We start from the raw sequence: 72089 nt of genomic DNA, 5'->3' as shown, positions 1-72089 counted from the left end.
GGAGGACTGTACAGATATTTATTAGGATCAGGTGCGCAGAGCACAAGGTCAACTTTTGCTGGCATTCAGGTAAGGATAGGCCTTGGACAAATGCTGCCTCTGAGCAGCTGGATTCTAGACTTTGCTTTACTCTTTCTTTCTTTCTTTCTTTCTTGTATTTTATTAAGGTTTCTAATCTTTGTAAACTACCCAGCGATCTTTGGCTATTGAGTGGGGTAGAAATGTAATCAATGACACAAAAATGACATGAAGTATTTTTATACCTATAACATACCCAGTGTGGTTTACAAAAAGAATAAGAGTGCAATCCTAGCTGCAGAATGCTGGGAGTCATAGGACTTTTTCCTGCCTAAATATGCATAGGATAGCTCCCTAAAACAGTTGAAATGAAACAATCCCCCTAAACAAACCTAAAAGCCAGAGAATTGAAAAAGCAGCATAAAATATGAGAATTTAAAAATCTGTCTAAAATGCTCAGGAGAATGCAAAGGTGTTTCGCCGGGTGTTGAAAATAACAGAACAGTGGTGGGTCGCGACTCAAAGTGGGTCTTGGGATCAGTCCAGATGGGGTGCAGCAAAGCTGTTGCCACCATTTGGGGCATTGTGAAAGTGGGTCCCATGTTGCAAGTTGGGTGAAACTCGGATATGGATGAGTTGGGTCAGACCACTGACCTAAGAGGTCTGCCTCAACTCAGATGGCAGGAGTACCTGCAGGAGATCCTCCACAAAAGAGCTTCATGTATCAGAAAGTGCATACTTAGGGTGACCATATGGAAAGGAGGACAGGGCTCCTGTATCTTTAACAGTTGTATAGAAAAGGGGATTTCAGCAGGTGTCATTTGTATGTATGCAGCACTTGCTGAAATTCCCTCTTCATCATAGCAGTTAAAGCACTAATGACCAGATACAAAAGAGGGCAGGGCTCCTGCAGCTTTAACTGTTGTGACAAAGAAGGAATTTCACCAGGTGCTGCATGCACACAAAGGACACCTGCTGAAATTCCCTTTTCTATACAACTGTTAAAGATACAGGAGCCCTATCCTCCTTTTCATATGGTCACCCTAAGCATACTGAGACAGACAGGACCCTTGAAGGACTCTGTTCCTAAGCTGAGAAGGACTTTAAAGGCCAAAACCAGCACTTTGAGTCTTTGATGTTAGTTGGAAGTATTTACTGATGCTGGTCTGGAAAAGCCACCCATGACCCATGTCTGAAAATACTTGTTATTGGTGAATAAATACTATATACACAGTTCTAAGCAGGAGAACGTAATTGTTCCATTTTCCCTAATCAAAACATGTTGTCATCTATGCTTGTCTTGTCTCTGGAATTTAGGTTTTATCTTACTGAGCCAAATTGTTTGCTTCATGTCTATTGGACACCACAACATGTTTTTATTAGCAGTTTATCTAATTCGGCTGCAGGAACCCTGCTCTCTTGACCAGATACAAAAAAAGGGCAGGGCTCCTGCAGCTTTAACTGTTGTGATGAAGAGAGAATTTCACCTGGTGCTGCATGCACACAAATGACACCTGCTGGAATTCCCTTATCAACAGAACTGTTAAAAACACAGGCTAACTTTTTTTTTGGGGGGGGGCGCAGGGCTGGCCTTGTGACCCACTGTTCTCTCCTTTAACAACTGGTTGACGCCTCCCAGCACCTGCTACCTGTGGCAACTGGTTCACTCTGCCTGATGGGATGGTTGGCTCTGCATGGAATACTAGCCGGATCTGTTGAATCTCATCATCAACTATTGGGAACTAAAATTGCACATTGGAACACACCATCCTGCAAATGAGGATTTCATGGTAGTAGTGGGCAAGCATCTTTCAGAGAAACGCGTCTGCCATTATGACCTTTTCCCTGAAGAATGACTGTCTGATAAGCTTGCAAGGAATGCCAGGGTTGCTCAGGACACAGTTTGAAAACTGCAGACATAGAACACAATATATTTTGCCTCCAAATAATTTCCAATGCATTAACAACTACATTAGGGTGTGTGTGTGTGTGTGTGTGTGTGTGTGTGTGTGTGTGTGTGTGTGTGAGAGAGAGAGAGAGAGAGAGAGAGAGAGAGAGAGAGAGAGGGAGAGAGAGAGAGGGAGAGAGAGAGGGGGGGGAGAGAGAGAGAGAGAGAGAGGGAGAGAGAGGGAGAGAGAGAGGGAGAGAGAGAGAGAGGGAGAGAGAGAGAGAGAGAGAGAGAGAGAGAGAGAGAGAGAGAGGGCACGCATGTGTGTATATACACATATCCCCATCATTCTACATTTCTCAACTCTGAATGCCCCAACGGCCTATTGATCTGAGTCATTCTTAATTTAGTTCGCCTCTCCCTCTGGCCATATTCCTTAGGGCCAATTTTGTGTGCTTTCTTCTATCAGAAGACATCTCAGTTAAAATTAGGATCAAACCTTTTAGGACTCATCAAATCACCCCCTTAAGAAAAAGTTGAGAGGAGGGGGGAGAGGGGGTGTCAGGAAATAGAAGAGAAACAATAGATTTTTTTCATTGCTATTTTGATTCGGCATGATGTATCTTCTTGGGATTGTGCCAGAAGCATCATATATATGTGTATGTATTTCACAGCAGTGCTCAAGGCTTTCGCTCTTGCCATCTTTTAATTGCAGGAGCCTCTGCAAACACGGTTCGAACAAACACACAAAAAAGAGAGCGAAAGTTACAACAACCGTCTCGCATGATCTTGATGTACAAGACGTCAGAACCATTATAAACCCTTTTATTTCAGAGCACGGTCTTTTGTGCTCCAAGGCATGCTTGCTATTCATAGATCTACCGCTCAGCTGTTCCAGTTTTTAGTTCTGCATAAATGCCCAATCATTTTGTCCAGAGGGTTTTGCCTGTAGCTTTGTATTTGCAGCCTTGAGGCAAATGTCTTGATTGCTTAGAGAACTCGGAGGGAATGGCCAAATAACATCGGATTTTCCACAGCAACGAAGCTATTATGGGACAGCATTGCTCTGTAACACAGCACCCTTCAGAGTCCGATCATTATAACGAAGGATTTAAGCAGGCTCTGGGTCCCAACAAAATCCCTTTGAAGGCAAAATAGGCTGTGTAGAAAAGGTAAGCAGTGGACAGAAATGGGGGGGGGGGTGTTGATCTGTAAGTCAGACCCCCTTCACATTCGCCAACATTTTAGGGACGGGGAGATAGAATAGACATACTTAAGAAGTACTTTGCTCAAAAGATCCTACCAAATGAAGACCTGAACACTGTCTCTGTCTGCGGCTATCTAAATGCCCCCAAAGCCCACAAGCAAGCAGGGAAGTATGGGGGTCGCCATCTCCTCTCCTTGGCACACTGCTTCTGAACAATTCCTTCTTGATTATGACTTACTCATTCGTTGTTACAGATCTGCTGTGGCTAATGGGCGTTAACAGACAATGCACAGTTGTGTAGGCCTGTACAGCCTGTGAAACAAACCCCCTAGCGTGCACACAGGCACCAGGGCACGTCTCGTGATATTGCACTTCCAGGCAGGCAGCAAAAGGCCAGGAAGGGAGCCAGGCCTCCTTTGTGCTTGAGAGCCAGTCTGTGTCAGACCGGCCCCATAGCTAGACGGGGCTTTATCTCGGGCAAACCCAAAGATCATCCCTGTGCGTCCACATGACGCACAGGGGATCCCGGGATCAGGGAGGGATGATCCTTCCCTTGCCCCGGGATCTCGCCCTCCACTTTGGCCCCAGTTTTTCCATGGTCCTGGGCTGAGCCCGAGACCGCGGAATGTGTGGCCGGTTGCCGCGTGGAGTCAGGAGCTGCGCCCATCAGGGGTAGGGTGGGGGGAGCTGGGAAAATAATTGTTTTTTAAATTTAAATGGCGGGTACGACACCTCTCCTTCTGAGGTCGCCACGTGTAAACGGAGGAGGGATCTCGCATTAAACACAACGCAAGGTCTTCCCTCCTCCGTCGCGGGATAGCAGGTAGGTCTAGCTAAGGCCTGGGACTCAGGAGATCTGGGTTCTAGTCCCCACTCAGCCATGAAACTCAGTTACCCATTTCTCAACCTAACCTACTTCATAGGGTTGTTGTGATGGTACAAATATAACACATACATACATAAGTTTGCAATGGGCCCGCAGATGTGCTAATGGGCTGTATTCATGAGATTCATAATAAAAGTATAGACCAAGCCAAGGAAGCCAGAAATCTCAGTAGCAGGGGCAAGGAGACCGCGGCCTTCTAAACATTGTTGGGCATCAGCTCTCAGCCAGCATGACCAATGGTCGTGGAAGATGGGAGCTGTGGTACAACACCATCTAGATGGCCACAGATTCCCTCTTTGTGGTCTATACCATTGCCCTCTGCCAGAGGTGAGCAGCTGCTCAAAATACATCATAAGAGAAAGCCTCTTCCAATCCCATTGTTGCAGTCTACGTTGCAAAGGATGGAGAGTTAAAGAAAAAGCTGAATTCTGGGAAGGAGGGTGATATCCTGGGCGTGAATGCCCATTGGCTATCGGGCCAAGCTTATGGATCTACTACTAGCCCTAAACAACTTGGGACCAGGATATCTCAGAGAGCGCCTTCTTCCTTACCAACCTGCCTAGTCACTGAGGTCATCAGAAGGTATGTTCCTGGTGGTTCCACATGGACCTATGGTCTACTTGAAATCCACCAGGAGAAGGGCCTTCAGTGTGGTGCCCCCCTTCCTATAGAATTCCCTGCTTTTGGAGGTCAGGCTGGTGCCAATGTTGTATTGCTTCTGGCACCTCCTGAAGATGTAGTTGTTTCAGGAAGCTTTCCTTGAATGACCAGTCACGGTTTTACCGGAACTCAGTTTTTATCAGAACTTTGTTCTTTTAAAAATAGTATTTTTAATACAGTATTTTTATTTTTCTTATTTGTTGTTCCCCACTCTGAAATCTTTTGGATGGGGAGAGGTACAGTAGTTTTACAGAACCTATGCAGAAGTCATGCAAATGACAAGGTAGCGCTAAAAGCTTTGGAAACAAGCACTCTGGGCCATAATCCAGCACCAACGGGTTTTTAAAATTCTTTTTAAATGTTATAGCAAAAGCAAAAACAAACTCACAATGCACTATAAAAATGGGCGAGAATCTCCAAAGTTTGCTCCTGCTAGTAGGAGAACCTCTCCAAATGGATTTCTGCTCATTGGTTGCTCCCACTAGCAGAAAGGAAGGGGCAGTTTCCTTTAGTTTGCCCTTCCCACTGCAACTTCTTGTACCCCCGAATGTGGAGAGGAGAAGGTTATCAATGGCTACTAGTCTTGATGGCTATGAGCTACCCCCCAAAATCATGCATAGTGTGGAGAATGTAGTTAGGGAGACATGCTTCTCCCTCTCTCATAATACTAGAACCGGGGTCATCCCATGAAGCTGATTGGTGGTAGATTCAGGACAAATAAAAGGAAGGACTTCGTCACACAGCACAAAGTTAAACTGTGGAATTCACTACCACATGATGTAATGATGGCCACCAATTTGGATGGCTTTAAAAGGGGTTGGATAAAGTCCTGGAGGAGAAGGCTATCAATGGCTGCTAATCCTGATGGCTATGTGCTACTTCCAGTATCAGAGGCAGTAAGCCTGTATACACCAGTTGCTGGGGAACATGGGTGGAAGAGTGCTGTTGCACTGTGTCCTGCTTCTGGGTTCCTGGTCAACAGCTGGTTGGCCACTGTGTGAACAAAGTGCTGGACTGGATGGACCCTTGGTCTGATCCAACAGGACTCTTCTTACGTTCTTATGAGAGAGAGTGGGGGAGGGGGAGAGAGAATTGGAAGAAATTGTCTTTTCCCCACCTCCTTTCATGAATGGGAGCCTCCAATGGATCTCAGTGCCATCCATGAATGGGACATGCCATTCCGCTGGCAGAAGACTCCAGCATCCTAGGCAATCTCAGCCTTCCATTATCTCCCATTATCTCCAGATGATGGGAATTGCAGTCCAACACTTCTGAATGGTGCCATATTTGGGAAAGCTGACTTAGGGTGCAATCCTATGCATGCTTAGACAGAAAAAAAGTCCTACAATTCCCATCATTCCCCAGCCAGACATGCTGTCTGGGCATCAATCCAATTAGTCACTCTATCTCTATTCCAGAGGGAAGAATCCTTAATTTCCCACATCTTTCCTCCCACCACCATCTCTTATAGGAAAAATATCTGTAAATTTAAAGTGTTTCTCCAGCATTTAATTTTCCATCTAGTTATAGAACACAAAGTCAAACCAGTTCATCACAGGGCAAAACAGTCCAGCCAACTCCACATACCAGCTTTCTTCCTAGGGTGTCTTCTGCCTCCAGGTCCAGTACAAAACTTGGGATGGGCTCCTCCATGGCTGTTATTAGTTTGGGAACTTGTGAACGGAGAGCCTATGCAGATCGCACGCAAGTTCTGAAACCAAAGGGGTTGAGGAAGTGCTTAATTAGGTTGTGGTAAGCTGGCCACAAAGTCTGATGAAAAATAGAGAAGACAGCTTGAACTTTTATTACATCCTAGCCCATGCGAAAAGCCTTTTACAATGAACTCTGACCCTCGTTAACTTTTATTATGTTTATTATGTATTAATTTATGGGTGCAAAAATGACTCATGACTTCAAAAGTGGCAAGCCACTACTGAATGACTCTGGGACGGCAATTTCAAGGACACCAGAGAGGCATTTAAACTTTGGAAAGCTTTGTCTCGGTGCTAAAGACCCAACAAAGGGCTGTACTGAAGATCTAAGAGTCACCATGCTGAGTCAAGAGCCCCCATGACTATGCAGGATCCAGCATAATAGGGTTTTAAAAAAAAATCTAGGGTGAGGGAACCACAGGCTGCAATCCGAGGAATGCCTGAAAGGGATCAGCAGAAGCTCCAAGTGATGTGACTGTTTTTCAGGTATAGACAGGTGAAGGCTATTATAGGAACATAGGAAGCTGCCTTATACTAAGTCAAGCCCTTGGTCCATCTATCCCAGTATTGTCGACACTGACTGGCAGCAATGGCTCTCCAAGATTTCAGGCAGGATTCTTTCCTAGCCCTACCTGGAGAAGCCAGGGATCGAACCTGCAGCCTTCTGTATGCAAAGCAGGTGCTTTACTACTGAGCTAAGGGACCTTCCTAGCTACATTCCTTTATTGCATCAGGCTAGTGGTCCTTCTAGCCTAGTATGGTCTACTCTGAACAGCAACAGCTCTCCTAGGTCTCAGGTAGGGGGGCATTCTTGGAACTGCTCTTTGAGCTGCATCACACCTACTTTTTTTCCTGGTATGCAACCACGATTTTGGCCTCCGTTTCATTAGCGTAACAAGCAAATGAACAATCCCCAGACCGCAGGAAGAATCAGGTTTTCCCAAGGATTATTTATCCTTTCCTGCTCGTTCCCCCTTGCCCCCGGGAGTCCTTGTGCATCATTTGGAAGCACATGGACTCGGCCATGACCAGCCCAGATTTTCAGGCTGGTGTAGAAATTGCCAGTGAATACAGGCAATGATTATCTGTAAATTTACCATTCCAAAACATGACAAAGACATTCTGTCTTTCAATAGACCTATCCTCAAGCATTTGTTCTTCTCTAGCCCTTACAGAATGTAAATTTCATCATTATTGCCACATTGTATTGTTCTATCACACTGAGCTTCTATAACACAGGAAGCTGCCTTATAATCAGACAATCTGTCCAGGGTCTCTTCCAAATGCCTTTCCCATCCCTGCTATGTGATCCTTTGAACAGGAGGTTCTAGCGCCTGAACCTGGGACCTTCAGCATTGAACGCGTTCTACCACTGAGCTACGGAGAGATCCTCACCAAAAGCTAAAATGGACCATTTAGGCACTTGCGTGCTGGAGTGTGCACATGGAGGGGGGGCGGTTCCTGCATTGCCCTGGAGGCAAATTCAGAAGTTCCCATGGGACACTGTCAGGGAAAAGCAGAGGAGAAGTTTGCTGAAGCCCGGCTGCACATGTAGAGCTCGCTGCGTGACCCCATGCATCTGAGCTGGCCCTAACTTTTCCTTCTCCTAGCCTCTGTCCAGGCTGCAGAGAGAGCTCATGCAGAAACAAGGCTCCATTTTCAGTGGGGGGAGCAAAGGGGGAAATAATCGCAGTCAGGCCAGTCCGCGTCAGCCGTCCCTCTGCCCACAGCTTGTGTTCGAGGATGTGGTTAATGAGCTCCTACCTATCACACATGAGAAACTCCACGGGTGCTTCAAGGAGATCAGGCGAGCGCTCAGCTGGGCACCTCCCTTCCCCCTCCGCTTTTCAGACATATGGTGGCTTTCTCAAAACAATGCCCAAAAGAGTATTGGGAAGGGAAGGGAAGGGAAGGGGCTTTATGTTGCGGCGTTTTCATTATTTTGAACATTCACACCAGTATGCTTTAATCATTTCCCTAATAAGCCAGTAACATAACCAATTATGTATTTATTTACAACATTTCTACACACACACGCACACACCCTATCAACAAAAAGCTCTCTGGATAGCTCACAAATAAGTTAAAACCAGGAAGTATCGGAAGATACATTAAATATCACTCACACACACACACACACACACACACACACACACACCCCATATAATTTTCTACACACACACACTCACAGAGAGAGAGAGAGAGAGAGAGAGAGAGAGAGAGAGAGAGAGAGAGATTACTTACTGGGTTTCCACCACATAAGGTGAGTGTTTGAGTACAGCCCCCATCATCTTCAGTCATGTACAATACAATACAGAGATGGTTCATTTTCTAGGACTCGGCTCCCTTCCCCACAATATAGCTATGAATTGCTCAAGATTGGGGGTGTCCATCCTCTCGCATGGCCTTCTCAAACCCATCACCTTCCAGACATCTTGGACGACAACTCCCATGATCCCCAGCCAGTTTGCGCAATAGGGATGGTGGAAGATGTAGTCCAACACATCTAGAAGGCGCCAGGCTGTGGAAAGCTGCTCTAGCATAATCTAGGAAAGCAAGAGTATGCCGCAGAAGGGGGGGGAATGTTGTTGCTTTTTCCTTTCCTGCAGTTGAAACCTCCCCCACCCTCTCTTAGGGGGAGGGATACATTGGGCTAGTTTGCATGATTGGCAGCCAGCAGTGTGGCTTGAAAAAGCCACAGTAGCACATAGCACGTGCTGGCAGCCATCGTAAGTGTTCAAGCCATAGGGATAGGGGGTCACTGTATCGTGAGAACCCAGGCAGGGTGGCTTGTTACCATGGCTAACAAGTCATCCCAGAAACTAAGAACAACCCATGGCTAAGCCTTCTGCCAGTCACCAAACTTGCAAATTGGACCATGGCTTCTGGCTGACTTGTTAACCACGGTAACAAGCCACCTTGCGTGGGTTCACATGACATGCCGCAGCGATCACCTGCTGTGGTTTGAGTATTCGGAGTGGTGGCCTGCGTGCTCCACAAGCCACCAGGTCCTGTTTGAGTCATACTTCCATCCACCAATCATGCAAACCCAGTCCATGTGTTGCAGGTCCCACCTGTTAATTAAATTGAGGGGTTATGGGCGCATGTTTTAATCAACCAGTTCATATTCATATTCAGGCAGGCTCAGAGGGTGGCAACAAAGGAGAGGGCCTTTTTCAATAGGGGCCCCCAACTATGAGCTCCCCACTCAGGCCCGCCTGGCACCAACACTGTCATCTGTTCGGCATTAGGTTAAGACTATCCTCTACTCCCAGGCATTAAATGGTATGTGGTGGGGCCTTTATGCCAGCCATCTAAACAGGTCTAGTATTCTGTTGAAACTATTTTTAGCTGTCTAAATTGTTTTAAATTTTTGTATATTTATATATTTATGCTATATTTTATTATCTTATAAATTGTTGTAAATCACCCAGAAAGCTTCAGTTATAAAGCCGTATAGAAATGAAATAAATCGCCATCGTCATATATATATATATATATACACACACACACACTGTCTTAAAGATCATTGTTTTGAATTCTGGCAATACCTAGGTTCTAAGCCCAGTGGGATGTAGAATCAGGTGTCTTCTATAATTGTCTGCAGCAATGGTTAAGATTACAAAGGCAGATTTCTCAGTGTAGGCTTCGCTGTCTCCAGTGACCTTTGCAGGCAGTCATGTGATATACTTCACTGCTGGCATCCGAACACCTGTCCATAACTGAGGCTGCAGTAATGAGGCCGCGTTCCTATATTTAAACGGCTGGGCACTTCTGGATCAGAATGAACTAACAAAAATAATTCTGAGTGTAAACATCAGACAGGTGAATAAATAAGACAGAAGGATGATTGACCAAATCCAAAGTAAAATCCCAAAATAGAGAACAGGCAGATATTAACACATCACTCCTTCTCTTCCCTTTACAGTGAGCACAAGCTCTTTGTCTTTCAGGTAACTGTAAGATGAGAGCTGAATTATGTGTTCGCATCACGTCATCACACAAGGGGACATCGTGTTTCCTTACCATCGCTTCTCCGCCCCCGCTTCTGTCCGTTATTACTTCCTCTCTCTTCCCCGCCGGGAAAGAGGAAGTAAACAAAGACCACGTGGCCCACTCAGAGGCTGTTTTAATCACGTGGCTTTTCCTGCACACAGCAGGTGATCACAGCACATTCCGTTGTTGTTTTTTAAGTCAGATTAAAAGGGGTTTATTTTGCAACGGAAAAACGGGAGGCAGACATCTTCTATAGGATGCATGCACATCCATAAGTGGGCAGTAGCGAGCATGCGATAAAACGCTCATCTGATGAACCTCATCATCATGATACCGATAGCTTCAACTGGGCAATTCTAAGAGGCACGCAACATATTCGGAACAATCAGGTACAACTTCCAGCTGCAGGTGTAAAACTGCAGGCTTAAATGCTTCTATCTTTAAAAAATAATAAACTCTCTGCATTTTTAAAATTCTAAGCCACCAAGGAGGACAATGGTAGCTGAGCTCTAAAGAGCTACTGTATTTTCTGGCGTATAAGACTACTTTTTAACCCAGGAAAATCTTCTCAAAAGTTGGGGGTTGTCTTATACGCCCAGTATAAGATGACTTTTTAACCCAGGAAGATCTTCTCAAAAGTTGGGGGTCGTCTTATACGCCCAGTCATCTTATACGCTGGAAAATACGGTAGTTTCTCAATGCAAGAGGTTGGGATTGTTTTAATGAACCAGCTCAGTCCCAATATGGCTGAAGCTCTTGATTCTTCTGAATGTGTAGATCGCCACTTAGACTTTTGAAGAGTTTATTGTCATTAAAAGTTCATTTTTAATCAGATTGATCAAACTTTTAGCTGAATAAGATTTTGGTTTTAGTTGGATGCCTTTTTCTCTCTCTCTTTTCCTTCTCTCTCTTGAATGGACCTGTTTAGACAACACGCTAAGCCATCATTAGGCTGCTAACCCTTTTGCAGCAAAATGGTTAGTGAACGTGTTTAAACCGTAGTTATGGTTAGGAATGGTTCACATGAGACAATAAGTCATGTTTCATACAACACACTAAGCCATAATGTTTAGCTCAAAATGCTTAACCAATAGAGTGAGATCTGAACAGGGTCATTGTGGATAACAGATGGATGATAGGATTAGACATGAGCTTTGGAAGGTAACCGGGCATAACTTTATTTAATGGGATTGGCAAGAAAGACATATTATTTTATTGATTTTTATATTTATATCCCGTCTTTTTTCCTCTCGAAAGCAACCCAAGGTAACATGGTCCCCTTCCCTTCTCTTCTTTTTATTCTCATGACTATCCTGTGTGAGGTAGGTTAGGCTGAGAAATGGCAACTGGCAAAGTCACCCAGTGAGCTTCATGGCCAAGTGGATACTAGAACCTGGATTTCCAGAGTCCCAGTCCAATACTCTAACCACACTGGCTCTCAAGTATGAAAGGAGACATTGGTACTTCTTCCCCTCAACTGGGGAACTCCAAGTGTAACCCCAAAGGGTAAGATATTCCCAGGCCACACAGAAATATGAAATTTGGCACATAGGTAGCCTAAACCATCCAGACGACTAGAAACGCCTGAAAGGGGAACATTTGTGAATCTCTTTCTCTCAAAACAGGGTACTCAAACATGGAAAGCTGTTTTCTCTCAAGTCAGAACCTTTATCCATCTAACTCAGTATTTTCTATTCTGACTACCAGCTGCTCTCTAGGGTAAGGCTTTTAGGCAGGGTTCTTTAACAGCCCTTCCTAGGGGCTGTCGTTGGGCTCATCTACACCATGCAGGATATTGCACTATGAAAGTGGTATGAAAGCAGTATATAAAAGACAGGAGCCACACTAAGCAGGATATAGTGGTATGAAAGCAGTATATGGTATATGTCAATGGGCCCCAACAGTTGTCAGTGCACTTTAATACCACTATAAAGCAGTAGTGTGGCTCCTGCCTTTTATATACTGCTTTCATACCACTTTCGTAGTGGAATATCCTGCTTGGTGTAGATCAGCCCTATATGCAGGGAAAGCCCCGCGGTGGCCATGAGTCTGAGCTGTGCCACCACTCTTCTGCCATCTGACTTCACTCCAGGGCCAGTCCAGAGCCAATCTGGGGGTGGTTTCTGGTGGAAGTTGACCAGCAATTGGTCGACTTCCACCAGGAAGAGGGTGGCAGCTCCGGTACCCAGTTAACTGCCGGAAACCTTGTGCTACCTCCTTGGTGTCAGGATTTTGGAGAGAGGTGGCACCAACTTGGCGCCATGAAGAGATGGAACCTGGGACCTTTTGAAGCTGAATCCTGATAAGACAGAAGCTCTTATCTTCCCAGTGGTTCCCGAGTCTGGGAATTGGGTAAGCTAGGGTGACCATATGACCGGATTTGTCCGGGTTTTTGACGACAAATCCGGGAGGGGGAGGGGAAATCCAGATTTTTCCGAAGAGCAGCTCTAATGGGAATTAACAAAAATGCTTATAACTCCATCATTTTTTAAGATAAAGACATGAAACTTGGTACAATGGTAGCTCTTACGAAGGGCTTTAGTCATACCAAATTTGAAACAGATCCGTTCATCCATTGATTTTTTAGGAATTTTTTTTAAAATTAAGGTTTTAAAATTATTTTTAAAATTGTCATTTTTAAAGATAAAGAGATGAAAGTTAGCACCATGATAGCTTTTAGGTAGAGCTTTAGCCATAACAAATTTGAAACAGATCTGTTCATCCATTGATTTTTAGGAATTTTTTAAAATTTGAGGATTTAATTTTTTAAAAAATGTTATTTTTAAAGATAAAGAGATGAAACTTGGCACCATGATTGCTCTTAACAAGGACTTTGGCTATGCCAAGTTTGAAACAGATCTGTCCATCCATTGAGTTTTAGGTTTTTTAAAAAAAGTTTGAGGTTTTAAAATAATTTTTTAAAAATAATTTTAACATGGCGACCATGTTGTCCTCCTTTTTGGTTTCCAAAATATGGTCACCCTAGGTAAGCGACCTGTTGTTTCATACTGTATGGTTTTATCTGTATGCCTCCTTGAGATCTTAATGATATAGGGCAGGATACAAATGTTTTAAATAAATAAAATTTGCATGTCATGCACATGCTCTACCACTCCATGTATCAAACTGTTCAGCTATCCCCATACTAGCTAAGAAAGATAAATTTGGTACACAAACAGTGCAAGGCTTCCAGTCACTACAGACAGGCCTGCAAAGAAAATCGTTGGAAGTGTACACCCCTAAACGGTTAAGGTACTTCCAGATGATCTAGAAAGCTAAAATTTGAGACACGCATTGCCCATGACACACTGTTCATTAAATAAGGCTGAAAGTGGAATGTTCTTTCCACCTAAGCCATAAAGCTTACCTCATAACAGCGGCCAGCATTCCAACACAGAGCAAGCCAAGACGTGCAGAGGTCAGAATGTCGAGTCCTGCAAGTTCCATTGTCTCATCAGAGTTGGGTTGGAGGACAGCGAGATTCCAGTTGTAGCAAAGAACATAGATCAATGCCAGCAGAGGTCAGGATTCATTTCAATGTGTGGATATACCTCTTGCAGTTCTTAGCCATAACTATCAATCAATAGATAGATATAACTTTACTTAGTCCTAACTTTTTCCTTTTTCCTTTGTTGTAGTTTTAAGTTTTTTACCTTAGAGATGATTTTTGTATTTCATTGATATGTGATACTTTGTTTGACAGATGTTAGGTATTGTTGTTTTATTTATTGTTTTGCTATGTCCGTTGCTTTGGGCATCACCAACTGGAGGATGTGTGTGTGTGTGATTTTGGATATCCTCTAGGACAGCGTTCCCCAACCTGGTGCCCTCTGGGTGTTTTGGACTACAACTCCCAGCACACCTAGCCATTAGTCATGCTGGCTGAGGTTGATAGCAGTTAAAATCCAAACCTGGCAGGCTTCAGGTTGGGAAAGGCCGCTCTAGGATATTATTTATTTATTTATTTATTTATTTATTTATTTCATTTACATCCCACCTTTTTTCCTCCAAGGAACCCAAGGTGGCATACTTAATCATCATCCTCTCCCATTTTATCCTCACAACAACCCTGTGAGGTAGGTTGGGCTGAGAGCCTGTGACTGGCCCAAAGTCACTCAGTGGGTTTCCATGGCTGAGTGGGGACTAGAACTTGGATCTCCCAACTCCCAGGCCAACACCTTAGCCACTACAACACACTGGCTCAGTAGTTTGTGCTGCAAGAGCAAAAGGCACAGCCAACTGTATCATTCCGCTAGTGCAAACACTGTTGGGCTAGCAGAAACTAAGGCCGTCGCTAGACGAGGGTTTAGCCTGGGCTGATACCCAGGCTCACCCCTATGCGTCCAGATGACACACAGGGGATCCTGGAGTCAGCCCGGGCTAAACCCTCCCTTGACCTGGGATAACCTGCACCAGTTGTGGCCCGGGGCTGCGGAAGGTCTAGCCGGTTCTGCGGCTTTTCCCAGCTACGTGGCTTACTCACGAGTAGCCAGGAGAAGCCGCGCTGTGCCTATCGGGCCAGGGGGGAGAGATGGGGGCCGGGAAGGGGAAGAGCGGAGCCAGGGTGGAGAGATCGTGGCCGGGGGGGGGGGCGGAGGGGGCATCGGACATGGCGAGCGGGGGGGGCGGGCAGAGGATCGGACATGGTGAAAGGGGGGCGAGCAGGGGATCGGACATGGCGGGGGGGGGCATCAGACATTGTGTGTGGGGGGGAAATCGGGGCAGGGGGGAGTGGGGAACCCTTTAAAAAAAAAAGACCTACCTTGTCGTTGGTGCGCTCCTGCGCACATGGCCCCTTTAAGTTTTTTAAAAATGGCCAACGCAACGGGGCTTTCCCTTACCCCGTTGCGTGTCAAGTGTAGACTGGGGTGACGGCCTGCGCTAGCTGCAGCGCGGACTCGCCGCTACTCCCCACCAGATTAACAGGTAGGTCTAGCAAGGCCCTAAGTTACGAAGTGTGCATCAGAGGAGAACCCAACTAAAGTTACATTTGTGCAACTGGTTGTGGATTACGCTTGTGCAGCCGTTTGTGCATTACGCTTATGTAACCTGTTATGCGACCCATTGCGCAAGCATAACGCGCAACTGCTTGCACAACGGAAAGATTTGGGGGAACTCCTCTAGCGCTGAGTTTGCAGAATGACACCATAAGATAGTACCCCACATATCCTATTTTTCAGAGGACACTCCTCTCTTTGAAGGTGTCTTGTATTTGAAGGACTATCCAGTCCAAGCATGATTTAATGATACAGAACCATGAGATGGGAGAGCAAGGAGCCTGAAACTGCCCATCGATGGTTAGCACCTTGGCAGCAGGCTGAGTAGTCATTGGGGCTGTTTTCATGGCACCAAGTTGGCACCCCCTTCCCCCAAAACCCCGCCAAGGTAATCCTGACACCAAGGAGGGAGCATGGAGTTTCCGGTGCTCATCTGGGTACCGGAGTCGCTGCCCCCATCCTCTTCCTGTTTTACAGTGACCAATCGCTGGTTGCCTTCCACCAGTATCGCCTGCCGGATCAGCACCGGAGCGAGGTCAGATGGTGGAAGAGCTGTACTGACCTCTTCCCACCGAAAATGTCAGGGTAAGTCCTGACTTATAAATTGATGTATTACAGATTTGCAGCCACCGCAGGGCTTTGGATGCATATAGAGAACCTTCAACTAGGACAACCATCTGTTAGGGATGCTTTAGGGTGGATTCCTGCACTGACCAGGGGGTTGGACTTGATGGCCTTATTGGCCCCTTCCAACTTTCTATGATTCTATGAACTATGGGGGAATGCTTTGTATTCCTATTTAAATTATTTATTTATGTAGAACAAATAAAAAAATAGAATTCTTTTTAGGCCGCCTTGAAGGGTGGAATTATAGCCATTCTTTCTCAATTTGCATCTATAGATAACAGTCAGCATGTGCAAATTTTATGCAAATCTGTGTCCTCTGCTCTTCCTCTTCTCTCTGTGTGTGTGTATTGCATTTCCTCTCTTTTTTCTTTTATTCCCCCTCCCCCAGTGATGTGCAAGTGACCACCTTAGCTATGGCTGATACAGCCCGGAATGAGGTAAATCATTTCAAGACTATGTGTAGCCCATCTGAACAACCTTCCATTTACTTCACAAGAGCCAAAGCTAGCTCATAATAATAAAAGGGCTTTATGGAATAGTGCCATGCCGTGATGTCGTCCACAACCATCCCATTTTTTTATGAGGGGGGAAAAATTAGAACCCTCGCCACATTCCTTCCAAGGAAATGTCATATAAAGAAACAGACCAACCAAACAGGTTTCAACAAGCGTCCTTAAGCAAGAAGCTACTCTAAGAAATTGGACATATTTGGGGTGGGGGAGAAATATTTTGTACGTCATCTTTTCCCACCACAAAAGTCAGTCTCCCCCTTCCCATTCTGAAATATCAAGAAATTTCCCCCCACCAGTGTCACTTTATGTGAGTGAGGGCATAATTCTATGCATATTAAGACAGAAAAAGAAGTCCTACAGCTCCCAGCATGCTGGGTGTTGAAGAAATGCTGGGAGTCGTAGGACTTTTTTCTGTCTAAATATGCATAGGATTGTGCTCTGAATAGGATAACTAGATGAATTGGAGGTAGTCCTTCCTATTATTATTATTATTATTATTATTATTATTATTATTACCCGCCTTTTTCCCAATACTGGGGCTCAAGGCGGCTTAACAAAATTAAAACATGTACAATTAAAACATATGAATAGAAATATACAAAAGTTTAAAAAAATATAATTAAATCTGCTCTAATGTTAAAATATTTAAAATGTTTAAAATCCAAATAACAATTTAAAAAATCCAACCAATGCATAAACAGAGTCCAGACTATTCCCCAAAGGCCTGCTGGAACAAAAATGTTTTTTGCCTGCCTCCAGAGTCCTAGCAAGGAGGGAGTTACTCTAGCTTCCCCAGGAAGGGAGTTCCAGAGGTCTTGAGCAGCCACCAAGAAGGCCCTCTCCCGAGTTCCCACCAGACGTGGCTGTGATGGTGGTGGGACTGAGAGAAGGGCCTCCCCTGAAGGTCTTAGGCCTCAGGCAGACTCATAAGGGAGAATTTGGTCTTTCAGATGACCTGGACCTGAGCCATACCAAATGTTGGCTTCAGAACCATTCACTTGCTATATGATAAGACTGCAGTAGAATGTACATTAATTCAAATTTCTGATATGAAAATGTTGAAAATCCAAGCTTGGCACATATATTTGAATATTCACACACACACACACACACACACAGAGAGAGAGAGAGAGAGAGAGAGAGAGAGAGAGAGAGACAGTATTAGTTAACACACTGAAAATTCTGTTGGAATCCCCTTTCAAAGGTCTTACTTTGAGATTCCAATGTTTGCATCTTAAAATTGAAATTGAATACCTGGGCTATGGCAAACTTCTGGACTTGAAACAAATTTGAAATTGGGCAAACTAGTATAATTCTCTCATGAAGTCCAGTTCTGTTCAAATTATGCTTTTCAAATTGGCCTTTGCTGGAAACGTTTTTAAAAGCTCATGTTAAAAGCCTCAATGAATTTTTAAGGCAAGAATGCTGTTTCTTAATGCAGAGTGTACAACCTGTCAGCCACATGAAGCACTCTGTGCCTCTCGCTGAGCCTACAGGTACCCAACTCAGGTACACCGCAGCCCAGGAGATGGTTTCGTTTTGTTTTTTTAAATTTCCCCAGGCTTTTTAGCCCTTCAATTTTAAAAATTGGGTTTGCGCATTTTTAGATGTTTGCACGGCGGCTGGCTTTTATCTCGGTTCTTACTTTAGTTTTATTCTGTTTTAAACTTGGAGATGTTACCGTATGTTATACTTTTTAAATTTGTTTTGTGAACTGCCCAGAGAGTTTCAGGTAATGGGTGGTATAGAAATGTAATGAACAAATAAATAATGTGAATTTAAGACAACATAATGCTGTTGTCGTCAGGTGATGAGAAACATGCATGAACCAGCTGATTCATAAGGATGTTCTTGCTTAAAGTCCAAGATGCACTTTTGCCTAAAATGGCAGCTTGACTTTTAGTAAACCCCATTCACATGTAGACAAGTGAATGGGAGTTATATACTAGAAACCTAAATGGAGCACAGGCTGCGAGATCGTTATCAGGGTGACACTAAATTCGTCAGATCTGGTTTCTGCACTCACACGCCCAGCCAGATTAGAAAATGACTCTCTTGCTTGACCTGTTACTGGGCTGCAGTTTATTAAATTCCTGGGAGAGTAAATACTGCAGCATCCAGATTCTGGTGCATGTTGATGAGATAATGAGTCTGAACCACATTTCTGGCTGGAAGGGTTTGTTGACGCACCAGGAGCCCTTAACTCTTGCCAATCACAGCTAGGCTTAAGTTTCGGGGAGATGCAGGCAGAAACCACAACAAGGGCATCCCATAGAGACTGACTTTCATGTACAATCAAGGGACTACAAGGCAAACGTTTGCATGTTGTTGTTTACGAATCCCACAAGGAGACATTTGCCAAATATGGAGATTTAGATGCAAAGGAATAAAAATAAACAAGTATGAAAAATGTCATAGCCGAAGCAGTGAGTGATTGAAATATGGGTCCGATTCCTTTTCCATCTATCAAGCGAATCTTTTCATCCAAAGTATTTGATATATTACATTTACATGGCAACTCCATCAACAAGTATTTTCTGGGCACTTTGTAGAGGTCAAGTCAAACAAAGGAAAATGTGGAAAATGTGCAAATTAATATAATTAAAAAACAATAAAAATGCAGCTTCTAATAAAAATAGCATAACATCATTAGCCATGCAGATTCAAATGTACAAAACCAGTAAGAAGCTAAAGACGATTTAAAAGGCCTGGGTGAATAAAAAGGTCTTCACTGGATACCAAAAAGAGCATAAACGTGGTCCAGGTGAGCCTCTCTGGTAAAGCTATTTGATAGTCAGGGTGCCACCACAGAAAAGGCCTTCTACTCAAGAACATAAGAGCCTGCTGGTTCAGACCAAGGGTCCATCTAGTCCAGCACTGTTCATGCAATGGCCAGCCAGCTGTCGACCATAGACCAACAAGCACAATACGGTGCCACAGCAGCATCCCACCCATGTTCCCCAGCAACTGGTGTATATAGGCTTATTGCCTCTGATACTGGAGGTAGCACACACCCATCAGAACTAGTAGCCATTGATACCCTTCTCCTCCAGGAATTTATCCAACCCCCTTTTAAAGCCATCCAAATTGGTGGCCATCACTGCATCTTGTGGTAGAGAATTACATAGTTTAACTACCCTATTTCTTCGATTCTAAGATGCACTTTTCCCCCCCATATAAACATCTCTAAAAACAGGGTGCGTCTTAGAATCGCAGGTGTGTCTTAGGGTTGTTGTTTTTCTGTTGGTGGTACTGAAATTAGTGTGCGTCTTACAATCGATGGCGTCTTACAATCGAAGAAATACGGTATGTGCTGTGTGAAGAAGTCCTTCCTTTTACCTGTCCTGAATTTCCCACCAATCAGTTTCATGGGATGACCCCATTGGGTTCTGAAGAAGTACCTCTGAATAGACTCTTAAGGTTCAGATGAGCATATGTAGAAGCAGCTGATCTTTTAGGTAACCTGAAAGAGATGTTACAGTCTATAGTTAAAACCAACACTTTAAACTGGGTGCAGAAATGGATTTGGAGTCAGTGCATGTAATAAAGTACTGGTATAATATGATTGAAATGCCTAGTCCCCATTAGTTATCTTGGTCTGAATAAGCAGCAGTTTCTTGAGCATTTTTAAAAGGCACGTAGAACACATTGGAAGAATCTAAATGGGAAGTTACCGGAGTGCGGATATGTGGCAAAGCTATTGCCATATAGATGTATTCAAAAGAATAATCCAATACAGCTGGACATAAACTTTACCTCTGGAGGCGCAATGAGAAAGGAGACTTTATTTGTTAAAATCACTTACTAGCTGGCTTTCCACACTCTCAAAGTTGTATACAAATAAATAAAACAAACCTGTCAATCAACCCACACACCCCAAAAAACCCTACAAAAAGAATAGATCTAGTCACAACTAACTGATGCCATATGGATTTCAATGGGTCTACTCTAAGTATGACTAAATCTGGATCCAACTGCAAATAAACAGCATTGACTGAATCCACTGACCAGCTTAAACTAAAGACCCATGAGGTGTAGTCATGTAAGGAACGACACCCAAATAGCGCCATTATAGGAACTAGAAGCTTTGCAGAACAGAAATGGGGTTGTACTTTTCTACTTCTGCAAACCTTGATTTCCCCTCAAGCCTGCTGACACCTCCCTTTTGTTGCTCAGTGGCTCTATTTTGACTATATCCCAGTTGGCCACCCATCAGCAGAGATTGCTATTAACAGCAGTGATGCTTTGTTTGGAAACAGTCTCAGGTTCAATCCCTAACTCTGTCAACTATGACAGACAGCATGGTGTAGAGTACTGGACTGGAATTGAGAGAACTAGGTTCTAGTCCCCACTCGGCCATGGAAGCCCACTGGGTGACTGAGTCAGTCACAGACTCTCAGCCCAACCTTCCTCACAGGGTTGTTGTTGTGAGGATAAAATGGAGAGGAGGATTATGTACTCCGCCTTGGGTTCCTTGGAGGAATAAAGGCAGGATAAATAAATAAATAAATGCAATAAACTAGGTTTACCATATGAAAAGGAGGACAAGGCTCCTGTATCTTTAACAGTTGCATTGAAAAGGAAATTTCAGCAGGTGTCATTTGTATATATGGAGAACCTGGTGAAATTTCCCCATCACAGCAGTTAAAGCTACAGGTGCCCTGCCCTCTTTTAAATCTGGTCACTCTAGTATAGCTCCTGCACTTTAACTGTTGTGATGAAGAGGGAATTTCACCAGGTTCTCCATATATACAAATGACACCTGCTCAAAGCCCCTTCTCTATGCAACTGTTAAAGATACAGGAGCCCCATCCTCCTTTTCATATGGTCACCCTAAATGAACAAATAAAATAAAAGAATGAATAAGGATCATGTAGCACAGCTGGGAAAGAGTGGAAGCCATGGAGAGCCACTGCAAGTCAAAGAAGGGGTAGGTGGCGTAAAGATAAGCTTCAGGATGCAATACCGGGGATTAAACCTAGGACCACATGCATATATAACATGTCCTGAGATATGACATCCAAACCAGGAGTATGACATCCCAAACCTCTGGGATTCCTCAGGTGGCCATACCGCCTTCTGGTGGCTCCACCCTCTTTCCCAACCATCAATCATTTGGTATTGTAGATCCGCCCCTTTTTGCCTTTGGCTCCACCCCTTTAATTTCTGCTCCTGGGAACTTCTCCAAAATAGAATCTGGCACGGACTAAAAGAGGTCCAACTGGCAACCCTGGTTTAAAGCTTCTCCAATCTCAGCTACCTTCCTTGAAGCTATGCGCTCTGCTTGTACCCAAAGAGAAGTCCTTTCACCTACTTTCTTGTACTTGAGACACACTTTCTTTTTTCCAATGCTGTATCAGTTTTAGCCCTTTTTTTATTATGAAAACATGTAATTTTTAATGAGTTCTAAAGAAGATGGCTTGCAGCCATCCTGCCTCTGGTTGTGATCTTGAGCTCTCTCTAGCAAAACAAGCTCTGGCCTGCTGAGTTAACTTGGGGAGGAAACTTCCAAGGAAAATCCAGATGCTGTTGGAAGTTGTGCTGCTGAGCGATTCAGGCAGAGCCGCCTCCCCACCCAGCCACCTCCTCTGAACTGCCCAAGTCAGTGAAAATGCGGAGAGCAAAACGCTATTGGGTCCGATGCATCCCCTGTCAGCAGGCCTATTGAGCCCAGGACCCAGCAGTGTGGTAAAACACGACAGTGTGTCATGGCGTGGGGTGTCTCAGGCGTGCCGTAGAGCCACGTACAGGAGATGATAAATGAGATGGCGGCTGAAGAGTGAAACAATCTGTTCTATGGGAACTTGCAGTGTTGACAGACGGAAGGAGTCTTGGTGGCTCCTTCCGTGGGATTGGGTGCAAATTGCATTCAGAATTCAAAACTGAATTCTGCGTTCGGAATAAATTATGCTTGTTAAGCACATTTTTTGATTTAGCCATTTTTGTTTAGACTTGGGAGGGGGAGGGGGCAGTGGAATAAAAAAAAAAGAGGAAAATATTGTGAATATCCCCAAAATGAAATCCTGGCCTGAGGCTAGATGAATCTCTATACCAGCCTTCCTCAAACTGGTGCCCTCCATATGTGCTTGGATTACAACTCCCACCATCCTCAGTGAGCAGGCTGGCCATGCTGGTTGGGAATGATGGGAGCTATAGTACCAGCATATCTGGAGGGTGCATAGTTGGGGAAGGCTGCTTTACACAGGGTTTCTTGACAATCTCCTTCGTGCAAGAAGCAGTGTGGTATAGTGGTGAGATCGGTTTCACTGAACATCTTTCAGCCTGAGGGCCGAATGCCATAGAGAAGCTCACACAGGGCCACATTCCAATGGTGGGCGGAGCCAAAAGCAGAAGCCATAAACATCCACCTATTTTAGCTTGCAGCTCTTAGGGCCAGTAACTAAGCCTTAAGAGAGGCATTTCAAACTAATGGCTGGTGGATGGAAGGAAGCGGGTGTGGCCATTTGGAGAATCCCATAAAAGCTTGACTGGAACTCAGGAAGGACCAGATTTGCTCCACCACCACCACCACCAGGCCTGGGCTTCTGAGAGTGTGAGACTGAGGCTGGGGAGACCCCCATTCAAATCCCCATTCAGCCATGAAACTCCTTCAGCCCCTCTATATTTCAGCCTAGCCTACCTCACAAGAGGGTTGTTGTGAGGATAAATTTGGGGGAAGGAGAACTATCTGTGGCACCTGGAGCTGCTTGGAAGACAGGCAGAATATAAATGCAATAAATTAATAAATACACATTTGATACAATTCCAGTAAATATAAAATAGTTTCCAACTGTCCAAAGTGGCATAGTCCTTATTTTCCATGGAGTCCTTTTTAATGTTTTTTTGGCTGGCTGGAGAAAAAGGCAGGGTCAGTTCAAAGTTTGAGGGTGGCTTCTGGGCAAAGTGATCCCCCATCTTCACTGGTGTTTCCTTCTGTTCTTACCAGGCTTCTGTGGGCAGAAACTGCTCTCTAAGCAGAGCCATTTTCACTTCCCACAATGCCCCCAAGAAACAGAATGGTCCGAGTCGCACCACATGATTGTTTAACCCATGATGAGCTGCAGCACATGCCATGCTTCATTTTGACTATGCAACCCTAAGCAGGGGCTGTTGTGTCATTCAAACCCGGCCACAGAGGGTTATTTGAAAGTTAAACAACACTCACATAACCCTACAATAAACCAAGGGTTACAGAAATGTTGTTTATCCCTGTGGTGTAGTGACTAGAGTGTTTGACTGGAAGTCGGGAGATCCGGGTTCTAGTCCCCACTCAGCCATGGAAACCCACTGGGTGACTTTGGGCCAGTCACAGACTCTCAGCCCAACCTACCTCACAGGGTGGTTGTTGTGAGGATAAAATGGAGAGGAGGATTATGTAGGCCATCCTGGATTCCTCAGACGAAAAAAGGTGGGACATGTAATAAATAAAATGGCCGGATTCCCACAACACAGCAACCCCTGCATGAAGGCTGTGTAGTCAAAATGTTGCCTGCATGCACCCAGCACGTGCTGCAGCTCATCCTGGATTAAACAACCCCTGATGAGCTTGCCATGTCTGGCAAACCAAGATCTACGAAGAGACATTGTGGAAAACTAAAAAGACAGCTAGACTTCATGCTGCTTGGAGCTGTGTTGGATCCTGGAATGGATCTGGTTTTTCTTTTTCCACTATTTTTACAATTACCTGGAGACCTGAAGAAAATGAGGAGTCAGAAGAACGTGCAATTCCCGTAAATGTCAAGGTCTCAGCTGGACACTTATTGAATTATTGAATTATTGTATGGAAGCATTTTTCTGCAATTAATCAATTAGTGATTGCATCATTGTACAGGACTGCCTATATAAGTAGCTGTGTTTTTCATGCTTTTTATTCTTCATCTTACCCCATCTTGATGTATGCTGCTGTGTATTGATCGTCTGTGAGTATCTGTATATGCGCTGCCATAACTAAATTATTTCAACTGTCAGTAAAGGATTTGCTTTTAACTTACAAAGAATCCTTTGCCTCATTGAGTCTTTGCTGCATCCTAAACTGAGAGCCGCTGCTACTTCTGCTCAACTCTGGTTCAGAGTGTGATTTTCCAGAGTGTGATTGGGACAGGAAGAACATGTCATGGTAGCTTTTGACAACTAGAGAGGCCAAGGAAAATGTGCAATTTTTTGAACCAGTTCCCTGCCCAGAACTCATAACACAACAATATGAGGGGATGAAAAGTTAACCTGGGGCACTCCCTAAGTTACCCTACGCTGCTAAGACCCTCAGTAACACACCATCGTATATGTTGAGGTACAGGCACACATCATGACAGTCCCCATAGCCAAGCCCTTCACGGAGAGTCTAAAAATACAGACAAAATGTCGACAAGATTGGCCTAGCAGTTATCATCTCCATCGGGAGCAGGCCTTTTGTAAAGCTGATGGCCCATTCCCACCACCCCCAGCTACTGTGAGGTCAGCAGCTAAATCTGAGGGAAGGGGTGGTAGCAGATGATGTTAACATCCCTGCTAATTAAAAGATCCTGGGGCATCAATCATGTGAACTCTGGTTCCACTACAACACTGAAGACTATTCATGCACAGGATTCCCTATTTTTTTTTAATATGGGGGATTTTTTTTTTAAATGGTAATGTTGTACATCCTAAATCCTGGGACATTTCAGGGAGAGCATGAAAGGGTTGTTTTTCACTATTTACATATAAAAAATAGATCTTTCTTCTATTTATTTTTTCTTCTTTCTTTCTTTCTGTCCTGTGCTGCCTCTATCGCGATCCTGCAAGACATCCAAATTATAAAAATATGGCGTTTGAAGCTTACCAGAAAGAGTTCCACTCTTTCGGGGTGGGGTGGGGCGGGGGGGTTGTTTGCATCAAATGCCTCTCGGAGGAACATTCTGGTTTATTTGTAAACAAAATGGACAAGCTGTCTTGTAGATTGGTACAGTATGTCTAGAGTGATGTGGTTTGGATTTATGTTTATGGGCCGGCCTTGTCTTCATCAGGCAAGTCATGTCAGGAATGTGTGCCGCCATGGTGTGGTCTGCAAGCGAAAAAGCCATCAACGATGACAACAACAACACTAACACACACAAAAAACCTTTCTAACTAGAATCCTAACTACAGAGGCTTTAGTGGCGGTAGAATGAAAAAAAAGGAATGCTTGTGGCTAAAACCTTGCACAATAAGGGCACATGGGATCCGACTTCAAAGGCACAAATAGCCAATTTGAGAGCAGAAGACTAATTGGTCAAGCCAAGGGAGGCCTGGACGGTCAAAGCAGACATTACATAAAATGTGTGTCTAGCTACGATGTCTTCTCCACTGCCGCCCTTCTTTTTTACTCTAGAGAAGGTGCACAGGCTCCAATCTGGATCAGGACACTAGTGTAGGGAGACTTTTAAGATCTGGATCATTAGAGGGCATGCCTACTCTAGAGTAAAGATGAAAAGAAGGCATTGCTGCTAAACACGTGTGCCTGTTTTAGCCTTTTGTATCACTTGCATGCCGGGCCCGGCAAAGCTGGTAGTAGGCCCGGGCCAGATGGGAAATGTAGGCCCCATTTCAAACTGCTCATTAAGTATTTTTAATCAGTTCTAAATACAAATGAACTAGAATGATTTATATAAAAAAAAGGTAATGGCAAGCACTTTTATTGAAGATGTATATAAGACATCACTTCTTTACATTCAGAAATGCTTTACATGCTTCTCTTTGGGCAAATTCATCATCAACAACAGAAAAATCAAGCAACTTTGCCCAGGGGGACTCGGAGTAGGCCTCCTCAAAATCGTAGCCCCATGCCAACTTAGCCCCACTGGCCCAGCCCTGCTTGCATGTTTCTCATGCTGTCTCTTTATCAATTCATAACACACTCAATGACTCCTTCCATATATACAGAGGGGGCAGCAGGATCAAGCCCACTAGCCCAACCACAATGTCCATTGACAAGGGCGCACACACATGCACGCACGCACGCGCGCACACACACACACACACACACACACACACACACACACACACACAGAGTTGCAACTTCTCATCGCCACCTGCTTGTTCACCTGCCTATTGCTGTGGCCCAGATGACACAGGAGGAGACGCAGGAGACTTGCTCTCTGCCTGTCAAGAACGAGGAGCAATACATATACTACGCCATTTTATTGCAGATTCTATTTGTAAGATTCCTAGTTTAAATTAGCAAGCTAGTTCCTTTTCCCCCTATCCCCCCCCCATTTTTTTTAGCCAAGACAGAGAACAAAGATGAAGTCCCTTAAGTATGGAACTAGACATTGCTGTGATATAATCGATATCATAAGCATAGCCATGCGTATTAAGGCGGTGGAAACAAATTCCCGAATGCTGGCATCTATACCAAGTGTGCTAGTTACGTCCCACTAGGCACTCCGCTGGCTTGGCTCGGGTGCATGCTGAACTAAATGGAAGCATGCTCGCTTCCTCTCCCAGAGGGCAATTACCACAGTGTCTGGCTTGGTACATTAATAACAAGCAAGCTTACATTTTCTGTGCAGCTAATTTAAAATATTGTTACTGTACGATGATCAAAGTCTCTCTCTGTGTGCAGAAAGAGGAAAAAAATAACATTAAGAGGGATAGAAACTGCTGTTTCATGTTTCTGTGGTTCTTTTTCAAGATTTGTATGTCTTACTGTGCAACCCAAGGCATATCGACACAGAAGTAAGTCCCACTGAGCTCCATGGGACCTACCCCCAGGGCAATGTGCATACTAGTGCAAACCTTGTTGCTCTCAAAGTGCTTGAGGTAGAGGCCTTTACCAAAGACTTGGCATCTTTTGGACTGGAAATGGTGGGGATTGAACCTGCAACCCCTGGTATGCAAACTAGCTACTTTACCGCTGAGCTGTGGTCCCTCTTGAGGTAGAAATTCCTTAATGCCAGCATATCGTTCCTTATTATCTGAGTAGCACCTATGCTGGAAGAACAGCACTTTCACTTACTTTGCGCTTGAGACAAAGGGGCTGTTCACACAACATGCTAACCCAGGGTGGGTTGTCGTTGAACCGTGGGTTGGCATATTGTCTGAACCCAGTACATTTTCTGCAGGGTGGCTTATTAACCATGCAGGATGACTTGTTAACCACCCTGAAAAAAACCCATGGGTTCACAAGATGGCCATTTTGAGAAAACGTTCTGCAAGTTTCCCCATGCCCTCTAGCGAGGATTTTTCTTCCACTGTGGGAGCGAAGGTAGAATTGGTGGAGAGGACACAGAGAGAGGGAGGCAAGCCAAGCTGATATTTTGTTGACCCTGGAGCATATCGCCCCATCTTTCCTCTGTATTCTGCTTGGTTGCCACGCGAGCCACAGAGGAAGGAATGTCTTTCTCCAGGCCAACACAGAAATGCAGTGGGCTGACAGTGGAGATTCCTGTCCCTCCTCTGCCCAGATCCACTTAGTAGATGGCACATTTTGTTACTAGCCTGAATCTCTGCACTATGAGCAGAACAGGGACTTCCCTCCCCCATGGCCAACAGGCTACTAATTTCTTAGCAGGCTAGTAAACAACAACAACAAAAAAGTCTAGTATCTTCAGTGGACTCATTTACAATGCTGCCCCTTCCTCCCCCACCACCCAAGTTAAGCATAAAAGTGCTGCCTTGCAATGTTTATACTTTAAAAGGCTTTACTTTTAGAGTGTGCAACAATAAGATGTACCCATCCTCAAGAGTCCCCCTTCCCACTGCTCTGGGTGCCTCATGGATCAAAAGTGGCCAGCCCAGAGCAGGAACTCACACAAGAGTTGTGATGGAAAAACTCTTCTGAGGTCAGGTAATTGCTACCCTGTCTGCGCATTAGGAAAAAATATTATTTTCATTTCTTTACCAACCCATAGCCAAAGCTGTCTGGACAGTTCACAACAATTTATAAAAATACAAAATACAGCACAATAAAATAGTGTAAAAAATTTAACATAGAAAAATTAAAACAATGTAAAAAAAACCCTAAAAACAAATAAACTGTGTTGTCTTTTCCTAATAGTCCTATTCTAAAACAACAGGCCTAGATGTCTCATCATAAACTATTAAATGCCTGGGGGATGGTCTTTACCTAGTGCTGAAAGCATGACAGTGTTGACGGCAGGTGGGCCTCAGTGGCAAGATCATTCCATAGTTGAGGGGGGCCACCACTGAGAAGGCCTTCTCCCTTGCTGCCACCTTCTGAGCCTCCCTTGGAGGTGACACTTGAAAGGGGGGCAGATGTTGATTGTAGTGTCTAGGTATGCTTAGGAGGAGCATTCCATCAAGTATCCTGGTCCCAAACCATGTAAGACTTTATAGGTTATGATTCCAGCACCTTAAATCAGGTTTGGAAACATGCAGGCAGCCAATGTAGGGGAGCCAGGATCAGTTTTATATGCTTGGACCTCCTGGTCTCAGTAATCTGGCAGCAATGCAAGCAACCAAACACTCCCAAAGTAGATTTACCAACATTCCCTGGCAGAGGCTGAACACAGAGGTAGGACCAAAATAATGAATCCTGCAGCGGTACAAAAAACTGTCTGGTGCTCCAGAAGCCAGGACTAGAGCAAATGGGTGGACGTTACAAGGATACAGATTTCAGACAGAAACCTGCCATCAGTGGAAGCTATTCAATAGAGGCATTGTCTGCCTTGGGAGGGGAGAGGCTGTCTTTCGCTGGAGGGGCTGGAGGGATTTACGTAGTCTGGATGGCTGTACTTCAGGAAGTGGGGGACGTGTGGCTCTCCAAAAGAAGTTGGACAGCTACTCCCAGCATGCCTCACCATTGTCCATGCTGGCTAGGGCTGACGGCAGTTGTAACCTAACATCTGGAGGGCCACAAATTGTCCACTCCTACTAGTTACAGCTTGCATGCAGTACAGCAAGAATGCAAAACTTCTTACAACCCAAGAGCTGAATTCAGTTTCAGACAAGCTTCAGGGGACCGAAGCCCAGGACTGGGCAGGTCTGAAGGCAAATTGGGCAGGCCAAAAACACCAGCCGATTTCAGCTTAAAATTCTTACTGCCAGGAACAAAGCCTTAGAAGAAGAATTTAAACCTTTCAGAAAGGCAAGGAATCACTGCACAAAAGCCTGGATGATTGGGAGAAGAGGCAGAAGCCAGGAGAAGGGGTGATCTGGAGAACCCTAAGGGCCAAAGCCCCCAGGCCGGAGGTCCCATGTCAGTGGAGTAGAGGGTTGAAAGAAGATCACCCAAAAGGTGCCTTTATGAGTTTCATTCATTCATTTCTCTTGTGGCAGTTTGGGATTTACCTTGAGGGCCCAGGAATAAGTGTCCTTCCTTCAACAGAGCCGTGTGCGCTTGCCAGTCTTTGGCGCCCTCAGATTCACTTGGCACACTTAAGTGATTAGGCAGAAAAGGCTTATGGACAGGGCGACTTTGAGCTTATTTGCCTAGATACATTGTATTTTGAGGGCAGGAGTAGGAAGAAGAAAGACATCCCGGACAGAAGGCTATTACTAAAGAAACGGAAGCCACAATTCTATTTAGACAACTCCCAGTATGTCCCAGCCAGCATAGCCAATGAGATGATGGTAATTGTAGTACATAAGAGCCATGCTGGATCAAAACAAGGGTTCGTCTAGTCCACCACTGTTCACACAGTGGTCAACCAGCTGTCGACCCACAAGCAGGACACAGGTGCAACAGCATCCTCCCACCCATGTTCCTGGGAACATGGCTTACTGCCTCCAATACTGGAGGTAGCACATAGCCATGAGGACTAGTAGCCATCGATAGCCTCCTCCTCCAGAAATTTATCCAACCTTCCTTTATCCAACTATCCAAATTGGTGGCCATCACATCTTGGGGTAGTGAAGTCCCTAGTTTAATTATGTGCTGTGTGAAGAAGTGCTTCTATTGGGCACCAGGTTGGGTGAGAAATGCAGGCAGGAGTTTTGTGGGAGATTTTTCTGTCTAAACATGCATCAGATTGTGCCCTAAAACCATTAAAGTTGGCTGAAACTCTTGCTTCACATGTCTGCTCCATTACTCTGGTGTGCTGCAAAAACTGTATTCAATTATAATGTCGTAGGCGGGGGTGGGTGCCCAAACCATATAAAAAGCAAGAAAACTTCTTTTTTTCCAATTAAAAAACTTTCAATACTTCTATCCAGAATACTTTTATTATATGGATCATCCTATACAATGGCATTTTGATTATGGGGAAACATTTACAAATGGGGAGGGGATGTAGTTTCATGACTTCTATTATTCTCCTCCCCCACCCTCTCCCCCACCATGCACACTCCACACTCATTTTAAATGGCTGCTATCAAATACACAAAAAGTTATTGCTTTGTCAACACACACCTCAGATTAGATCGAAATCTTCAGTGGCAAGAATGGAAGATTTATCTTTTCTCTCTCTCTCTCTTGTAAAAAGTCTTTTAAATACCCAGCATAAAACAGTACGTAACCTAGTAGTGTATTGAGCTTACCCATTACCTTTGGGGGGATGGGGAGAAGGGGGCATTTAAAATCTGAAGCCCATTTAATAATAAAAAAAAGTATTAAAATGTTCACCATTATTTACAAATCCCATTAAATTACACATAAATAAATATATACATTCAACACAATGTTTTCCCTTATACACAAAAAACCTCCCTGGATATATAATATTTGGCCTATACAGGCAAAAAATAATAATTAAAATTATGTGCCTATTCTTTCAAGTTTTTTTCCCATTTAAAAAACACAAGACCTGATGATATGTATAAAGCTGCAATATCCTGGCTTTTTTTTTTTACTTTTTAAGTGGATTTAAAAGACATTTCTGTATTTTATTTTTATATTTAGCTTGAACTCATTTTTCTTTGTGATAAAAAAAGATTTGCTACAGTACGCTTTAGTGCTTGCTGCCCCTATTCATATCAGTCTTGCAGAAGCCACACTTACATTAGAATACACCCAGAAGTCTAAAATATTTCTTTTTTTAAAGTGATACCAAGAAGTCAAATCTCATCAGACACATTTCAGCCTTACAAAACCGGGCGCCCTGCAGAAGTGTTGGACTACAACACCTGTCATCCCCAGCTAGGGAAGAGAGGTATTGCGATCCATTTGGAGGACACCCAAGTTTGGGATATTATGTCAAATTCATACCAAATTCAATCTTAAGCTTTTCAATTTCCGGTTACAATTCTGGATGCCTTGCAAGCAATTCAGATGGTCTGAGGCTAATACTGCATTATGCTCTGATGCTGGTTTCTGAAGAAATACTAGGATCCCACATATAACCTGCTTGTCAGAACCTAGACCACTCTCCTAAAAATTGAGTGAAATCCTATGCATGTTTAGGCAGAAAAAAGTCCTACAATACCCAGCATGCTGCAGCCAGCTCTGCTCCAGCCAGAGTTGTAGGACTTCTTTCTGCCTAAACATACATAGGATTGCACCTTTAAAGCAAGATCATTCCCCACCCCAACTTCGGGAGCACCGAAGGGCTCAATGGAGTTCTTAAGTGCCCCCCTCTGCCCCTTGGACTAACAAGCCAATGCACACCTCCCATAGAGTGATACAGACGGTCTTGCTCCACAAGTAACCTGCGTGCACACACTATAGCCTGGTGCAGACCCAACACAAATCCATGTTTTAAGTGTTACATCAATGAGCCTGCTCCAGCTTGCATGCTCTCCCATCCCAATTCATCCTCCAACTCAGCTGCAAGAAGGAGACAACTAGAAACAGCCGATTCCTCTTTAACCATCGTTTATTGTTACATCTGAAAAGGATTAACTTTGGTTAGTGTCAACAAAGATTCACTGAAACAAACCAGGATCAAACCGTGGCTAAATGATCCTGGTTTCAACAAACCATAGTTTAAATAAACCGCAATTTGTTCTTTTCAGACAGAACCTTAGGGTAAAGCAGGGAGCAGATGTTTCCAACTGCCTTCCTGGCGGCTGCACAAGAGAAGGGAAAAGGGAGAGCAGAGCCCAAGACTTAAGCAAGACACTCATTCATGTAGCTCTAGAACAGAGGTGGACAAAACACTGACCCATAGGCCATATGCGGGGCCTGCCACCCTCCATCCCCCCCCCGACAAATTAAGGGGGATTTGGTGGGGGCAAAAAGCATCCGTAGCAGCTATGGAATGCCTACAAGCTAAATTTGAGCCTTTCAGCACTCCGTAGTGGCTATGGAGTGACCAAAGGGTCAAATTTATCCGCTGTGGACACCTTTTTTTTAAAAAAAACAAACAAACCCTTTTATATTTATTTATTTATCTATTGGCCCAGGGTGGGGGCGGGTACAGTTAATGGAGGGCGGGTCCGGGAAGGTGAAAATGATCACTGATTATTATTATTTATTTATTTTGCGGGGGAAGCATCTGCAGCAGCTACAGAATGCCCAAAGGGTCAAAGCTAAATTTGACCCTTTCGGTGCTCCGTAGTGACCAAAGGGACAAACTTATTTATTATGGACACCATTTTTAAAAGTTATTTTTAATTCTTTTTAATATTTATTTAGTTATTTATTTTCCGCCTGAGGGAGCCAGGCTGCAGGAGAGAGCGGATGCAGTGTGTGAAAATGTCCGGCGGACCTTTTCTAGTTGCCAACTCCTAGTCTAGACAAATGGTTTAGTGTTGAGTCTCAACCGGGCCACTTCTGTAGGTACTCAAGAGGAAAGGATGGATCTTGCCCAAAAGTATCTAAAAACAGCACACAAGAAATATAATAATAGATAGCACCACTTTTTAGTGTTTAAAGAGAATTGTACCCATATTGCCTTCCGGTACCTGGTCCCACAATTTATGAATAAGAGCAGCTTTAAAGAAGAGGAAGAGACACATGTCTCTCATGGAGGATCCAGAAAGGATGCTTTAAAAAAAAAAAGAGTAAAAAATAAACACACCCCAAAGCAAATTGTAACAGGTATCTACATGCCCTCTCGGCAAGAAGATCTTAAGTCTGTGTGCGAGAAAAAAGTCTGGCTTCTCCGTGTCTCTCTCTCTCTCTCACTTCCGGTGCTTGTCCATCTTCTCGATGCCTTTATTGGTTTCGGCGGGGCTCTGTTCCCCTGCATTCATATAGCTTTTGTCCGCTATTTTGAGCGCTTCGTTCAGGTAGTTCTGGACGGAGGTCATGGCCGCACAGATTGCAGCGCTCCCAAAGCCGTGCGTGATCAGGCTGAAGTGAGTCAAGCAGCCCTGGATGCCAGGGTCTAAAATCGGGCTGGGCCTCGTGTTCCCAAGAGGGGTTCGATCCTGGGTGAGAAGCTCCGTGAATTCTTTACAGATCTGTCTGCAAGAGACATACACACACCGATTAACAAAAGAGGCATCAGCCACAACACCTAAATCAGAAATAAAAGCAATGACATTAGCTCTGTTGAAGGGGTGGGGAACCTGAGGTCCATGAAGCCAGCCTTCCAGGGCTTCTCAGGGTGGCCATGCCCCCTTTCCCACAACCACCAATCATTTGGTGATTTCCCAGCTTTTCTGAAGTTCTTTCCCCATTCTGAAAGGTTGAAACGCCTCTCCTAAAAGCTTAGTTGCTGGCAGTGAGAGTTTTAACATAAATATGCTGGTAGTTTGAGGTCTTCCCCTTTTTCCTTTTGCTCCGCCCACTACTGGAATGCGCCCCCCTCCCCCTGGAGCATCTCTGAAATGCAATCCAGCCCACAGGCTCATAGAGGTTCAACACCCCTGCTCTACTGAGATGGACCAATACTTTTATGAGCGAAGGTCACCAACAACAACATCATTGCAATGATGCAGAACAAAAGTGCCATGGAATCTCCTCCCCTTCGCCCCACACCCCAGCAGAAATGTTTATTAGGTAGAAGAGCACATATAGCTTGGACTCAAGTACAGCGTAAGACACAGGCACACACGAAATCCTGTAGCTGCTGCAGCCAGCCAGACGCACAAAGACTTTTAGAGCTATGCTCAATGGAGTAAAAAATGGCTAAGAAGAAAGTAAAACCCATCCCATTTTATCCTCAGAACATAAGAACAGCCATGGTGGATCAGACCAAGGGTCTCTTTAGTCCAATATTCTGTTCACAGTGGCCAACTAGCTGCACACAGGACATGAGTGCAACAGCACCTTCTTATGCTTGTTCCCCAGCATAGGTATCCTGCCTCTGATACTGGAGGTAGCATATAGCCATCAGGACTCGTAGCCATTGATAGCCTTATCCTCCATGAATCTGACCAACCCCCTTCTAAAGCCATCAAAATTGGAGGCCTTCATCTCGCCGAAGAGAATTCCATAACTATATACTGTGTGAAGAAGTCCTTTGTATCTGTTCTGAACCTCCCACTCATCAGCTTCATGGAATGACCCCCCACCCACCCACCTGGCTCTAATATTTTGAGAGGGAGAGAGAACAGCCCTTTGAGGTAGGCTAAAACATAGTAAGCAGTCATATATACCGTATTTCTTCGATTGTAAGACGCCATCGATTCTAAGGCGCACCCCATTTCTAGAGCTGTTACTTTAGGGGGAAAAGTGCATCTTAGAATCGAAGAAATACGGTAGTACCAGATCATTTGTCTCATCTAGCTCCGGATTATTTACACTGCCTATCAGCAACTCTCCAGGTTTTTAGACAGGACTACCTGGAGAGATCAGGGATGGCAGCTTTCTTCTGCATGCAAAGTGTGGGTTCTACCACCAAGCCACACACCCTCCCTATCAAAAAGGAAAACTTTCTTCACCCCATGGAACCTGAACCCATGGCCTTGACGTTACCAGAATCACAGCCTGGCCAGCTGAGCCACCTGGCCACTTGTAATATTAACCCACTCCTTATGCCTTGGATCATAGGGAGCCTGTTCATCCGCTCTGACTGGTGGGAGCACTCCAGGACTTCAGACAGAGATCTGTGTCATCATTTGATACCTGATCCTTCTACCTGGAGAGGCCAAGTGTTAAACTGGGAACCTTCTGCATACAAAGCAAGTGCTCTACCACCGAACTACAGTCCCTCATGACAGATGGCAACTGGCACCAGATCACCTAGTGATTGTCATCCTGAAAGGAGAATTGAACCTGGATCTCCCCAGTCCTAATGCAACACTGAACCACACTTGCTCTCAATAGTCATAGGACAGTATATTCCCTTTTGCCCTCTTTACCAGCAGAGTTCCAGTAGAGGAGGGGAAATGGAAGGTCTGCCACGGTGGTCTGCAAGATCCTACAGCCCAGGGACACCATCAAGGGACCATAGGACTACCCCTAGTGTTGTCTTATTTAACCCATTTCTATTGTGCCATTCTTCCAAGGAGCTCAAGGTTACATTTGAGTGGCTCAATCTAATGTTAGTCCTCCTTAGTATAGGCTCATTGAAATGAATAGGACTTAAGTTAAACTAACATTAAATATAGCGCACTCCCATTTTATTCTCTGTTGGGTGAGGGAGGAGGAAGAAAAATAATTCCTCAAAATGGGTATGAGAGACAGAGAGACAGAGAGAGAGCCCTGCTCTGATCACACTCAGATCTACTACAATAAGTTGCAAAATGCGCTACAGTACCTAGCTGGAAGAGACAGTTGAGAGAAAGTGGTCTCAAAAAGGCATCAGGACCTTCAGGGTTTGACTAAGATAATACAAGCACCTCGAATTAGGTCCAGAAGCAAACAGGCAGCCAATGACATTTTAATAAAAACTAGAGTGATAGCATCTCAATGATATCATTGGAATCTTAAGGGCTAGCAACTTGGCTTTTATTTTTAATTATGGCCAACATTCTTAGGAGCAGATTTTGCGGCCAACCAACATCACATTGTGCACATTTCTGACCTCCTTTAGAACACAACACCTTGGTTGAACAATTCATGGTTATGGCTCAGAGATTGCTATAAACTGGCCTTCTCCAACCTGTTGCCTCCAGATGTGTTAAGATTACAAGTCCCAGCATTCCCAGCCATCTGAGAGCTGTGGTCCAATACATCTAGGGAACATCAGGTTGAAGAAGGGTGCTATAATCCGACTTCAGAATCCAAACAGAATTAGCCTTTTGCTCTTTTCCTTCTGTACGACCTTCTGCCTGGATCTGCTTTATTAATCAGTTGAAGGTTTAGTAACAGGAGAACTTCCACATTTGCAAAGGTAATGGAAGCAGTAAAACTGGATCTACCTCTTACTGCAGACCAATGGCTCATGGGGAAGTACCTACAGATTTCAAAATATACACTGAGCATAGACCTAAACCAGCCAACAAGCTTTGCAGACATAGAAATGTATTCTTAGGTGCACCCAGGAGACTTTGCACGTTCCACAGTTTTTTTAAAAAAAAAATCCCACAGGGATCACTGGGATTTGTGCCATTCTTTGATCCTGCAAATGTTTTGATCCTGCGAATGTTTACCGAGGCATTATTATAGTGAAAAGCTGCTCATTTCCTCCCATTGTCATTTTAAGTACCGTTTTCAAATAGCTAGTTTTCTACCCCCAAATGCAAAAACATGGAACCCACTCTCGTTCAGGAAAAGCCGCGTTTGGGAGGCAAATTGCCTTCATTCAGACTCTCTTTTAAAAACCTCTCTCAGTTCACTTCAAAGATAATTTTTCACCAGTAGATTCAGTAAAACAAAACAAAAACAATATGCACCCAAAAGTGTCCACACAAATCTCAACAAATATGAAGCTGAAACCATGATGCCCATGCCAGATACTGGAATACATCGTCATATAATTCATGCCCATTCAGTTACCAGGATACAGCTAAGCCAGATTTTCCCATCCTGGTACTTTCCAGGTGTGTTGGGACTACAATCCACAGGATTCTGGGAGTTGTAGTCCAACACATCTGGAGAGTATCAGATTGCATAACTCTGGACTATATAATACCAGGGTATATCCAACTTCTTTCTTATTTTTTACAGGATGACTATAGTCTCATAAAACAGCACAATACGAAAAAGCAAAAGACGTTTGATAGGTTTAGAAATTGAGGAATTCATCTCAACTTTTAAATCATCTTGGCTTTTAGTACTTCTCACTCTCAGAACTTCTACTTCTAAAATGGAAACCGTGAAGTACAATCCAACCAAAGTTAACAATTTTTAAAAAAGAATTATCCACTGGCATCCAATGCTTTTGCATGAGCAGAAAGCCTGTACATTAATGTAAGGAAGGGCCCCGATTTCATTTATTCCCCCTGTAGCCTGCCTTCACCCACCCACCCCGACACATCCCACACTGTACTGGAAGGTCCCCAGCATCACTGCACAGTTTGTTGAGGGACAGCAAGTGGTCCAGGAGGTAAAAACGAAACAAAACAGGGGTCCCACTTTAAAAAAGCTGAAGTGCTTTCCCTCCACACAAAAACATCTTCGGACATGATGCATCAATTTCAAAATGGGAGACAGATTAAGAATGCAATCCTCCTTATGTTTAGACAACAAAAAAGTCCTACAACTCCCAGCATGCCCAGGCAGGGTTTTCTAGAAGAGGTGGTACCAGGACTTCAACCTGCCTGAAAATGGCAACCCTCTTAGACCCAACACATGGCACACTCATTATGGTTGTTCATGAGAGAATAGTTTTCCAGAAACTCAACTATTTATTACTGCAACTCACTGGGCAAACCCAGGGAAGGGGGGAAATGGGATTGGGGGGAAAGGACACATTCAACTCAGCTGAAAATTGTCCCTGGTTTCTGGTCGATCTAGGCCTAGAATTGTTTTGGCTTTCCTGAGGAGGATATGCAGACTCAACCAATAAGGAGCGGTGAGAAATGCAAGCCTATCAAATCTGCACCTCCCAAACTTAAACACAAACTAAAAGTTTGTCACCCAAATCCATACATTTCCAAAGTTTTGATGCAGATTGCAAAAGAACAACAAAAACATACAAAACCCTGGAGCCAGCTCTGGTAGAAGGCCTTCAGCAAGCCTCAGCAACTTCCCTTCTGCTCCCCCAGATAATGGACCTTATATGGTTCTTCTAAGGATTATTGAGAAAGAATTGTTTTGGACATCTTAAGGGTGCTATGGCAATGCTAATTATTGTTGCCCAACCAAGAGGCTCCTGTCCGGACAAAATACCTACTTTGCAGCCAGCAGCATGTTCTTCCTGGTGGCCATCTCATTACGACCCAGATGGGGCCGAGTTAAGTATTCAGCCACAGCTTTAGAAGGAAATTCAGTTTCACAGACGTAGCCAAAATCCCGGGCAAGATGTACAGCTTCGCCTTGAAGTAGGACAAAGAAAAGAAAAGTTTTACTTACTGGATTCCACCCCAAAAGATAATTGTTTGCAGGAGAAATGTCCACATGATATTTGTCACTTGCATGATATGCCCTACTTAAGACCATGATGTCTAGTGGATTTTTCACCAGGCTTATTATTTATTTTTTAAACTAGCTGATATGCCCGGCGTTGCTCGGGCCCCCTAAGCTATATGTCTGCAAGGTAATCATCTTAAAGTTGTATGCCAGAGCTAGGCATGTAAGTTAACTTTTAAACAAATTAAATTGCCCAAGGCATGCTGGGAGTTGTAGGCCCTCTTGCAAAGATCCCAAGGCAGTTTGTAGGTTAAGCTGAGAGTCAGTGACCTTATTGGGGATTAGAACCTGGATCTCCTGAACATTTTTGTAAAATGTCAACTGACCGCAAAAATATTTATTTATTAATTACATTTTTATACCGCCCAATAGCCGAAGCTCTCTGGGTGGTTCACAAAAATTAAAACCATGAAGAACATAATAAAACAACCAACAATCTAAAAAAACAAATACAAAATACAGTATAAAAAGCACAACCAGGATAAAACCACGCAGCAGAAATTGATACAGGATTAAAACAGTAAAATTTAAGTGTAAGTTAAAATTAAGTGTTAAAATACTGAGAGAATAAAAAGTTCTTCAGCTGGCGATGAAAGGAGTACAGTGTAGGCACCAGGCGGACGTCTCTGGGGAGCTCATCAAGTTTGGAGTAAGCCGCTAAGAAATGTACACCCTAAACAGCAACTGAAACTACATAGATTGCTCAGAACATCACGTCCTATGCTGTTGATGAGACTTGATGACACTCCCATCAAACAGCTAACAAAGCAACTACCCATTTTAATGGATCTGGATTCTACCCAGACATCCACTCCAAATCCAGTTAAGCAAAAGCTGTAAGCAGATTTAGCCCATTGGCACCCAATGGACTGGCATCCTAATTCGAAACACTTTTGTTTGGAAGTAAGGGCTGGTTCGTATGTGCGAGTTCATCACTCAACTGCAGGACCAAATGTGTGAATGAAATATCACAGATCAAGTGCTACAGATATAACTAGCCTATTACTTAGAATAATCTGGCTGTTTGGTTTTTAAATACCCAAACCAAAAGACATACTGATTTTCAATGGAGGCAGATCATACATTGACCTACCACTTATCACATACAAAGCAACCAAGGAATATACATGCGTTGTGAACTAGGCCAGGGTATTTCAGTTAAATACTTAATTGGGGGACGTTTAAGCCTTGAACTTCAAATCTATTACATCCTGGCTACACAGCTTAATTGGGCTATAAATATGCACTCTATTTTTAGGAAAACAAAAATCTGCTGATTTTTTTAAAAAAAATTAATAAAGCATTACTCTCATTTAGTTAACCCCTGTTCGGGTTTCTGTTACACTCTCTCCCAGACTTCCACAACATCAGTTACAAAGCACAATTAAAATCAGAGCTGGAAGGGATTTTAAAAGGGCTTCTCAGGCCATTTCTACACTAGCCTGGTGTAGAGGGAGGGAGGGGGGGAGGATCTCACGAGATCCTGATCAAGAGATCCTCCCCTTCATCCACATGTGGGCACAACATCCCGGGATGAAGGAGGGTGTCGTGCCCACAGTTTTTAAAAATGATTTTTTTAAAAGGAACTGAGCGCATGTGCGCTCCAATGAAATGTGAGATGTAAAAAAAACCAAAAAAACCCAACTCCACTCCCCCCCCCCTTCCAGGCCAGTTCCTTCCCTCTTCTGCTGCCCGCTACTCACGGGGAATAGGGAAGAAGTCAGGATGGGCGGCTTTGGGACAATCCAGAGACTGCGGGAAGAATCGGATTTTCCCAGGCATTATTTATCCCTGGGAAAACCCACGCTCATCCCCCCTGCCACCGGGAATCCCTGTGCGTCTTATGGACCAACCGTGACCAGACCGCATTTTTGGGCTGGTGTAGAAATGGCCTCAGTGTAGGATAGACAATGCAGGGTACAACTACAGCATATCTCACAAATAGCCACCTAACCTCTGCTTAAATCCCTCCAGTGAAGGAGAACTCATCACCTCCTTGGGGAATCTGTTCCATGGTCAAACAACTCATATCATAATGACATTTCTCCTAATATTTAGCAGAAAATTGCTGTCCTGCCATTTCCACCCATTGGGTAAAGTCCAAGATAGAGTAGACCCACTAATATAAATGGGACTTGAGTTTGTCATGACCAACTTATTTATATCAATGGGTCTACTCTCAGTAGGACTTACATTGGATTTTAACCATCCATTCTAATCCCACCCCCTGAAACAACAATGAGCATTTTCTCTTCCACCTTCTGCAAGAAGACAGCCCTCCAGGCACTGATTTCGGAAACCATTCTGACCTGAATGTCAATGGAGACAGGTGGCAATTTTATGGGCCAATTTCACTTGCTGCTGCTGCTGCTACTGTTTGGGCTTTATTTTAAGTTGGGATTTTGTTTTTGCATTGTACTCTTTACAGCAGGAGTGGGCAACTTGGGGCCCTCCAGATGTTTTGGACTACCACCCCCATAATCCCTCACCATTGGCTATGTTGTCTGAGGCTGATGGGAATTGTAGGCCAGAACATCTGTGCTGGGCCAAAAGTTCCCCACCCCTGCTTCATAGGCTGCATTGACTGTCTTCATTTTACTGCATTCAGTTGAAATGGTTTTAGGATCTCATATGCTACTTTGGATACTTTTAAAGTAGAGTAAGAAAGTAGCAACGTAAACTCTGTGAAAAGCATAGCAGAGGTTATTTCTAGGGGTGTGCACGGACCCCCCGATCCGCCCCACGGGCCAATTCGAAAATTTCGGATCAGGCCCGCTCCGCTCCACGCCGCTCCGCCCATAGTCCGCTCCTCTTCGCCGCGAAGCTCCGGCTCCGAATCGGAGCTCCGCAGTGGAGGGGAGTGGTGCCAGGTAAGGCCCCCCTCCCTCCTCTCCCTTACCTGCAGAGCCCGGTAAGGGACCAAGGGGGAAGGGGCCTTACCTGCGTCCGTCCGCAGTCCCTTGGCTTCTTCAATTGAGCACGTGGCTCAACCAGGAAGTCTGGGCCGTGCGGCCTAGACTTCCTGGTTGAGCCGCGGGCTCAATTGAAGAAGCCGAGGGACCGCGGATGGACGCAGGTAAGGGAGAGGAGGGAGGGGGGTTTACCGGGCCCTGCCGCTGTCGCCTCATGGGCAACAGCGGCAGGGCCCGGTAAACCCCACTTACCTTTGTTGCGGAGCTCTGGATCGAGGCGAAGGATCCGCCTTCACCTTGATCCTCTTTGCAATGCTCCGCTGGCCCCCCAATCCTCTTCGCCTCCCCTTTAAGGGGAGGCGAAGCACCCCGCTCCGCTTCTAATTCGCCGGTCCGATTAGAAGCGGAGCACATCCCTAGTTATTTCACACATTAAGAACATAAGAAGAGGATTATGTTGGATCAGATCAAGGGTCCATCTAGTCCAGCACTCTGTTCACACAGTGGCCAACCAGCTCTTGACCAGAGACCCACAAGCAGGACACGGTGCAACAGCACCCTCCAGCCCATGTTCCACAGCAACTAGCATACATGGGCTTACACATTAAATACAGCAACACCATGGCCAATCTCAACTCTCTGAAGAACATTTATATGCAAGCTTGCAAACACTTCCATCACACCTGCATTTTACTTCTTAAAAAAGCCATTCACATATAAATATAAATATTATAAAGCCTTATAATATAGTTCCCTTTTTGCCTAGAAGATGCTTGCCAAATGTAAGCAGCAGCGACAACAAAATCCAATCAATGCAAGGCCCACAATTTAGGAAACTGGAACGAATTCTGGTTGCAACCCATCTGGAAGTCAGACCCTTTAAACTTCAATAAAATAAATTAGGGAAGAGTTCTGGGAATTCCACTGGGAAATGGGTCCATCATTGAAGTCAGCTGTGCCAGGTCATTTACATTTCCCCAGTCCCAAGTTGGCTTCCAGAATGAGAACTCCTGTTTTGGACTCCCATCTCTTCGCCATGACTTTGAGGTCTCATTAGTAATTTTTGACTCTTCTTCCCAGCATTTTATGGGTTGCTTTTAGCTATGTTTTGTCTCAGTGCGGCTTTCTACAGAGCTCCTTTAAAAAATAAATAGTGGATAAAAACTTTCCAAACTGCCTGGCTGGGCCCACACCAGTATGCCTCGAGACATACGATGTTGAACTGCAAACAGTTCCTACAATCTCATGGGAGAGGCTGCATGAGTCTCTGATCCCCTACTCTGCTTCAAACAGATCAGTGATTTGTGCAGAAAATGGTGGCATAGTGCAGTTTACGTCCACCATAAAAGCAAGCTTATTTGGCCAGCAGAGTAAGTGTTGCTCCAATTATAATCTGGGGTGGGGGTGATGGGGAGTGTGATTTAGATATCCAAGTCCCTCCCCTGAACTTGCAGAGGTTTTGGACTAAAACTCCCATCAGCCTCAGCCAGCATAACCATTGGTCAGGGATGATGGGAGATGCAAAGCAAAACATCTGGAGTCTCCCAAGTTGGGGAAGGTTTTTGTAAGACTTCCATGAGAATGAAATTCATTGCTGATTACACAAGCACAGATCAGCTGCTCGTTCACAAGCGAGTTACACGGAAGTAGTAAATTTATCACCGGGAGAGTAAACAACACAGCAAGGGTGGATTTTGCTGTGTATGACAGCTAGATACCCAATCCTCTGTCTGGGCTTTCCTACACATGGGTAACACCAACCACATACATACACAAAATCTATGTTCTGCATGATGCCAACGGCCAACTGGTTTTAATGCTTGTTTCTCACACTCCAAAAGCTTCCTTTCCTCTCTACTCTCTGCCTTTTTCAAAGCAACTGGTGGGTCACGAGAGCAGCTTTACCACCATACAAATATCTGGCCTTGGGGAGTGCATCCCCAAATGCATAATGGTGGGTACCATCTGAGACATCTGAAGACTACCATTTTTAAAAAAAATCTTCATGGGGAGCCTGCAAGTTTACCAAGAATGGCTTTAAATAAAAAAAAACCCATCAAGACTGACCTTCCACCAATGATGTCAGTAGTGTCACATTTGCAGCTTTCCTTCTGCCAGCCGGAAGGTTCAAGCCAATTTTGTCCAGCTTCTCCCTTAGCGACCGACCACCGTTTTTAGATTTGGCCCTGTATGCGGTGAAAGAGTTGGAGCGTGTTTTATTTAGCTGCCTTTCTGAAGAGGTCACATTTCGAAGCAATTGGAAAACGCCAAGTTACTGACATTCAATACAGTTCTGTTGGGGAGGCCGGGGGTGGGGGGGGACACCCACGACAAAACAAGCTCTGACCTACTTTTTAACGCTCCATCACATAAACATCAGAAAGCAAGATCAAAAAGAAAGGAGGGGCGCAAGAGAGGATACGCTTTGCATTTACACCATCAAAAAAACATTACCATTACGATGACAGACATAATGAAAATTCAAACCCTTTATAAGCACAGATCATCAAATGAGTTTTAGTTGAGTGGGGGACATTAACCAAGATTGCGACCCTAATTCATTGACTTAAGCCATCCAACCATCCCCAACCCGGTCCCCTCCAAAAGAGCTGTAGCCCAACATGTCTGGAGGGCTCCAGGTTGGGGAAGGATGGTATAATCCATGAAGATTACAGGCTGCCATTTATGGAAGAGCATAGGAACACCTGAATACGCTCTCCCCACTCTTCCCCACCCCATGCTCCAGACCCCATCATGGATCATTTCTCAAGCACACCAACAGAACTGGTTTTTATCATGAAAGCATTTTTTTAAAAGTACAGTGGCCATGCATCCTACCCTGGAGAAAACAGCCCTTTATAAAAAAGCATCCTTTCTTTGAAGGAAACTCCAGTGTAAAGCTAAAGAACCATCAGAAAGGAGATTCTGGGCATTGAAGTTGCCCATCAACAGTTAGCCCTTGGATAGCAGACTGAGCAGCAGGTGAGAAGTATTTCTATTTAAAGGCACAATCCTATGCATGTTTAGACAGAAAAATATCCTACAACTCCCAGCGTTCCTCAGTCAGTATTTTCTGTCTAAACGTGCAAGAGGATTGCACCCTAAATTATCGTTAATTATTTCAAAATTGGTGTCTATGCATATAACTTCGCATAAGCAACTGTTATGTAACTCCGTGTCCTCTTTTCTGGGGATAGTTTAAGTGGCCACCCTATTAAAAAGTAGCCACAACTGCTCTTAAAATACACTATTATGAACCTTGCTCAGAACCTCATCTCTCCCTGTAGAAATTTGGGTGACTAGCTTTTGAATCTTCTGCTGCAGCTGCACCTTTAGCAGCAGCTCAATATGCAGATATTAACAAGTGATAATGTTAATTGCCTTGCTGTAAAGTCACCTGAAAAAAATGTGCACCTTAAAGGCATAGGAGTAGGCTAGACCAGGGTGGTGGTGGTGGTTTTTTCAGGTCAGGTGGCAACCATAACATCTTGAAATGGTATCCCCGATTGGAAATGTATGTAAATAAATCAGTGGACAATTGATTTACGTGAACACCATTTAAATATTGCCCATATATGGTTGAGCAAGACAACCTGAACTCTGCACAAGATTTATAATTTTAATTTTTTTGATTTGAGGGGAGAAAGCATCATATTAACAGGAAAAGAGAGCTCGTTTCTAGACCTGTTATAGCACTTTTCAATTCTGGAACTGCAAAGGGTGCCAAAAGAGAAAAGCGAAAGTGTGAACACAACGCTTGGAAATAAACTCCATTAGGATGCAGTGTTTGTATTTCGCTTAACAGGTTCACCAAACTCTTTGAGGGACAAGACAGTATATTCACATGCAGTTTGGCTTAAGAGAACACAAGAAGGCCGAGTTATAGGAATGGTTTGAGGGTGCTGGGCAGTAAAAAAGAACGGGGGAAGAGTCACAGGCTCCTACCTTCTGAGAACCCCTCCCAGCAAAGAAGCGTTGAGACATTCCGGAGGAGAGAGTCTTCTTTGAACCTCTGCTACTGTCACTTTGTATTTAGACGTCGAACTGAGGAGAGAGAGTCGCCCGGGAACAGAGCAGAATACTTCATTGGGATTGATCACTACCCCAATGAGTCCATCCTTCTGGCAAGGGAGACCTAATGCATTGTTTTTCGTTAATGAAATGGGACCTAGAGAACCAAGATATACAAAACAAAACGAAAAGGGAAAAAGGATGGTGTGTTTCCCCACTTTCTTAGGGATGCCTAAATCTTTACAGTTTAACATATCTCTTTACACACAATAAATCCACTAGATTTTATTAACCAGTTAAGAAAGTCTTTCCTCAACCTGTTGCCTCCCAGTTGCTCTAGACTATAATAACAATAATCCCTGGCCGTGGGCTGATGAGAGTTGTAGTCCAAAACAACTGGTAGCACCAGGTTGGGATGGCTTCATGGTATGCCCCAAATAGATTTCTCCTAAAGTTGAGGCTTTATTAGTACAAATTATCCACTTAAAAATAACAAAGAAAAAACCCTGTTTTTGAGACCAAACTTTTTTTAAAAGGCAGATGACCATCCAGAACACAATGACAAGCAATTCCATTGATGTAAAAAGGACTGCTCTTTTATTATTAAGCAACGCTAATCTTTTGTCCAACTGTTAAAGAAACTTTGGGCACCATCTGTCAAGAGCTCAGCATTGTTCATACCATTTATCTTAATGGGAGTTAAGTGCAGGCTCATTGTTTTCATTGAAATCAATAGATATGATGTACTTAGCTAGATGGGAAGGCAAATTAAGCTACTTTTTTTTTAAAAAAAAAATCTAAATAAAGATTTCCACACCCCTAAGAGAAATGCTTATTATTATTTTTTATTATTATTATTATTATTATTATTACTACTATTATTATTATTCCACAAAGTTCATTTCACTCTTTCCCTTCCAGTTGCTACAACCTGAAATAGCATCCTCATACTGCAGAGATTATAGTAAAGGAAGCAAATCAATGGAACTTTACTTTCTGCTTCGCAAATCTACATTTCGTTATCATTATCTATTTTTGCTGGACTGAGCAAAACAGGAAAGGGTTAAACCATCACGCCCAGTACTTGAGGATTCTCTAGGGTGAGACTGACAGGAGAAAAATATTTCAGCCATGAGCGAATTCTCAAATCAGCACAGTTTACAGCAAAACATTTCTGCTTTTGCTCAGACACATTTTTTCCCCTCCAAGTCACCCTGAAGTTTCAGACAAAACCCTCCATTTGACTTTAAAAAAGAAAGTCAACAAATTGGGGAGGGAAAGCGGAGTCAGCAAGGAACAAAATACAAGATGATCTACCTGGCTACTCCACACCCCCTGCAAGCGTTATAAATACAACCAATGGAAGCTTTTCCATGTAGATCAATGTTAACCAAGCCCGCTGCTCAGCCATTTAGAAGTGTCTGGCAGCTTAATTCATTTCTCCGTCAGCAATTTTACTGGCATCCCTCCTTGTTTGATTGTACCCATGCAAGTGTGTGCATCTACATCAAGAAAGAAAGACTACACTCCTTTAAAAAAAAGCCATTAGTGGATCTTTCTAATATTGAAAGCAATCCACTAGAAGTAATATTTGGAGCCAAGGCCAGAATTAAGACCTCTGCCTGAAGCAGTTATATTTCCTAATTCATTTGCCCAAGTTAATGGCAATCAACAGAAAGGCAAGGTGAAGGGAGACTTATTGTAAATACTTGGGTTCAATACCAATTCTTCCCCATATTAGTATGATAAAAGGTTTATTCTTTCTTCCCAGTCAACCACTAAAAAGTATTCTAAAACACAACAACAACAACAACAACAATAATAAATCATCCAACTATAATTAATCTGCATTGGAAATGAACTATATAAGGTTCTTCCAGGTAAAAAGACCACATGAAAAATGAATCAAAAATTTAAAAAAGCATCTTCTGTAATATTTGAGTTTCTGTCATCCATATCCATAGGTAGTTCCTTAACTGGAAGCGCTCGCCAAACCAATGTAATTGTACAGAAATTTGCAAGGGTTAAAACAAATTAGCGATCTCTGGAGAGGTAGCAGCAGTTAGCCAATTTGTAGGTTATTTAATTTATCAGAATATGCTTGCTGCTACAGCAATTATTAATTGTTCCCGGGGAAATTACGGCTCAAAACCAGATAACATTTGCACAAGAAACTTTTGCACAAGAAAATTTAATAACCCATTTTAAATCCATTTTATTGGATCCAAATTGAATCCTTGGAATAAAACTGGCCTTTTCAGGCATTGGTATGTAAATAAACATACTCTAGTCATATCCACAACTAACTTACTTAGGAGTAAATGGGTTGTGGAATACAGCCTCAGGCACACATGCCAGCTGAAGCAAAGAATTTGGGGCTGGCGGGAACAAACCCTATTTCATTATCAAGGAACTTCCTGGTGTGTGTGTTTTTTTTAAGAAAAAAGCCACATGAAGGGAAATCTTATTCCAAAACAATCTACCACCACTAAGCCAACCTTTTAAAGTTAAAAATGCCATCTTTTAAAGACAAGAGAAAAACAAACAGCAGAATGCAGACTTACTGACCTTTTCTAATGACTGTCTGGTCATGCATTAATAAATGCTGATCTTCCACATTCTGGAGAGAGAATGTGATTTTTTTAGAACACAGTTGTGGAATAAAATTTATGACCCATCTCCCCATCCCCCATATGTAGAAATATACACGTATACTTTATGATCTTTCCCCTAATGAATCCTGACATAAGCAAGAACCAAGGGACTACTTTATAACCCCCATCCAAAACATATTAATTGCAGGGAACAACTTTTGATTTCAGCAATATTTCCACATATTGGCCTCCGCCCAGCAAAAGTTAGTTCTGCCTAAGCCCTATTGAAACCAATGAGATTGGCAGTAAGACTGCAATCCTACAGCCTTTTACTGGTAGAGCAAGTCCTAGTGAAAACAGTGAAGCTTATTTTTGAGTAAACGTGTGTGCAGCTCATTCCTATGCTTAACTTAAGAGTTATGTCTGAGTTAGAAGGGGCTGTTTGTGTGTTTAGGAGTGGATCCTCATACATTTAAGTACCCACTTAGGCCCACTGGTTTCAACAGGGATCCTGGCATTGCTACCATTAGCTGAATTTCAGCCAAGGGATTTAGGAGCCACAAATGTCACCAAGGCATTCTCACTAAGGTTTAGTGGTGGTGGGCCACTTTGGGCCATCCATGGGACACTTTCTAGCTTCCAGCCTCCTCGGGGGCGGGGCACACTCCTGTGGCCACCCAAAGGACCAAAAATAAATACCAGTGGCAAACTGCTACCAAGACTCAAAAGCTACAATTGGCACTTTTAAGTCCTTGTAGTGGTTTGGGCCAAATTTCAGTAGAACGGGGCGGCAGTAGGTGTGGCAGGGAGTCACGCTCCGGGCCACATGTTACCCACCCGTGAAGCTTTAGGCTGCAATCCTATACCCCTACACAAGAATATGCCCCACTGAACACAGTAGGACTTATTTCAGAATGGGCATGTATGGGGTCAACTTGTTAACAACCCTAATGGCACAATCATGGATTCAGGAACAGGGAACATTGCAAAGTTCTATAGGCCTTTTTGGAAGATTGGCTGTGAAAAGGTTAGACTGTGAAAAGGTCTCGCTTCTATTGTGCAATGGGGTTCTAATCTATTTTGTTTCAAGCAGTCATTTCTGGAGTTTCTCCCTGCTCTTTCTGATTTTACTTTTATTTCTTAAGATATTTTGTAAAATCATCTGGGAGGCTGTCATGCTGCAAAGTTAACTGCTACCCTCCAGCACCATCTTAAATGAGAATCAAAAGTCTTTTTTTTTTGTTTGTTTTAGAACTCAAAGCCCATCTCTTCCTTGTACTTGAGTTCTTGAGCAAATCATTTCTCAGTCCTCCTTCTAAGAAATGAGTGACTGGCCATGCTCACCATAGCTGCCATATTATTATTATTTTGAATGGCCGAGCCACGGCAACCATTTTGTGAGAGCACCCATGACTCTCCCAAAATTCCAAGCATGTCCACTGGCCCAAAAGGGTTGGGGACTCTGCAATTATTCTCTTTGGCCGCTCTATGGCACAGACAGTCTGCTGGTTTTGGAAGCAAGTGTGTTGAATGGAAATGAAAAAATTATAAGGATGTCATGTGCGGTTTTAGTCTATTGAAGTGTGGGGTATCTGCTGAATGGACCCTAGAACCTCTGGTCAATGATGCAGAAGAGGTGGGGAGGGGTTCCAATGGGCTTAGCACAGTGGCTAAGGCTGCAATCTCATACACAATTACTTGGGAGTAGGCCCAATTGAACTTGGTAGGGTTACAGACGTGAACTTGTTAGAGCTTAATTTTTATTGCTAACACTGCCTTTCTACCAAGGTAGCTGTCACTAGTCCAAACACTCTTCTATTAGCAGTGCAGGAATCATACAGACTTCTCTTGCAGGGCTGCACTAAAGATTATTGAAAGGTATGTAATTTGCTTTGCTCTAGGTTAGGGTAGGCAACCTGGTGCTCTCCAGATGTTTTGGGGTCCACTCCAAAACATCGGAAGGACATGAGCTTGCCTAGCCATGCACTAGAGATTAACAGCCAGGTCACACAATGAACCTTGGTAGATGGAACAAGCACCAGGGATTAAGCAGCATCACTCAAAGCACTATATGAATGCTAAAGAATATTTTATGGGCTTTATGGAGCAATGCATGGGATTCATGGTTCTCCTCCATGGCATTCAGCTCCATGAAGTTTTTTTTGTGTGTGTTCCATATACAAGATTATATTCCCACTGTGGTTCTAATCCCCACTCAGCTATGAAGATCACTCGGGGACCTCATGCCGGGCACTACTCTTCTCAACCCACCCTACAGGGTTATTGTGAGGACAACGTTCTATGTGTGTGCGGATAGCATGCACATAGCCTTGAGCTCCTTGGAGGAAAGGCATGCTACAAATACAATAGATAAATAGGAAGGACCAGCCCTTAGCTTCTCAGATTTTATTATATTATTTATTTATTATTACTTCTATATTCAAGCCTTTTTCCTCTTGTGAGGAACCCAAGGTGGCTTACATGGTCCTCCTCCGCCTTATTTTATCCTCACAAAACCCCTGCAAGGTAGTTTGGGCCGGGAGCCAGTGACTGGCCCAAAGTCACCCAGTGAGTTTTATGGAGAACCCAGATCTCCAAAGTCCAACACTCTAACCACTATACCACATTTGTTTCTCAATGATGATCAGCTTACAGGTGTCTGTTTTTTGTTGGGACTTAATGGAGACCTTTGTCCTAAAGCAATGGCAGCCTCTCAAATTAAGGACTGCTTTGGTAAGGCGACCAAACTCCCCTATTATACCGTAAGATGTCAAGGGATGCTAGGGCATCCTTCACGGCTTTCACCCCATGAATCCCAGAATCTTTACCTGCACCTCTTCCATCTGATGGGCCATGTCATGAAGTCCGAGGTTTTCCGCTAGGCTGGAGGCATCAAGACCATGGCCGTGGGGCAGGAGCAGCTCAGATCGCCTGTAGGTTTCCCTTCTCACCCCAGCAGAGCCGCTCTCCAGAACCGGGAGATGGGGGACCAAGCCAGACCGGGCATGGTGGGACAAACCGGAAGGGTCTTGGCTGGTCTGACGGCTGGACCAGCTGGTCTGTTGCTGGCTGGGAGGCGGAGGCGGCTGGTGGAGCGAGTTGATGGAAAAAGGATCCCCAAGGTGCGAGTAAGGATCATTGGACTGGGAGTAAGGCAGAGGCTGGTAAGGGGGTGGGAAGTAAGGGGGCTGGAAATCAGAGGCCCCGGAGTGGGAAAGGGGTGGGGCCGGGCTGTACAAGTGCTGGCTCACGGCGGAGAGGTGGGGCAATCGAGGGTTCCCGTTGCTGCTGCCATCGTGCCGGTCCTGAAGAAAGAAAAGACGCTATGTCAGTGCGCTATGTCAGTGCGAGACACCCTAACCATTTGCTGCAAAAGGGTTAGCAGACAAACCATGGCTTAGCAGGTCGTCTGAACAGAGCTGGTAAGTCTTCTTGGCACATTCTGCCTTTTAGAGCAGGGCAGTCATTGCACTGTGAGGAAGGCCCATCAACTTCAATAAGAACATATCTACCATGTAAGCATTTTTAAGACACAAGCCTCACAATGTCCAATCTGAAGTGGCTCCGGGGATGACAAACCACTAAGTTCCTTGGAGCCAATATTAATTTGGAAAGTAGTCTTTTAGAACTTCAAACTATCACCACAAAGTAATTCCTGTACCTCCATCCACCACACCATCCCTTGAAATAAATACATCTGCTCCCGAGTAAGCCATTTGAATATTGCAGTCTAATCCTGCTTGGAATGGTGGATGAACGATACTGGAATGTGGTGGACATCAATGAAGTGTCACATTAGGACTACAGCCTTGCTCAAAATTAATTTAAAATTTGAACTTAATACAAAGGATCTTATTCTCAATAACAACAAAATTTTTAAAAAATAACTGGTTCCAACAACAACCCCAAAAACAAATGTCTCATTCATAAACATACTTATATTGAAAACATATCTAAGATCAACCAGCATCACAGTCTTGAACAAAGTTGCTTGCAGTAGATTCAGTTTCAATCAACCACTTACAAATAAAGTTGCGGACAAATATGGAGGTGAGGTGGAGAGAACCCTGAAAGACTAGAGACATTTCAACCTTGGGTAGACTTACTCAGAGGTGCCACTGAGTTCAAGGACTCCTAAGGGTCTATAGGATTGTATTTTGTTTTGTTTTTACATTCATACACTAGACCAAAAGATACCTTACTTCCCCACAAAGCATGGCGAGGAGTGCAATTTTTGCATTCACTTTTTCTTCTACCTGCTCTTATTTTAAAAAGTCAATTTGTTCCAACATTGTGGAAAGGGAGAAAAATCGAATTCACTGAGAAGAAGAGGGAAAGAAAAGCGCTTTACAGTTCTGGAAGGTTTTGAGGAGGGAGGGTCATAATGCAGTTAAAAAAGTTTGCGTTTGCTCATTTTCAAGCTGCTGCAAGATATTTATTTCTGTATTTTTACAACGGGATAACTCCGTAGCCACACAGAAAACCCCCAATTTAAAATGTGACGCCAAGGTAAGATGGCTAAACACTAGTCTCCCTCTCTCTGTTGTTATTACTTCAAGAGTTTGAGGGGAAAGGGTTTAACACTCCTGTCCCCATCACTGAGTTAATTTAAAATTAACTCCCTCCCTCTCGTGGCCACTGAAAAGTTAATATAAACCACTGCCCAGGGCGCCTGTTAAAAGAGAAGGGGGGATATTAAAATGTCTTGCAAAAAAAGCAAACGAAAAGAAACCCTACTTTTTGTGGGGCGTTTTTAAATTATGCAATGTTTAAAACCCAAATCGTTTGGGCAAAAAACAAACACATATAAAAAACCTCTCTTGGATCTCAAAGGGCAATTTCAATTCATTCAGGGGCTGATGAATCCATTAAATTAACTTCTCCGCAAAAGGCAAGGATGTCGCCAACGTGTAACTCGAAGGGACGACCCCGGCGGCTTTTAAGCAGCTTCTCTTTCCACGCTCGTTAAAATAACAGGGCAGGTTAATCGAAGGAGAATGGGGGTCGCAGCGGGGGACCCCACTTGGAGCGTGAAGCGGCAGCCTCCTCTCGAGAAAGGGCCGGAGACACAGCGGCGCGAGCGATGGGAGTCCAGGCCGGCCGGAGCCACCGGATCAAAAGCAAAAGGACAAACCCGAGAGGCGGCGAGGTGGGTTTTTTGGAGGACCCGATCCTGCGCGCATTTACTCGGAAGTAAGCCCCCAATACTCAACACCACTTGATCCCCAGAAAAGCGGGTACGGGCCGCAGCCATTGTAGGCATGTCTACTCAGAAGCAAGTCCTGCTCCATACCTCCAGGATCGCAGCCTTAAATGACTCCGGAGTTAAATTAAAAAGCTCTCCACCCTTTGGGAGCTCAATTTCGCGGTAAATGTGGCCGGCACCCGCAACGACTCCACGTTCTATTTCTCCCCGGCTACCAAACACCTTCCCCCGCCCCACTTTCCCAAAAGGATGACTCCGCCTGTGGTTATTTGGGTGCAGAGGTCCTCTGTACACGCTCAGAGGCAGCCTTGCTGATTCCTCGCTCAATCTAGCGTTCTAAAGGGATTCCGGAACCAAACGTCTCCTCCAATGCAGGTTTACTTGGTATCGCACCTACGTGTGAGAACGAACGGATCCAAATTTACCTGGCAGTAAAGTCCATCGAACCCAATGGGGCTAAACTTTTTAGACACATTATAGATTTGCGCAGGAAGTCGAAGCGGACTGGATTTAGAAGTTGAGTTCCGTCAAAGATCTTTTAACAAACAAACCACTCCAGCCGGGGGTGGGTGGCAGGGGAAGACCCATCATGCACACCTCAAATTGGACACTAATCCAAACAGTTCTGCCCGTTTCCTTAGCAAGTTTTTGTTTTTAATTAACACGCCCCCCCGCCCCCCAGTGCAGGTGCGATCCTCTGCACATCTACCTACGAGTAATCCCCTATTGCAAGGTACCGGAATTTAGACCAGATTCCAAAATGGACGGACCCTGGATCTTCAAATCCAGGGGAAGGAAATTATTTATGCTGCCTTTCACACCACGCCGCCCCCCCCCCCACCATCTATCCATAAATAGAACCCCACAGGATGTTATTCCCCAAGAAAAGTCCATTAAGGTTTGAAGAGACCCCTTCACCCTGAGGCCACAATCCTATACCTAGCAGGAAACCCCACTGAACTGAATGGGACTGGTTTCCAACTAGACAGATTGCACTGTGATCGCCTTCCAAAGCCTTCCAGTTGCTGAAATGCAACCGTAGGCTCGTTGATTCCCAGGCTTCGATCCTTTGTGCCCTGCTTACTTGGGGAAGTCTGTAGGATTTACTTACGAGTAAACCTATGCATACTTCCAAAAAACCAAGCATCCTCGTCCATTTAAGGGTGGGTGGGTAAATTTTCCAGTAAACATGTTAAGAGGAGCCGGCTCCTCCAGTCCCACTGGACGCCCCTCCCCCCCCCGCCATTTCACATAGGTAAGGGCTTGTGGATCGCAGCTCTTCCAGCAGCCTCCCTAAACCTCCTGCACCTCCGGGATTAAAGGACCGATGGATTACAGCACTCAGCTGAATTTTCGGGGTTCTCCGAATATGAGGGAAGGACCACATTTGGAGGAGGGAGGTTAATCCCCAAAAGACCTCCTATTGCAATATGGAACATACCCCGACTCTAAAGACATTATCAGGACGTCAGCCTGGTCCTGGTTTAATGTGGGGGTGGGATGGGATGCAGAGGTCTCCGGATTCGATGCCGCTTTACTAGGAAGTAAGTGACCCGGGAGCCACTCCGAAACAGAAGTGCGTGTAACCCGAAAAATGCGAACCTAAGGAGCCCAAATCTTCCAACTTGATTAATCCGGTTCAATTACCACTCAAATCCCCTGCTCAAAATGAGGTTCAAGGCGGATCAGAAGCCAGGGAAAGTCCTTTTGAACACCCGTGTGCGCGTTTGGGGCAGAATAGGAAAGGCTGTTTGGGTAAGTTATCAGTCGTTAAGCGACCTTAGTCATCAGTTCCCTTGTAGTCCAGGGGCCGCCGGGCCTGTGCTTCCTTCGTCCTCCTCTAGCAGAGCTCCTTTAAGTCTTAAAAATTTTAATCGGGGACGACGACCCATAGGGGCATTAAAAAAAGAAAGAAATCCCTCACTGTGGACAAAAGAAACATGCGCAAACCTTCGCCTGTTGGATTTCTGCACGCCGCGCAGCTTTTTAAAGGCGCAGGAGCCGGGCCAGAATTTCAAGCCCCTCTGGCGTCCCTCATTGGCTGCTTTGTCCCAGATCTCCCCCACCTCCCACGGCGAGAGGAATCGCCGAACGGGCTCCCCGAGGGCGCGGGTGCCATTTCCATGCCAAATTCGCCCACTTCCTGCCAGCCCCGGCCGGGGCCTCTCGCCCGCCCGCCCGCGCGCCTGCTTGCCTACCTCGTGGCCTCCCCGCATGGCAGAAGCGCGAGTCCTCCCTTCCTCGCTGCCGGCGGAACCGGTCCAACAGGCCGGATCACTCGCTGCTCGGGAGTTCAGCTGCCCACCGCTTCTCTGCCTCTCCTGCCCTTCTCCCCCACCCCCGCTTCGCCGCAGCTACCCAGCTCGTGGGCGGGCTTCAGACGGAGCGCGCCCGCACCTCGGCCTCCAAAAAAGTGTGCGAAAGTTTGCATCGATTTTCCGCCCCCCGGGGACGAAAAAGGCGAGCCGGAGCAGCCCGGAGGGGGATTAATCACTTCCTCTCCTGGCGAATACCAAACGCATCGCCTTTTCCCCTCCCAGTTTCAAAAGGGAAAAGACCAAAGAGGGAGGGAGGAGAACAGATCTTTCCTTTAAGGAGTTATTCTGGTTCTGAGAATTAGATATTTCTTCACAAATTTGGTGGTGGTGGGGGTCGTGTAGACATGCAGATGCCTACTCCGATGTAAGCCCACGAGTTGAATGGTACGTACTTCCAGCTACATGGAGAATAGGGTGGCGGTGGTCCCTGACAGCCGTCGAAAAGCAAGCAAACCCCGGGGAAAACAGTGGGGCTGAATTCACTATTGCAAGGTTAAATGTGCACGGGAATGCAGCCGTTTAGGGCGCAATCCTATGCATGTTTAGACAGGGCAGGGGAAGTCATACATGACCTTGTTTTCCTGTCTAGCATGCATAGGATTGCATCTTTAGGGTACCGTTTTAACTTCCTGCGGAAGTGGGGGTCCAAGCATTCTGCAAAATGGCAAAGGAAGCTTTCAAAGCGGGTTGGATACCGACGATGCTGCTAAAATGATACACGAATGGGCTGTATCCGATGCTAGTCTCACAAATCCCATTCATTTCAATGGGTGTTCTGATGTAGGACTAACTTGGAGACCATCCAGGACGTAAAACGCGCAATCCAGCCAGGAGAAGGGATCGCGCCCGAAGCGACACATTTGGTATTTTATAGGAATAAGCAGTCAATCCTTGGCAAACTAGGTACTCGGGAGTAATCAAGCTGGTTACAGTAGAACTCCTCGGGTGAGCTTTTTTTAGCGGCATTTTACAGCGGAAGACCCCCTTGATTATTATGTTTTTTCAGACGCAAGTCCCACTGAATTCAATGGGGCTTACTACCAAATAAGTGCAAATAAGAAATTTAGCCGGAGAAACTCTCCAGCCTTCGTGGTAACTTCTCAGCTTTTCTTGAGGCACTCTCATTGAGGTCAACGTAATTTTGTGGTTTTGTTTTAAACATGCATTTCGAAGTCAGTGGCCATTAACTTTGCGAGTTTTCGCGGGCAAACGTCCCAAAACGGTCCAAAATGAGTAAGTACCCAGAGACTTCAATCCTATCGACAAATACTAGGAACAAGCAAAGCTCCCCATTAACTCTTAGTTAACTTGCGTCGCCTCTCAAGTTGATCCGCACACTAATTAAAGCAGAATAGCTTAATTTTAAACGAGACCAATCGAGCAAAGCTATTGCCACAAAGAATCGCTTGCATTTAAGACTAGGTAGCTCCGTTGACCACACTAGATTGAATGCAGTTAAGGGTGCAATCCTATACATATTTACCTAGGAGTAAGTCATTATATTCAATGGAAGTTTTCGGTATATATTATATGGGATTGCGCTGAAAAGCGTTATCTTAACTGAACTGTGGCTCGATTAATTAAAATGATTAGTTTGCGCCTCATTAGACCTACTAGCGCCTTATTCTCGATTAGGAAGGAAATCAACCCCCACCGGTTTCAAGGACACTATGAGCCAAGCCCGCCTGGGAGACAGCCTTGCTGTCCTAAATCAACAACTCCACTGCATGTTTCCAAAGACCATATTCTTAAGGAGGCTTAAATCCAAGTACCCCGGGTTTACTCGTGAAATCCGTCTATGAACTCCCTCGCTCTCCATCCCCTCACTTCTGCCATCCGTTTCCCGTTAAAAGTAAAAGCCTCAGTGAAGAACGCAGCGAGAAGCCCCAAACCTGCCCATGAGGACTAGCCGCATCCACAGCCCTAAGCGCTCACCTCACAGTCCTCTTCGTACTTGACATTGTCGGCTAGTTTCCACAACATGGCGTCCAGTATCCCCCCAAAAAATTAAAATCAAAACCAGGAAGGGAAAAAGGGAAGGGGGGAGGCGCTCCAGTCCAAAATGGGGGTAAATCCAAGGACAGCGCAGTGGGAGGAAAGTAGCTCTCTCCCCGCAACCTTCAAAGGGCCACTTTAAAGGACAGACATAGAGGCGGAGTGGCGGAGAGAACTTCTTCTTCCCGGGAAACGAACCACTGGCATTCTTTTCCCCATCCCAGCCACCCTTAATGGCAACCTCATTAGCATAGCTCCTCCCCAGGGACGGCCCGGGACGTGCGGGCTTCCCCTGACAGGCGGCGCCAAAGTGGCCAATGGGAAAGCGGCCCCGGCCAAGCCGCGCCTTCCCGGCGCTCGGGAGATTGGCGCGTTGCCAAGGCGCACACACGCACGCCTGGGAAAGCGCCAGCCTGCCCAAAGGCAACACACGCATGGCTGGCAACGGGGCGGGGAAAGGGCGAAACGCCGTCTACCCCAGGCGCGCACGCAAACGACGGGCAGAGCTCCCAGCTGCGATGCGCACGTGAGCGCGGGGCCCCGGACCGTGGAGGGGCCAGGGGAGTTAACCCTTCGTGGGCTGGGGGAGGGCGCGTAATAGTGGCGCCCTGTCAATCCCACCGCGGCCGAGAAAGAAAGAGGGGGGTGGGTGGGAAGGAGACGAAGAACCATCCCAGAATAAGTAAACGGAGCAACATCCCTCCCACCCACTGTGGCCAAAGGGGGCGGGGGCTTGTTCTAGGTCACGGAATAGAAGATGTCATAGGCATGGGTAGTTTCCAGAAATGTAGCACACTTCGAGCAGAAACCGCAGCAAGGATTAATAATCCAGGAACGGCCTCTGCTCTGATCTTGCTGATTCAGCTTCTCCTTATTAATAATAATAATAATAAATAGGGCCTAGACACACACAGCTCGCGACTTTAAACCCTGTTCTTCGTGGTCTAAGGAGCGCCTCGCAGTTTAACGCCAGCCCTGTTGCAGCCCGATCGCGTGGGGGAGTTTAGGCCGTCTGAGTCGGTGCGCCGCTTGGGCGCTTTTCTAGAGTCGCGCTTTTCCAATGGGCGCCTGCAGGTTGTAAGCCCCACTGTCTTCCCTGGAGTTCCTACCATGGGAAATACGCAGAGGATTGCGGCCTCCGTCTCTTGCCCCCAGACACCGTGAGGAGGACCTTAAAAGACGGATAGATCGGGGTGGGGGTGGGTTTCAGAGCGAAGAGGCCTTGATCGCTCTTGGGATCAAGCCCTATTGGGCTCGGTGAGGCCGAAACGTTCCAGCCATCAAACGAACAAGGATCCTGACCCTAGAAAATAAACCCCTCGGCTCCAAAGCCTTCAATTTTATGCACACTAAAAAATAACAACAACCCTCTACACTTGTTACCAAATCAGATCGCCACGATGGGAAAGAAACACACACACCTTCGTTCCATTCCGGGGGCGGGAGAAACCTGTTACTGTAAACTCAAGAGAGAATCTTGCGGTGACACCATCCGAGATCAACAGATCTATTGTGGCATAAAAAGCTGCTGTGGCCAAGAATCCGCCCCCACAGTAAATCTGATCGCTTTTTAAGACACTACAAGATTCTCTTAGGCTACAACCCTGTACGGAGCGCGCATAGCATAAATACTAACCTGGGAGTAAGCCCCATTGAACACAGTGCAACTTACTTCTAAGTAGACATGCATAGAACTGCATTGCACATTGGTTTGGTTTGTTTGTATGTTTAGCTGAATTTTAGACCAGCGTGGACCAACGCTAGAACACATCACCTCGGCGGAGCGATACGGCCTCCGCTTCTAGCTCTTTGACGTGGGTTAATCAGGTGGCGAAATTGATTTAGCATAATAATAAATATTAAGAAGTTGATATTGGTAGCGAACAAAAGCCTCGATGGTGCCCACACCCTTCTCAGGAAGTACTACATAACCATTCCCGAGAAAGGAATGGTTACAAAGGGGAAGAGATACTGCTATAATAAGAGCGAGATTGATTGATTTCAAAATAACCATAGCTCTCAGTGACGAATAAAACCAAAAGGCGTATTAGCATACAGTAATTCACAACACAGAAACGATGGCATCTTCTTTCTCCCTATCCCTAAATAGTTTGGCTAACGTCAGAGCAGACTTTTAAGACGCGTTGATTTTAATAGGAGTTATTTATTCAGCCATTTGAAATCAATGGGTCTTAAAATGTACTCTATCGAGAGAAAATAAATATCCCGGATCTCCGTTAATAGCCCTAAACGGTTTTCTGCCTACTCCTCGTTTTACGTTTCAATGAGATTCGCTCAAGCAAAAGTTGAGGTACCTTCAACGAATCACGCTCTGTAATTATTGTCTAGAGTTTGCGTTCCTCATCGAATCATTATAGGGTTCAAAATTACGTGGAAGTAAGCGCCTCTGAATTCAATGGGACTTACTTCCGAGAAATGCATAGGGTCTGACTACTGTTTCTATATACTAATTAGAAGTGTGTTCATTTTTATTTTAAATTGCATTGCACTTTTCTGTACCAGTTGGCATTCTAGGCGTGTTGCAATAGAGCATAAGGTGAAGTTCTTTTGATATCTAGTTTTTTCTGCCATTCATATTCTCATCCCAGACACCAACACCTTGAAATAAAACCTCACTGCGTTCAGTGGAGAAACTTTCCATATAATATGTTCAGGATCCGCCTGTTAGCTTCCCTACTCCATTCTTCTTCTGTTTAAAATAATTTGCAGGTAACTTGCCTAGTCCATCCCCAGGCGCGATTCTAAGCACACTTACTTGGAAACAAGTACCACTGAAATCTAGGAGAGGAAATGGCTGGGGTGGGGCTGCAATTGCACTACTTGTGAGTAGAGTCGATTTAAATCACTACTTCTGAGGAGACTGCAGTTTTATACCCATTCATCTAGGAATAAATCTCATTGAACTCAATCGGGCTTACTCCTGATTAGACAGGCAAAGGGGATTAATATTCGATTTGGATTTGCCCTTTTGTTTCCGGAAAAAAATTACGGGGCATAGTTGTGGCAAAGTTAAGCACTTTTAAATGTCTCTTGATAATGCCTGGAAGATACGTATAGGGCATTCCTATGTATGTTTACTTCGAAGTAATTTTGCATTGTTTAACTTTACCCGATTACAAGGGGGGGAAACACTTTTGAGACAATAGATATGGTGTTTGAAAAAGGCATCCATTTTCCCCCACGATGCTCAGCCGGGTCTTTTGCATTTACTGTGCAATTTTGTGCATGTTTTCTTGAAATAAATTTCCATTGTGTTCTATGGGACTTGCTCCCGAATGTTTAGGATTACAGGCTTAAAACGTTTTTGGTTTGTTACAATCCTATACACAATTACCTGGGAGTAAGCACCATTGAACCAAGAGACATGTCACACACCTCTTTTGGCTCAGGTAGAGAAGAAAATGAGGGATTTAAAGGGGTATTCACCTTTAAAGGGGTATTCACGGGCCATTAAGAGTTATTGGAAGCATCCGAGATTTCTCTAAGAATTAAGTATTTGTTTAGGGTAGCACAATAAAGATGACTCTGCCTCATTTTTCCCCCTTAGACCTTCACCTGGAAACCTAGTGCGAACCCTAGAACAAAACTGATTTATTGCTGCTGCTGTAGGAAGAACTGCTGGAAGATCTTTGGATGGGCTTTGCAATAGATCAAGGGTTTCTGACTCGCCCAATCAAAACGTCACACCACCCCTAAAATTACGTGGCTGAAAAGTATGTTTGGAGGAAAACCAGGAGTGGATTCCTTTATCAAAGGACTTGTGAGCTTGGTTCTGGTACTGATCACAGATTCCTGGGCTGAGCATGCGCTAAGGCACCCGGGCTCCCTTAACTCCTAGCAACCATGCCACTATTCTGCACCTGGCCTCTGGTTGGTGGATTTCAGGATGCTGGTTAAAAAATAATAAAATAAAATAAACCATAAAGCCTGAAGTCTGCTGTACCATCATATGCGGAAGCGGTCCAGGAAAATTTTAGCCTGATGTTGTTGCTAACAGCTCCCCCTGTCCTTCCTGCTTTGAAATTGACCAGGTGAAAATTCCAAGCACATGCCACTGACAGGGTAGAAGAAGGAGAAGAAGAAAAATTAGCTAATCACAGAGCCATTATCTTTAGCTCTGTTATCTGTCAATCTGGCACGCAGGTGCTGAATCACAGCACTGACTGGGGCCCAGCAGGGGCAAAAGAATCTGCATTTACCACAAAAAGGTGCAGCTTACCTACACTTCTCTCTCTCCCCCTCTCACTTGGAGAGGCATTTCAGTAAGAAAAGATACAGCTCACCTTAAAAGTTCCCCTGTGTGTGTCATTTCCCCCCCTCTTTAAATGCCACTTTAGATCTAATTAAATTATTCTTGCAGAAGAGGCTTCATTTGAGAGGAGAAACCTTAAAGGCATAGTTTAATTTATTAGCTCTGAATTAGTCTTACCCTTTATTTGAAGGAGGGTTCCTGTAGTTCAGAATACATTTTGATCCTTTTGAAATGAATGGGTGAAATAGCAAATGTCTAAGTCTTGTTGGTATATATAAACTTAAAGGTTTTGTTTAAAAATCCCATTTTTTAAAGCATCAGAGTGAATCTCCTTAAAATGTTCTACTTTTTGCATCGTCTTCATTTTATTTGAAATCTGTCAGGAAAGGTTTCATATACTTACTGGGACCCCAAGTATACTTACTGAAAAGTAACCCAGATTGAAAGTGAAATAAATGGTGACATAAAGCTTATTTTGACCAAGCAGAGGTGAAAAAAAAAGGTATTTATTCAATGAGACCTTACTCCCAAGTAGCAGTGCAATCCTCCACTGCTCTACTCAGAAGTAAGTCCCTCTGAGTTCATGAGACTTACTCCCAGGTAAATATGCATAGGATTGCAGCCTAGCAGTGCAATTTTATGCATGTCAATGCACAAGTAAGCCCCACTGGATTCAATAGAACTTACTCTAGGGTAAGTGTACATAGGACTCCTGTCTCAGTCCTGTTGTTCAATAAACAGTACCACTTCAACTCTAAACTACAAACACATCTATTTGCTACTAATCAATAAAATCTTCACATCAGTGGGGTGCAAGCAAATTAATTGAATGTTTAACTTATCAAGAATGGAATGAGAATCTTTCTGACAAAATTAAAAACATGGATGGATAAATAAAACTGAATTTAAAGACCATCACTTATACTTTGGAATGGGGGAAGAGGAACAGAAAGACTCCATAGAAATTAAAAGCCACTAAGCTTATACAATAATTTATTGTGGTTTTTTTAAAAACAACAACAGATGCCTTTTCTATGCCTTCTCGTAATCTGAGCCCCCAACTCAAGTAGCTATTTTCTTTAAACAGCCATTTGCATCTTGCATCTTTTCCAGCACAAGATCCACACCTCCTTGCTTGACTGATGAAATTAACTACCTTCTTTCGATTCTATTCTTCTGTAAAAGTTAAACATTATCATTTCAGATAAAAAGAAATATGTGGCCAAGGAGGTTTTTGTTCCGTTGGGAGTCCCTTATCCTAAATATATTTATGCCCCTATCCCAGATAACACAGCAAATTCAATTAATTTCAGTCTATATGCTCTCACCGTTAGATATGAGGCAGAGCCATACAATAGACCCATTGAAAAGAATGGGACCTCAGTTAAGACTTACAGCAGATGCAACCCAAAGGCTGCAGTCTTACAGAGCTGTTCTATGCATGTTTACTTTGAAGTAAATCCCATTGAGGCTTGTAGTCTTAGACACACCAACATCTGACCAGAATAACATGGCACCTTACAACAACAACACACCCACCCAATATATTTTAAAGGCATCTGTGCCCAGTCACTTTTTAATACATTTGCTGCATTTATGTTGTGGTGTCAGCACATGCTTTTAAACAAAGGGGGGGTTGTGCTTTTGCCATGCACACCTAAGCTGCAGTTCTATACACACTGATCTGGGAGTCAGTACCATTGAACTCAATGGGACTTACTTCTGAGTGGACATGTATAGGATTGAGCAGGTAAATCCTTATAATTGTCAGTCAGTACTTTAATCAGAAATACAGGTGCACCTGAGGAATAATCCAAAAATATGGGGCAAGGTAGGGTGATGTTCTTACCTCCCTAAGTAGTAGCCATGGAAATGTCCCATTAGTTTTCATAGAACTTCCTTCTACAAGATTACACTTAGCATGGAAGTGTTGGAGAAAGGTTTAAGATCCAAGGAATGAGACACAATTCTGGGGGTGATTTAAAAACATTGATTTACCATTTCCAGAACTAGAGACAATTTTTGTGAACCACCCAGAGAGCTTCGGCTATCGGGCGGTATAGAAATGCAATAAATAAATACTAGTTGGGAGGCAGTGCGGTGTAGTGGTTAAGAGTGTTGGACTGAGTGGGGACAAGGTTCTAGTCCCTACTCAACCATGAAGCTCACTAGGTGATTTTGGGCCAGTCAGTGGTTCTCAGCCTAAGCTGCCACAGAAGGTTGTTGTGAGGATAAAATGGAGAAGAGGGTGACCATGTAAGTAGCCATGGGTTCCTTGCAAGAGTGAGAAGGACGGACTATACATGTAGTTGCAGTAGTAGTAGTAATAATAATAATAATAATAATAATAATAATAATAATGACCATAGCAACAAGAAGTTTGCTAATTCAAGCTAGAAGTGATTTCAATGGGTCAATTGCAACAGGTGGGCATTTGCTTAAAAGGGGTATTTGGATCCTGTTCTCAGCAAAAGAACGTGGGTGAAGCAATCTCTTATTGGAAACATTGGATCCCATCAAGAGCACTGTGTGGCCCTAAACTGTACCTCCTCCCTGATGAAGAGTTCTGTGTGGCTCTAAAACTTACCTGCTCCCCAATGGAAGTCGGCCGAATATTATCACGGGTTTTTGTTTGTTTGCTTTAATTTAGGGATGACCCTTTTGTAACCGACTCTGCCCAAGTGCTATTAAATAGCAGCCAGATATACAGAAATAATATGCAACCCAACCCCCGTTTTCATATTTACTCAAAAGTAAGTCATACTAGCTTCAGTGGCGTTACTCCCGAAGTTGCGCATCTCACTAGGATTGGAAGGAGGGAAGGCGCTGCGGCTTCTTTTTCTCCCCACTCCGTGCCAGGAAAAGCATCATCCGCTAAACGGCGAAGCTTTAGGCTGCTGTTAAGCAACGCAGGAGCAGGGCCAAAAGAAAAAGGTGGCAAAAAAGGCGCCCGTTTTGAATGCGGAGGAGACGGTCTTGGCCAGCTTGCGGGAGGAGACGCAAGCGGGGGCTCGGTCTTGGCTTCGGCGGAAGGGCTTCCTCGCCTTCTCGGCCGGAGGCGCTCACCCGGGTTCGGAAACCGGGGGTGGGGGGGCGCCGCGGACAAATCGAATCCCCGCAGCAGCCCCGTCGGCGTCCGCACGGGAGTTCCGAGCGGTTCCCGGGCGCTTCCTCCGGCATTTTGCAGTAAGCACCGGAATGGCGTCGGCTGCGGAGCATATTCGGTTTCTCCGGAGACTTCCCAGCCCGATCTACCATCCATTGAAACCGGAGTGCGTTGGCTTCAGGCCGATCTAAGCTGTCATCTCTGCGCAGAGTTGGGGCTCCGGAGAATTCGTGGCGCTCGGAGAATTCCCTCGGGCCCCCTCCACTCCACTCCCCACCCCACCCCGTAAGAGGGAATGAAGCGAGCCGCGGTTGCTGGCTTCATTTCGCTCCGCTCGGTGTCCGCGGATCCGGCTCGGTTTTTTGCCCCCTCCGGGAATTCAGCGTGAGGCGATTGTCAACACATCCCCCACCCCAATCCCATCTCAGGCTTAACAGATTTGAGGAGAGCAGATCTGGGTCTCCCACCCCACCCCACCTCACCTCACCCCGGCCGGACCAGAGATCTTGCACTGGAGTTTAAGTCTGTGACTCCCCACGCCTTCCCCAAACCCAGTGCGCCCTCCCGATGTGTTTGGACTACCAATTCCCATCAGCCACAGCCAGCATGGCCCACTGGCAGGAAAGCTGGGAGATATTACTACACCCGAGGTAGTATCCAACGTTAGTCCTACGTAGAGTAGACCCATTGAAATGAATGGGACTCAAATTAGCGCGCCTAGGTTAACTCTCATTCATGCCAATGGATCTACTCTACGTAGGACTAACTTGGATACTACCCCAGGTTGGGGAAGGCGGCATTGCAAAGGACACCCACACATCCCGCAGGGGTGTCCTTGGGCGAAAATCCCATTGAACCCAATTCGCGCGTGTCCCCTAAAGTTCAGTCCCCTTCGACGGACTTCGGAACCTGCTCGGGCTATCCGTGAGACTTCTTCCCGAGCCGCAAGAGGCGGATCGGGGCTGCAACCGAGTCCCCTGGGACTTACTCCCGAGGAGAGCGGCCTGCCTTGAAAACAACGCTCCCCACCCCGCCCCCCACTGCTTTGAAATCAACAGTGCCAAGAAAACAGGAAGAAGATAGGGCTGGGAGTGTGGTGGGGATTATGGGAGTTGTAGTTGCACCGAAATCTAACTCTCCCCCCCCACCCCCCGCCGGTGCATGTAAGGATCAGGAGACGTCCCGCCGACATCCACGCGGGTCGAGCGCTTCGCCCTGCTTGCAAGGTTTCTTGCGGAGCGTTAGAAGGCAGATCTCTCCGGACCGGGGAAAGCTGGCAAACTCCCGTCTCCGGGGCCAAAGTGGCCGGCAGACCCTTCGCTCCCTTGCCGACCGCCGCCCAAGATCCAACCCCTACCTAGCACTACCTCCGCCGCAGCCGCTCCCCCCCCCGCCCCGCGAGAACGGCGAACTTCAAAAAGAAGACCTACTTGCCAGTCGAGCCTCCCTATCAGAGCCATGAGCAGCCCGGTGGGTCCTTGCCGCGGGGGTGGGTGGGGAGGCAGGCTGGGGGTCTCGAACCCCGGGCTGCAGCTGCCTCTTAAGTGGACTCGTCCCGGCCGAAGCGCTCCACCTGAGCGCACCGCGACTACTAGCCAGGCGCCTGCGCAGAACCCCCCTCTCTCCTCCTCCTCCCTCCCCTTCCCTCCCCTTAGCAAGACGTCCCTCGTTTTTCTTGCTAGCTCTGATTCTTGAGATCTTGGAGGATCATCATCTGGCAGCCTCGTGGCTGGCTGGAACGGCTGGTTATCTACCTGGGTTGCCCGTTCCCCCACCCCACCTACACACACGTTTGTATATTTATTACATTTATAGCCTGCCTCCCCCCACCCACTTGCAAGGAACCCAAGGCGGATCGTCAGTTCGAATCACTGTCTGGCCCAAAATGGCCAAGTGGGGATCGGGTTCTCCCAAGCTCAGGTCCAAAACTTTAACCACTACACCACATTGTCTTTTTTAAAAACCCGAAAAGAATAAGGGAAATCCGTTGGATTATCATCATCATCATCATCATATTATTATTATTATTATTATTATTATTATTATTATTATTATTATTATTATTATTATGGATACAGATGTTTCTTTACACAGAGGTACAGTAATTTTAGGGGAAACTTCACCTGTTGAATTCCTGCCCTTCTCTACGTAAAAAAAACCCGTTTTGACCTGCAAACTTATAAAACAAACCTTTTCTTTACAGCAGTATGTCCGCAAAAGTTCTGCAGTTAAAACCTCTCCCACCTGGGGGGGAACCTCACCTGTTTCTGCCTCTCAGAGCCTTTCATTTATTTATTTGCTCTACCTACAAGACTCCTTTATGTCTGCGAGAGCGACAGGTTGGCAACGCTGCTTTCTTTTTTAATGGATCTTAGACGTTGTCAAAGAAGGAATCTCCTTTTAAACGGAAGGGCATCTATTTAATCCCGAATGAATGAATGAAAAAGGAAATAATAGGACGCGTTTGAAGTCGTACTACTCCTACCGCGAGTAATAAATAACAGTTTCTCAGCGCAATGGTGCCTAATAAAGTTACTTGGCCACAGCTAGACCTAAGGTTTATCCTGGGATCATCCAGGGTTCGCCCCTGCCTGAGCACTGGATCCCCTGTGTGTCACCTAGATGAACAGGTTTGACCCCTGGACGATCCAGGGATAAACCTTAGGTCTAGCTATGGCCTTAGGCAAAATCAGGTCCCTGCCCACTAGGAACTTCCCATCTCAAACGCACGGGAGGAGACAACAGCGAGGGCGGGCGGAGACCTAGACCTACTTGGGGCAAGGAAGGAAGCCCTCTCTCGCTGGAATGCTCGCATCAAGACGCCACGTTCTAATAATTATTTTTCATTAAAACTTTCTAAGGTATCTTTGATGTGGATTTTACTGGCTGGAAGGAGCTCGGGATTTCAACTGCTGTTTAGTGGGTGAAGTTGGGTGGGGAGCAATGCGGTTGGCGGAGGGCACGATCCGGCCAAATGCAAACGCGTGGAAGTGCTCTCGATTTCGGGAGCTGGGAGATGCAACTCGATCCTGCGCGTGTTTACTGGGAAGGGAGTTCACCTCGATCCAATAGAATTTGTTCCACAGTAAGTGTCCAAAATATTGCCGCTCCCAACAAGTGCAATCCTATAGGGTCTACTCAGAAAGTAGTAAACCGCATTGAGCTCAGGACTGCAGCTTCTCTCCGATCTCAACCGCGACAGTTTTAGGGCTCAATCCTATGCATGTTTAGGAAGGGAAAAAAAGTCCTACATCTCCAGTTATGCAGGGAGTTGTAGGAAGTTTTGCATAGGATTGGACCCTTATACAGACTTTTACAGGGCAAGCCTTGCTTCCTGCTGCCTAGGGTAACCATATGAGAAGGAGGACAGGGCTCCTGTATCTTCAACAGTTGTATAGAAAAGGAAATTCCAGCCGGTGTCATTTGTATGCCTGCAGCACCTGGTGAAATTCCTTCTTAATCACAACAGTGAAAGCTGCAGGAGTGGAGCCCTACCCTCTTTTCTATCTGGTCAAGAGGGCAGGGCTCCTGCAGCTTTTAACTATACACCTTTTCTATACAACTGTTAAAGCTCCAGGAGCTTTGCCTCCTTTTCATATGGTCACCCTACTTTTGTTGGAAATAAATCAAATAGATTTAAGACCATAAGAAGAGCCATGCTGGATCAAACCACGGCAACATCTACACCATATGTCAAATCATTACTGAAGTGGAATAAAAAGCAGGAAATAAATTCAAGGAGATCAGCCGCTTCCCCTTCCAGGTGAACTACAATTAAATGGGTCTGCTCATCCCAAAATAATAGTTAGATCAAGTTAACTTGCTTTAAGTGCAATGCCAGATTATCCCTCTCATATATATTTTTAAAGCAAAGTGTTAGTTTTCCTGGTCTAATGAAGATATTAATTAATAACATTATTTATAGTGTTCAAATAGGCTGCTAGATTCAACAGAAGAGAGGGTTCAGAATTTGTTTAGGAGGGGGATTTTAGCCAGTGTAGCCTTTTCATGCTACCTACTGAAATTCCCTTTTGTACACAAAGGTGCAAGAGCCCTGTCCTCTTTTGCTTGATCTGGCTGCTCTAAATGCAAAACTGTTTTCAGCAGAATATTGAATGAAAACACAGGAAAGGGGTGGGGTGGGGCAGGGCGGGGGAAGAGATGTTCTTCCCAATCATATCCAACACATTAAATTGGCCCCTCCCCACTCATACACACACCTTGGTTTTAGACCAGTTTTCTCCAACTTGGTGCCCTTGATGTGTGTCAGACTACAAATAATCCCCAACTGTGTGGGAGATAATATGAGTTATAGTGCAACACTCCTGGAGCGCACTAGATTGAGGAAGGCTGTTCTAGATGCATGCTCCTTTTGAAATTAGTGGGGGAACCAATACATTAAGGTTATAATCCAACACACATTTACTTGCATGTAAACCCTATTGAACACAGGAAGCAGACATGATTTTAAATGTGCATCAAGCTGCTATGTTTTTGAAACTTTTTTTTACTCTACAGTAGGTGCAAGGCCTTTTCCCCATACAGATGAGACCATAGCATGAGGGGGGGGGGGGGGCTTTTAAGATCCTGATTAAGGCCCTGTGCCTATTCTAGAGATTTTGTGGGTTTTTTTGTTTTTTTTTAAATGGAGTCATAGCTGTTAGACATATATGTATAAAATTTAGGCTGTAGTCCTATGCATACTAACTATGCTGTAAAAACCACACTTAAAAAAGTGAGACTGGATCTACTGGTAAGGATCTAGGGCGACCATGTGGAAAGGCGGACAGGGCTCCTGTATCTTTAGAAGTTGTATAGAAAAGGGAATTTCAGCAGGTGTCACTTGTATGCATGCAGCACCTGGTGAAATTCCCTCTTCATCACATCAGTTAAAGCTGCAGGAGGCCTGTATGATACTGGCAGTTTTATTCTCAATTCCTTTCCTAAATATGCTGGAAATGGAGACTGCCAGTGCCTTTTTGTTACAGCAGCTGCACACTGCAAGACAGACTTGCTGTGTGGCTACTAGAATATGGATGGGAGGCTGCGAATCGTAGGACTCTTTTTTCTGTCTAAACAGGATTGCACCCTTAAGCTTTTGAACTAGGTTTATTTTAATCTCAGTTTCTATTACTATTAGTCGCCCTGAGCAGGGGGGGGGGGGAAGAGGGTATTTGTTGTTATAAAATAAATATAAAAATCTTCTCCATTTTTGTTTACCTGACTTTGTTTACCTTACCTGAAACATGATGGGTGAGTGATTTTCCTATTTGAGTGGGGGGGGGGGAAGAAAGATTGCAGCAATCTGTTGTTGATTTCTGGAACAAATAACCACCCCCACCCCTACAAGATCGAGTTAGGGTCCTAAGCGTGCTTACTAAGAAGGAGCTGCACTGAGTTCCAGGGGACGTACACTCCCCAATAGGGTTGTACAGAATTGTAGCATTACAGCTCCATCCAATGCAGGTTTACTCTTGAATAAGTCTTAGTATGTTCAGAGGTGGGTGGGTGCGTTTTCCCCCAACTATTCTTTTCCCCCAAAGAATCCAATCAGTCCTCTCTGATTGTCAAAACTGTAGGGCTGAGCACCATCCAATCAAACATTTTAAAGTCCCATTAATTTTAATGGAACAAAACAACAACATGCTTAGAGTAGACTGAATAGCAGAGGTGGTGGGGAATTCTCTGTTAACGAAATAGCATTTTTCTATGTTATTTCTTTTTTAAAAACAAAATCAAACACTCTCTCTCCCCCACTCACCCACCCACCCACCCACATGGAAGTTTTAATTTGCCATGCAACTCCGCTAAGCTATTTTCATTCAAGCGGCAGCATTGCAAAGTTATTTACATGATTTTTTTTTGATTTTTTTTTGGAATGGAGGAAGAGAGTTTATGTTCAAAGACAATGTAAATACTCTGTTTTGTTTACAGTACTTCAGTTTCATCAGGGTACATCCTTGGCCAAAAAGGAAAAAGTCCAATTCAAACCAGATCTTTCTCCACCCCTGTTCCCCAACCCCCGCCACTGCCGTACATAGTTTCAAGTAGGAAGCTTTTGTATTTTGTATTTTATGTGTTTCCATTTCCCATTGTTGGATTGTGTTTGGAGAAATAAATTATTTTATTTTAATAAATGCATTAAATTAATCTTTTAATAAATAAACTAACTCAGGCTGCAATCCTTAACTCAATGGGATTTTCTTCTGAGAGTAGACATATCTAGAAGTGTGCTGCAAGTAAATAAAATAAATGGGAAAAATAAAATCAGCTTACAGGGCAACCCTATGAGAACTTGTTTGAATTTCTATTAGTTTCTTAGGACATAATTCACCCAATAACAAGCAGTTGTGCAGCTATTGGAATATGGATCTCCTCTAGTAGCACCATCTTTGAGTTGTTAGAAGAAGAAAACATTTTTAAATAATTATTTATCATTTCTAGTGCTGCGGTTCTTCAACTTCGAACACTGAAGACCACTATTCTGGTTTATTTGCTGCTGTCAGAGATTGATTGAAAGACTGCATCTGCATTTGGATGCAGCTGTACTGCCCAGGATGAGTGAAGAGAAATGGGCAATGTTTGACCCATGATGGCCATTCAGACATACCAACGAACTGCCCTCTAAATGCGCCATTAATCCCAGAAAACTTTCACAAACATTAATCTGCTTGATCATTTCTACCAGAAGTGGGCAGATGTCAGGCTTGTGGAATCTATTCCCCTCCCCCATTTTTAATAGAACCCCAACCTGAACCAAGTGTAAAATACCAGCTCAGATGGACAAACATATGCTAAGATGTGTGCTTATGGGAGGAATGGATTCTGCCCCCCCCCCCGGGCATGAATCTGGGCAAGAGAAACTTTGAAGTTCCTAGAGATCTAAGATTCTTAAATAAATACCCCAACTCTATAG

At 44.7% G+C, this 72089-nt stretch overlaps 1 protein-coding gene across 2 annotated transcripts; it reads right to left on the bottom strand.

Annotated features, from left to right (window-relative positions):
- Positions 1-33469: 33469 nt before the first annotated feature.
- TFAP2C (transcription factor AP-2 gamma) lies at positions 33470-66741 on the bottom strand. Of its 2 annotated transcripts, none has more exons than XM_063146454.1 (7): positions 66604-66741; positions 51104-51580; positions 48250-48301; positions 45616-45838; positions 43738-43856; positions 38523-38664; positions 33470-33763 (listed from the first exon to the last, which is right to left on the bottom strand). In XM_063146454.1, the coding sequence occupies exons 1-7, from the start codon at positions 66631-66633 to the stop codon at positions 33478-33480; spliced, it is 1329 nt and encodes a 442-aa protein (XP_063002524.1). In that variant the 5' UTR covers positions 66634-66741; the 3' UTR covers positions 33470-33477. The 2 variants fall into 2 exon arrangements, with proteins under 2 accessions (XP_063002524.1, XP_063002515.1); XM_063146445.1 differs by lacking the exon at positions 66604-66741 and adding an exon at positions 57735-57921.
- Positions 66742-72089: the final 5348 nt, after the last annotated feature.

The sequence above is a fragment of the Elgaria multicarinata genome, chromosome 1 (genome assembly GCF_023053635.1).
Source record: "Elgaria multicarinata webbii isolate HBS135686 ecotype San Diego chromosome 1, rElgMul1.1.pri, whole genome shotgun sequence".
Lineage (NCBI taxonomy): Eukaryota > Metazoa > Chordata > Lepidosauria > Squamata > Anguidae > Elgaria > Elgaria multicarinata.
The sequence above is the reverse complement of the archived record's forward strand: the minus strand, read 5'-3'. Positions and strand labels throughout refer to the sequence as shown.

Excerpts from the sequence above, each read along its gene's own strand:
- TFAP2C (XM_063146445.1), bottom strand. The coding sequence starts at position 57,782 with ATGTTGTGGAAACTAGCCGACAATGTCAAGTACGAAGAGGACTGTGAG. Across the intron at positions 45,839-48,249 it reads CCAGACAGTCATTAGAAAAG|GTCCCATTTCATTAACGAAA; the intron begins GTCAGTAAGTCT and ends TTGGTTCTCTAG. Across the intron at positions 43,857-45,615 it reads CTGGGAGGGGTTCTCAGAAG|GGCCAAATCTAAAAACGGTG; the intron begins GTAGGAGCCTGT and ends CACCGCATACAG.